The 60,973-nt window shown below is 47.1% G+C and overlaps 3 protein-coding genes across 3 annotated transcripts; 1 reads left to right on the top strand and 2 right to left on the bottom strand.

Annotated features, from left to right (window-relative positions):
* Nucleotides 1-545: 545 nt before the first annotated feature.
* Nucleotides 546-12,083, bottom strand: POLR2C (RNA polymerase II subunit C). The gene is made up of 9 exons (XM_054048687.1): nucleotides 11,958-12,083; nucleotides 8,881-8,930; nucleotides 8,166-8,234; nucleotides 6,628-6,680; nucleotides 6,365-6,493; nucleotides 5,045-5,096; nucleotides 4,308-4,476; nucleotides 2,505-2,579; nucleotides 546-1,153 (listed from the first exon to the last, which is right to left on the bottom strand). Exons 1-9 carry the CDS (start codon nucleotides 12,041-12,043, stop codon nucleotides 1,009-1,011), a joined length of 828 nt encoding a protein of 275 aa, XP_053904662.1. The 5' UTR covers nucleotides 12,044-12,083; the 3' UTR covers nucleotides 546-1,008.
* A 372-nt stretch (nucleotides 12,084-12,455) lies between these two features.
* On the bottom strand, nucleotides 12,456-28,638 carry COQ9 (coenzyme Q9). The gene is made up of 9 exons (XM_054048679.1): nucleotides 28,544-28,638; nucleotides 22,948-23,110; nucleotides 22,096-22,231; nucleotides 20,906-21,048; nucleotides 20,525-20,609; nucleotides 19,420-19,524; nucleotides 15,953-16,108; nucleotides 15,078-15,131; nucleotides 12,456-13,282 (listed from the first exon to the last, which is right to left on the bottom strand). Exons 1-9 carry the CDS (start codon nucleotides 28,611-28,613, stop codon nucleotides 13,247-13,249), a joined length of 948 nt encoding a protein of 315 aa, XP_053904654.1. The 5' UTR covers nucleotides 28,614-28,638; the 3' UTR covers nucleotides 12,456-13,246.
* A 17-nt stretch (nucleotides 28,639-28,655) lies between these two features.
* CIAPIN1 (cytokine induced apoptosis inhibitor 1) lies at nucleotides 28,656-52,774 on the top strand. The gene is made up of 9 exons (XM_054048680.1): nucleotides 28,656-28,750; nucleotides 42,449-42,624; nucleotides 43,522-43,674; nucleotides 44,678-44,754; nucleotides 47,891-48,059; nucleotides 48,894-48,967; nucleotides 49,255-49,370; nucleotides 50,443-50,515; nucleotides 51,318-52,774. The coding sequence occupies exons 1-9, from the start codon at nucleotides 28,689-28,691 to the stop codon at nucleotides 51,426-51,428; spliced, it is 1,011 nt and encodes a 336-aa protein (XP_053904655.1). The 5' UTR covers nucleotides 28,656-28,688; the 3' UTR covers nucleotides 51,429-52,774.
* Nucleotides 52,775-60,973: the final 8,199 nt, after the last annotated feature.

Here is a 60,973-nt window from a genome sequence, read left to right as displayed (position 1 = left end):
TCTGCCCCAGCCTGCCCACAGACAGCCAATGGCATTTCTTTAGACTCTCATCGTTAAAGTCCTGCTGGGTGACAGTGGTGGGGGAGGCCAGGAGTGTCTGGGGGAATTTCAGCCTTGGCACCTGCAGTGACGGTTTGATAGGTGTTGATCTCCCGGCACTGTCCAGGTCTGACACTGGCTGAATCAGAGGGGTTCTCAGTGACAGGCACCCAGCTACCCCGTTGCCCATACAGGGTACATACTGCTCACACACAGCACACCCCCGAGGAGTCTACATCCAGCTAAGCCTCCTTGGCACATAGGGTCTCTCTTGGAGCACTGCCTTCTGCAGCAGCCCAGGTTCAGACAGACTCACCTTAGCCACAGATGCCACGTTATATACAAGTGCCAGGGCTGGTTTCTATAGGAGATAACGTCAGGAGCAGCAGAAAGCAAAGAGAGCAGCCAGTCCTCCAAAGCAGACCTCATTCCGTGAATGTCTGGTGGCGAGAACTGATGGCTGGGACCTCTCCTCCCACAGCCTCAGACAAGCTTTCAGGGACGGCTGAACGTAGGAAAAAGGCTTTATTCAGCGTGATAACGAACAGGATACAGCTGAGCAACTGAGCTGAGATACATGCTTCCAAATCCCAACCGACGGATGGCCAGAGTCCAGTGACAACAGGCAAGAGATAGGGTCCTTTACACAGATTCACCCCCACTCCCCACTACAATAATATACCACCCCTGGGAGCGTCCCTGCACTATGCTGGAAATCTCACCCCTGCTTCCCTAGAGCAGCTTCCATGCTCTAAGGGGTGACTGATGGGAAGCCGTCTCAATACACATCACATCCCCACCAGTTGAGTGCCAGAAAGGCCTGAAGGTTCAGCACCCAAGGACAGGGCTGCACGTTCACGTGGCTACGATTAGCCCCGCCCCAGGAAAAAAGCAGGTGGCTCCAGGAACTGTGCCACTCATCAGCGTGACTTGGTCACAAGGGGAGATTCTGCAGGAAAGGGGCAGGGCTCAGTTTATAGTCAGGACATCACTCTGGATCTCGTGACTTAGCTGGGTCTGGAGGTCGCTCAGTTTCTTCTTCAGCCCGGACAGTGCCGAGAGGACGATGGTTTCCGGCCGCAGGGAGCCGCAGGACTCCACGTTGTAATAAAACCTGGGGGTATTGGAGGAGATTAAGATTCTTATACAGGAAGGCAAAGAACTGGAGATTTCTCTCTGCAATGTGTTTCCACCCTATTGTATTTCACTGCAGGGAGATCTCATTCTTGGCTCCTGGGAGTCTTGTTAGCCCTTCCTTTCCACCCACCTTTGCAACAGCAGCCGTAGATCCAAAATGACGGCTTGTAAGTTTACAGGCTACTGCATATCGCTCAGAGAGCTTCCGCGATGAATTTCTGTACCTGCTCACAATCGCTATGCAGCGCCGAGCACAATGGGCTTGGATCTGACTGGGCTGGTGGCAGCTTTGGCCACTAAAGCAATACGACTCACTAGCAGTCATTTCAGCACTGGAAATGGGGATACCAGGATGTCCCAGAGTCTGAGCTCACCTGCCCAGCTTCAAACACCTTCATCGTAGACAGCATTGTACTCAAGTGCCAGGGCAGAGAAGCCAGTGCAAGATGAACAAATGGCTCAATTTGAACGTGAACGCGACAGCTCCGTACCACTCGCCCAACTCCCCAGCCAGCCTTTGATGACACCAGGGTCTCCATATTCATTCTAGTCCTTCCCGATGCCTCCGGAGAAGCCTCATTTACACTGTGATGGGTTATCCACACCCCGCCCTGTCCGGGGAAGGGTTAATCTGCCCTGCCCTGCTTCACCTGCAGGAGCAGTCAGGCATGGAGGAGGCGGTGAAAAGGAGAGAGCCAGCTCAGCTCAGAGGAGGCTGGGAAAGAGGCAGATCTCTTGTGCTAGCTCCTGAAGGACAGCCCAGCCCAGCTGTGGACCAGGATACCACCACACACTGGAGCCTCTCTGTGGGAAGAGTAGGCCTGGGGCAGGACTATTGTGTTTCCTTTGTTACCTGGGGCTACTGTGTTTATTGTTCTACCTGGGACAGGCTTGTGGTCTGAAGGGGATTACTGCAGTTGAGACTCCTCCTCCCCAGGAGATGAGAGCCCTCCACAAAGCTCTGCTGGTTTGCCCCGTCTTGGAGACCATGCAGTGATTTGTCATGAGCCCCAAAGCACCCACCCAGCTGATCTGAGAGGAGAGGCTCACTGAGTCCGGCACTGCCCCACTGAGTGAGTCCCATTCTCTGACAGGGCAGGATCTCTTGGAGGGAGAAGTCAGCCAGTCCTGGCTGCCATTTCACTACTCCATCAATGGGCCCTAACCTACTCCCCAGGAAACACCAGCTCCCGAGGCTGGCAAATCGTTCTGCAAAGTCACCGAACCCCACCAGAAAGGCCCAGACAACGGGATGAGGCGCTGCTGGGTGGCGTTTGGAAATGCCCTCCTCCTTGCCCATGCGCTGCCGCCGAGAGCCAGCTCCTTACCGCTCTGGCTTTCCATTGGGGTCATAGGGAGCCTGGGCCTCATCCTCGTCAATTTCGGAGTATTCGCTCTTTGGCCTAGGATCAAACACAGCCATTAAGGTTAGTGCTGAAACCCACCTCCCCACCGGCTCCTTCCCACACCTTGGGCAGCAGTTTGGTCCCAGGAGTGGCCAACAATCAGCAGCTGAATGACCTGGGGCAGGAGGATGGCGTTAGTGTATTTAAGATTATAGAGCTGGAAGAGTCCAATGGCCAAAGCACGATACAGTCTGCCAATAGACATTACATTGATGCTATACTTCAGTGGCCCTCAACCTTTCCAGAGGACTGTACCCCTTTCAGGAGTCTGATTTGTCTTGCGTTCCCCAAATTTAACCTCACTTCAAAACCACTTGCTCACAAAATCAGACATAAAAATACAAGTGTCACAGCGCACTATTACTGAAAAATTGCTTACTGTTATTTCTACCATAATGATAAAATCAATTGGAATATAAATACTGTACTTATATTTAAATGGGCAGTCTATAGAGCAGTATAAACAATTCACTGTCTGTACGAAATTTTAGTTTATGCTGACTTCGCTAGTGCTTTTTATGTAGCCCGTTGTAAAACTAGGCAAATATCTAGATGAGTTGATGTACCCCCTGGAAGATCTCTGACTACCCCCAGGAGCATACGTACCCCTGGTTGAGAACCACTGCTATAATTTCTTAACTAAAGACCTGTGTGTGTTTCCCAACCTGAGGGACAAGCCTGCCGTTGGAGAAGGGGGTGCCAGGCTAGTTCAGGGCTTGGCACAGGAGAGGATCAAAGAGGATGGGGAAAGGACCCCAGCTTCACTTCCTGCCTCCTACCCTCAGACTGCAAACAAGCTACCATGTTTGCAAGATGTCTCATTAAAAGCCACCCAATCTTCCCTGCACATCTGTGGGGGCAGCTCACAAGTCCAGGGCTGCAGGCAGCAGTCTGCCAGTCCAAGTGCCTCTTCTCTGTTCCCCTGGCACTCAGCTGAGCCTTGGATGGCACCAATGGTCACTCCTCACCTGCAGCAGCAGGTAGTCTTCTAGTGTGGGTGTGTGTAGGAGGGTGTCAGGAAGGGGAGTAGGGGAAAATGTCTGCAAAGAATATGGAGAAGGGGTGTGTTTGTGGAGTACTAAGATAAAAGGAACAGAAAAATGGAGAGAGAGCAGCAACTGTGTCAGCACATGGCATTAGGACTAGGAGAGGGGTGTGTGTGTGTGTGGGGGGGGGAGAAGGGTTCCCATTGGCCAATTCACACCATGGGCAGCTCCAAGAAAATAACTGGGAACCACTGTTCTATTCAAATACACACACTATTTCATCGTTGCTCTGCCTAAGGGCGAGCTGGCATTTTCATTCCAAACCCCTATTTTCAGTTGCTCACCAAATTCTTACACGTTACCTCTGGGGCTAGAACTTGACCAGCTATTGGAAATGATGTGAAATGAAATTAAATTGAGTTTGTAGCGAACACGTGTTTGACTAAGAATATTTAGAAGGGGAGACACTACGCTGTCAAACTAAGGATCACCCAGGCCTAATACTACGGGAATATCTCAAGCTGAAAGTAGCATTAACCACCCAGATGATCACCTTTACTGGAGGGACAATACAGATGCTATGGGAATCCTAACTTTAAGTAATCTCATGACTTGTGGTTTTAATTTCTCAGCCACAGTGTTGCATTAATGTAGTCTCTTGTACTGAATACAGAATATTTTCTCTTGGTTGTGATCACACGTGCCACTCAACCAATGCTATTCTCAAACCAGAACATACCATTCCTCCGGCTTGGGGTAGACTGTGTGCCTCAACGCATTGTCTGGATCATACTCAAAGGCTACCCCTGCTGTAGGGTTCCACTTGGCATGCTCCTTGCCAAACCCCTTCTTGGCATAGGCTCGCAATCTCAGCTCCTGCCCTTTCCGTAACTTGACAATGAGGATATCTGAGAAGAACACACACGGAGTCAAATGGGGTGGGAGAGTGGCTGCAAAGGAGAAATCCTCGCATGGTAGCACGCTTGCATTTGAGTGATGAGTGAGTGGGAAGCTATTTGTGTAGAGGGAAGTCTCCTTAGAAAGCGGAGCTCATTTACAATCTTAGAAGGGCTTATTCATGCCTGGATATCAGCCATGCAACTCCCACCGATGGAAAGACGGGGGCTGTACACATGGCTGAGGGCATGATTTGGCCCTTAGACCACAGCAGATGGGGAGCAGCTGTTTTTGCATCTTTGCTGTAATACCCAGTTATAACCGCGCGAGAGAGAGAGGATCTCTTTTACCTCCCAAACAAACACTCTAACTCCAAAGTAGCAGTAAATGCAGGGTTCACATCTGTTTACTGGAACAAAAAGTTAACCCTGTGCACACTGGCATTTCCACACTGCCTGCTTTGCCTGTCAGTGTCACATCTGCAACTGCCCCTGGGGTAACTGACTAGTAATTTGGGGTATGGGTCAAAGAGGAAAATCGGTTTCTCTCTGCAGCCCTTCTATACAGTGACTCACTTACCATCCTGCTCCACATAGTCATTGGGGTCATTGTCTCTGCTCCGTGATGTCACCTGCATAGAACAAGCCACAGATGAGGTCATTGGGGGACCAACCCCTTCTCCCAACTTCAAACCCTGGGTCACCCACTAAACTAAGAGGACAGTCACTGCAAACAGACTTCGCCTGTAGTGAATTATTGAAGGCAGGACAAGAAATAATGGGCTTCATTTGCCACAAGGGAGATCTAGGTTAGATATTAGGAAAAACTTTCTAACTATAAGGATAGTTGAAAGTCTTGAATTGGCTTCCAAAGGAGATGATTGTGAAATTCCCATCATCGGAGGATTTTTAGAACAGGTTGGACAAAAACCTATCAGGGTTGGTCTAGGTTTACTTGGTCCTGCCTCAGCGCAAGAGGGTTGATTAGATGACTTCTCTTGGTCCCTTCCAGCCCGACATATCTATGATTATAAATACGGGCCACCCCATTGAATTTTAGTAGATCAGCTTTGGACAGCCACACCTAGGCTAGTGATTGTATAGTGAGGAAGAGCCAGCCTATACATCTTTCCAACCAGCGTTCCCATATGATAGGATGACCATGTGGTGCAGTCTGTGGGCCAAATGTGACCCCTGTGGTTCCATAACACTGCACAGAGTTGCTCTATCTTTAATATGGAGGCTTAGCCTGCAGGCAACAGATCCCAGCATGCAGTGCTCCATCATAGTCAAAGTGGCCTGGCTGCTCAGAGGAAGGTTCGGCACAGTATTTTTTAAAAAGGAAAACATCTGCGATCTGCTCCACTTTGTGAAAACGAAGGGCAGCCTTCAGACTACTCCCCTGTGGTTAGATATTTAGGTGTATTTTAAAGACTCGCCCCACCAAATCTCTTTGAATCCATTCTCCTGAGGCTCTCTTAACATCCTTCTCAGAGGCCTGTCAAGAGCCACACGGCTCTTATGCCTCATCTGAGAAACCGCTGCTACCTAGCACTGCTGAGGGCCAACAAGCAAACTTGCAGGCAGCAGGATTTCTGCCAGGCCTTTGAAGGTTCTGAGAGCCCTTCCAAAGAGCCCCACAGCCATCATGATTTAGAACACAAGTCTAGGTGATGCAACACTGAGGCTGTCTAGGAAGAACTTGGCAATGGATGATCTAAGAGTGCATACTTGGAACGTGGAGAGGAAGATAGACAGAATACACGAAAGCCTTGTACGAGCTTGAGCTAGGATGCCTAAAATGTAAGGACATCGTATCGATCAGACAGGAGCCTTGCTCTTTCTGCTTAGAGAAAGGGTAGGGAAGAGACCTTAGAGACTGACTTGATCTTATACTGACCGGTATAACCCGGGGGTTGTTGGAGATGAGATCACGGGATGTCACGTGACGAGTCTGGTCTTCATTGCACCGGACATCCAGGGTAAACTCCACAGAACACTCTGGACAGAACTCATCACATGTACAATCCTAGGGAGAGGGGGTAAGAAACAGGTCAGGACCACTGTTCTCTGCCAATGAGAACATGTAGCATCCCATGTCAGATCAGCCCATTCTCCCCACACAGACCTCTCAACGAGAGCTTGGCGTATCTCTGAACTCACCCTGGAGTACTGCAGCTTATCCACAATGTCATCGCTGGTGAGTGGGATCAGACCTGAGGCGAGATGTTAGTTAGGGAGAGTGCAGAAAACACCATGAAATACATCTAAGTGATACCAAGGGACCGAACACCCCTCCCGTGGGACTACCAGAGAGGGACAAAGTTCCCGGCATCTCACCATCACAAAAGGTCCCATCAGTAGAGAGACAGAAAAAAACCAATAGGGTCAGTTTCCACACATCGTGTGGGCCAGTGTAAAATACGGTGTTGATGAAATTACTGTAAGGTGGGTGCATGACTGGTTGAAAGACTGTACTCAGAATAGTTATCAATGGTTCAGTGTCAAACTGGAAGGACCTATCAAAGGGGTGGGGAAGCCCCAGGGGGGTTTGTCCTGGTCTAGTACTAGTCAATGTTTTCATTTATGACTTTGCTGGAGTGGAGAGCATACTTATAAAATCTGCTTGTTGCCAGTACACCTCTACCCCGATAGAACGCTGTCCTCGGGAGCCAAAAAATCTTACCGCGTTATAGGTGAAACCACGTTATATTGAACGTGCTTTGATCCGCCGGAGCACACAGCCCCACCCCCCCGGAGCACTGCTTTACCGCGTTATATCCGAATTCGTGTTACATTGGGTCGTGTTATATCGGGGTAGAGGTGTACTTTGGAAGACAGGATTAGAATTCAGAATGAATTCATAAATTGAGATTCGGACTGAAATCAACAAGAGAAATTCAACACAGACTAGTGTAGTGCTCTGCACTCAGGAGGAAAAATCAAATGCACAAATACAAAATGGAAGCTGACTGGCTAGGCAGCAGTACTGCTGAAAAGGATCTGGGGGTTATAGGTGATCACGAATGAGTCAACAGTGTGGTGCTGCTGCGAATAAGGCAAGTGTCACACTGGGATGTATTAACAGAGCATTGGATGTGAGTCATGGGAGGTAATTGCTCCGTTCTGCTCAGCACTGGTGAGTACTGCTGGAGTACTGAGTCCAGTTTTGGGCTCTACACTTCAAGAAAGTTGTGGACAAATTGGAGTGGGTCCAGGGGAGAGCAACAACAATGAAAAAAGGTTTAGAAAACCTGACCTGTGAGGAAAGGTTGAAGGAACTGGGCATGATTAGTCAAGAGAAGACTAAGGGGGGGGGGGGGGGGAAGAGACATAAATCTACATATATGTCAAGGACGGTTATTAAGAAGATGGCAATCAACTGTTCTCCATAACTACCCAGGGTAGGATATCAGCTCAGTTTGCAGCCAGGGGGATTTAAGTTAAATATTAACTATCCTAGTTAGAAAGGATTTTCTAAGGACTGGAATAGGTTACCAAGGGAAGTTTTTAAGAACAGGCTCACGAATACTTGTGGTCTAGGTTTACTGGGTCCTGCCTCTGCACACGGGGCTGGACTAGATGACCTCATGAGGTCCCTTTCAGCCCTACGATTCTAGGATTGTTCCCTACAATACATTCTAGACATACTTAGGGACCAGAATGATTTTCCTCCTTTCTTTAAGATATTGGTTACTCACCCAATCTGTGTGCAATGAACTCATCATGGAGCACAGAGGAGTTAGCATCTATCTGGACCCAGTCTATGGCTGCAAACAGAACAGAAACAAGTAATCAAAGCTCTTGGAGGTAGAAAGACACTGAATTCATGGGGCCTGCACCCCCATGATGATATATGGTTTCAGAGAGGCTGAAAAGTTTTGATGGTCTTAGGTCCCATGTGCAAAACCTAATAAAAATAACTTAACTAAATGTTAAAGGCTCAGGCACATTATCAATTAATTTGCATACCTTTCCCCAAATACAAAGGGCACAGGGAAGTCTGGCACAGGTGAGAGGGTGGCTGGGAACCGAAGGAACAGTGACAATGGCAGCTGATTGAGTCTAAGGATATGCCTACATGGCAGTTTGGTGGGTGATTCCCAGCTCAGGTAGTACACGTGCTAACTGTGCTTGAGCGACTGTGCTAAAAATCGCAGTGTGGTCACGGCAGCACAGGTGACCACTCAGGCTAGTTGCCCAAGGGGATGCCTGGGACTGCACGCAGCTGGCTAGCCCAAGCCACGGCTTGTGCCACTGTGTCCCCGCTGCTATTTTTAGTGTGGTCGCTCAAGCAGACGTAGCACACGCCTGACCACGCAAGCTGGGAATCCCCCTCTTCACTGCTGTGCAGATGTACCCCTACGGGATCTTCTTCAGGAACAGACAACAAAAGACTAAAGGAGGAGAAAATACCTATTATGGGAACTTCAGCTATAAACACTCTTCGGATGGAATTCGCTACCCTGTAACAGAGGAGAAAACCAGCATTGAGACACTGAGAAACACAAGTCATGAACGTCAAAATGCACGTAGTCCCGTGTGAGAGAGACAGACATGGAGTTACCCTGAGCTCAGCTAACATGAACTATACCCAAAGGAGAGCTCAGTATGAGAACAGGGACATTCCGGTTGTCTCTCTCTCTCGTCTGATACCACATCCACCATCATAGTATCCGAGGGAGAGTACGTCTACACTGCGGAGGCTGTACTGACACAGCTCCGCCACTGCTCTGAACGATGGTAGTCACGGCGATGCATTTGGTGGCACATCTGCATCTACACTAAGAGTTAGGTTGGCATAGCTACATTGATAAGGGGCGTGAGCTATGTTGACTTAACTTTCACACGTAGATCAGGCCTGAGTGTCTTAAGATACAAGGTTTGCTCCAAATAGACATGGCCAAAGTGCAGCCTGCCAAGACTTAGGCCTGGTCCACACTAAGCCCCCAGTTCGAACTAAGATACGCAACTTCAGCTACGTGAATAACGTAGCTGAAGTCGAAGTATCTTAGTTCGAACTTATAGGTACTTACCGCGGGTCCACACGCGGCAGGCAGGCTCCCCCGTCGATTCTGCCTACTCCTCTCGCAGAGCAGGATTACCGGGGTCAACGGCGAGCACTTCCGGGATCGATTTATGGCGTCTAGACAAGACGCGATAAATCGATCCCAGAAGATTGATTGCTGGCCGCCGAACCAGCGGGTAAGTATAGACGTACCCTAATAATACCTGCTCCCTGGATCCTTTTCATTCTTCATTCATCCATCGCTAGATTTGTTTGCCCACCAGCAAAGCTTTATTGATAAGAGTAAACCCAATGGGGCTCTATGCAGCTTTCACCACTCTGCTCCTAATGCCACTGCCCTTCGTTAATAGCGGGCAGTCTATAAACAGAGCCCGGAGTCTTCAACTGAGATCCCTGTTCTGACCACTCCCGATAAGAGCTTCAATCATATTCTTTACAGTCTCCCCATAACAAGCCACCCCCAGGTTAATATGACTGGCAATTCCTGCTGAGAGAGGCCCTAGTGGAAAAGTAGGACGTGCTAATGATTATCTGTGAAATTCTGACAGAGGTCACAATGCCATAAAGTAAAGTGTACACAGTAATACAGTCACGGCCCCTTGTGCTCGGCGGAACATTGGAGCTAGATTCTGCAGCAAGGTCCCTGGATTACGTGGGACTCTAGCGTGGCAGGCTGAAGCTTAGTTTAATTTAAATTAAAAATGGAGAGTAATAAATTAAATATGAAAATATAATCTGACTCCTAGCTCCTACTTATGTGTGGAGGCCATTTATTTCACCTTTTCCCTATGTTTCACCAGACCACAGACTTTTGTACTGATAATGCATCACAGACTTTTCTTTATCTGGAGGTTAGAGGTTTTGGCAGCCAGGTAGGGATAGTTGGCCCTTTTGGCACCCTGGTAGGCATGGGAGGTCTTCGGGGTTTGTGGGATATGCACATTATCTGTGTCTACTAAAACAACCAGCAGTGAAAGGGCAGACAATGCTGACACTTACATTCTGAACTGTAGGTTAACAGCTCCACTGAAATAAATGGGGCAGTTCACACCTCTCAGAGGTATGATTTCAGGCTGTCTACAGATTCACACAGACAGTATCAGAGGGGTAGCCGTGTTAGTCTGAATCTGTAAAAAGCAACAGAGGGTCCTGTGGCACCTTTGAGACTAACAGAAGTACTGGGAGCATAAGCTTTCGTGGGTAAGAACCTCACTTCTTCAGATGCATCTGAAGAAGTGAGGTTCTTACCCACGAAAGCTTATGCTCCCAGTACTTCTGTTAGTCTCAAAGGTGACACAGACAGTAATGGCTTGGGGGGTCACATTTGTTTCATGTTTTTAAGGGATTCTTCACAAACAAAAACTAAAAATGTTATTTTTTAAAAGGAAAATAGATTCTGGAGTACAATTCCGTGGCAAAAATGAGGCCTGAATATACTTAGCCAAGGATCATGCTAAACATCAAAATGTAAAGATGAAACATACTTGTGAGTGAACCTTTAGAGCCAGGGCACAGATAGTTGGGGGACAGGGTTTGTTTACGGGGAGACATTTCTTTGTCTTCTCTCAGGCACAGAAAGGTCAAGACCAAAGTAGCGGGCCCAATCTATGGAGCTGGAGAGTGGGAATTGTGGTGCCTGGATCATCCCAGTGTGGGTGGCATTTCTCCTTGTTTTGCCCCACCCCCAGCAGTCCTTCAGCCTGGTCACCTGCCCCCAGGGCTCCAGCAGACAGGCCTGTGCCCCAGCACCATTCTACCATCTGGCAGCACACTGAGGAGAAGAGGGCACCATGCACTAGAGGGTCTCCTTCTCCCACCTAGTGGGGCACCTCTCAGGCATCTTAGAGCCAGGGGAGGACAGGAACCTAAGGCTGGAAGGTGGGCAGGGGAAAGCTCCGAGAGGGAAAGAGGTGGGTGGAACCTCAAGGTGCAGTGAAGCCCTTTGTCCTGTTCTCCCTAGGAGGAATGGGGGGGGGGGGGCGCAAAGTGAGTGTGGGATGCGGCTCAGGCCCCTCTCAGCTGTGGCGCAAGAGGATCAGGATCCTCCCCAAGGGAGGAGTGTGTCGTCCCCCTGTCCCCAGCAGCACAGCATCCCCTGGCCCTCCCACCATTCCCTGAGCGTCCCACTCCCCACAGCCCCCCCCCCGCTCCCTGCAGCCCCCCAACCATTCCCTGAGCGCCCCACTCCCTGCAACCCTCCCAACCCCCTGCAGCCCCCCAACCATTCCGAGTGCCCCATTCCCCACAGCCCTCCAACTCCCCTGCAGCTCCCCCGCTCCGCTCCAACCATTCCCTGAGTGCCCCACTCCCTACAGCCATCCCCCCACTCCCAGCAACCAGCCCCCCGCAGCCCCCCGCCATTCCCTGAGCACCCCACTCCCTGCAGCCCCCCCTCCCAGCAACCAGCCTCCCGCACCCCCTCCTGCCCTGCGCGCTCTCACTCCCCGAGCCCCCGTGTTCTCACGCCAGGTCCGTGTTCTCGATGATGAACTTGACGTTCTCGTCGGTGAGCTCGGTGATGCGCACCGTGGGCTGGTTGGCGTACGGCATGGCGGGCCCCGGCCTGCTCCGCTCCGTGCCCAGCGCCGCCGCGCTCCGCCCCGCCCCCGCCAGCCCGCGCCTGCCCCCCAGCGGCCGCGCGCAGCCCTGCGCCCCGGGAGGACCCGCCCCGCCCCCCAGCTGTGCGGGGCCGCCCCCCGCCAGCGCCGGGCACCTCCCCCCGCCCCGCCTCCGGGGCAGCCCTAGCACGGCCCGGGCCGGAGGATGCACCAGGCACCCAAACCCGCCCCCCCCGTCTCCCCCGCCTGCGATCATAGCATCTGCGGGCCCCCACCAGGGCTAGGCGCTGCACAAACACCTTCCCGCAGGTCACCTCCTCCCCTCCGATCCCGGGACCAGCCCTGGGCTGGCGCTGGAAGCAGATGTGCAGCGAAGGAGCCGTAGGGTGACAACACACAGGAACCCACTTTAAATAGGACTTTTTTAATTCTTTACAGAATCGTTTCTAACTAATTTACAAACAAGTCAGGTGGCTGCCGGGGCCGGAGCCCAGCAGCAGGGTGGATCACACATTCAAGAAGCAGGCTTTACAGCTAGTCACTAGTGGGTTGGTTGGGGGCTGTCTGGATGCCCAACCTCTGCACTCAGTGTCATGACCATCTTTGATTGCATTACTCCCATAAGAAACAAATCCAGGAATGAGTTCACACAGGTAAAAACAGTGTGGAGAGAGGGGCACTCAGGATATCCCAACAACAGCCTTCCCAAGAGCACCAGCTAATAATGCCCACTGGCCCCTGCTGTGAGGTCTCTTCCTGAAAGTGTTATTTGTATCAGTGATGTGAAAACATGATGTCCAGGAGGGATTCAAGGCACACGTGGTCTCTGCGTTATACAGGACTGGGGCAGTGGGGGAGTGCAAGTGAAAGATGTCATTGGGGGCTGGACTAATTCAGTTCAATCAACCTTTTGTCACAATTGTCTAATAATGCACTAATCAGTGTTTTTACTACACCTGGGATACTAGGAAAGTCTAATCAAAATAGGAAGCCCGGTCTTAAGTTATTTACAAATCCCAGCAAACATAGACGCTTGTGCCATTCTGCTAGACAGGCTTCTGCAGAGGGGAAAATTTTAACAGTGCAGGGGATGTTCATTGTTGTGATGGCTCTATATTCTTGTGCGCACTGGGATTCTGCCGTCAATCTTCTTATAGGCAAAGGGCATGGCACAGACTCTCAGCTCCCTCTCTCTTCACCGCCGCTGGTTCAGTCCCGCCAGATTCTTTATCTGTTGCACACCAAGCGAATGGAACAGAAATGAAGAGACGATGAAAGTAATTAATACCAGTAGTACATGCATGTTCAGTGTGGCTCCATGTAGCTGTTCCTTCCAGCTGGTTGGGGATCTGTCTCTGTGGGAGGGAACTAGGCAGATATCAGGCAGACTGGGATTACAGAAAGAATTCCCAGATATTGCATGCTCACCACCACAGCAATCTAACCTAACAGTTTACTGGAATTACATCCATCCTCTCCTCTCTTGCACTGGTGTCAAGCCTTCTTAACAGCCAATGAGGGCTGTGCTGTGGCTCCCTCTACAGCACAATCAACATCACTTCCTGAATTGGCTAGAGGTGTCCTTGGAAAGCAATACAGACCCTCTTTCCTAACTCTCCAGGGTCTTAGTGCCCCATCCAGCCATGGGAGGAACAATCTCAGCACCTGGACTTGGACTCCTCCCATCGTTGACATGTGCTGCTTTTGAACTACTGAACTTGTCCTTTTCCTTTTAAATGACCCCTTTAACCTCTTTTAACCTCTCCCACTTTGTGAGTAATGTAACTGATGGTAAAAAGATGCCCTGATACACTCAATCTTCAACAATGGGATGTGCCCTGACACCTGGTGCAAGCAGAGTTCATTTACAGTGATGAGATTCGCAGTGTGGCAGCAGTAACTCTAATATAGCATGCAGATTTCTTGTGGCAGAGGATCTTGGAGTCCTTTCAACAAACCCTAACGTCTGAGACGAAGGAGCTAATCTGACAGGTGACAGTCTAGGAGGGTGGGATTAATCCTTAACTGCAACAACAGTAAAAATTGTTCCCAAGTAATGCTCCGGTCTTAAACATGAAGAAAAGCTTATTTCTATTAGTGGGAAGGTAGTTTTGTTGCATGTGTAATCTGTGTTGTAGAGAAATCCAGTACAGAAACACAGTGCTGACGAGCTTTGCTTGCTAAAATAATAGTATAATATAATCTATTTATTTAGCACCCTTTGATGCCAAAGGAACTCAAAGCACTTGATCAGTTATAAACAGGCACAGAGGAAACACTTCATATATCACAGACCTACTACCACCTCGGTGGTGGAACACAGCCTCTTTTTAGTGAAAGAAGAGGATACTGTATCCAAATGAGATTGTAGAAGTAATTTAATCCAGAACATAATCCCTCGACTAACAGTTTGGCCAGGACACTGGCACAAGCACCCTGACTCTCACAATAAGTGCACCAGGGGATATTTAGCCATCACAAGTGGTCAGGAACTTGGTTTTACATCTTACCTGAGCACAGACCTCTTCAGCAGCACAGTATCTCCTACTGGAGCAGGAGTTCAGGACTGACTCTGAGGGAAATGCACCCCCTACTGTTTAACCAAACACTAATTCCTAATTCGGTCACTGAGCAGGAAAGACATTGCAAGGGAAAAAGACTGATACGTTCTTTATTCTGACCTCTCTTCCTCTCCTCCTTCCTTCCCCCCCCCCAATCCTCAAACATCCAACCTGTAGCTGCATTTTTTTTTTTTTGGCACTGTATTGTGAGTTCTTTCATAGGGAAATCAGCAGGCCATTTAAATATTTCCTCCCCAGAAAAAAACAGTTCAAGATGCTCGTGACTTGAAGCTCCACCAGTAAAGAAGCTAACTGACTGTAAGCTACTATCTCCCTGACAGAAATACCTCAAGAGACACGCTCTCAGCTCGGTTCTAAACTTGGGATGGAGAAGAAACCAACATCAAGTCTGGGTGAGGAACAGAAACAACCCTCTTTAGATGCTCTGCTTTCAACACTACTTACAGTAACTGCAGCTCCCATTAGGCCCTGGACGAGTGCTTCTCCCGTTGACTGTACCTAGGCAATACAAGAACACACTATTGCTTTCTGCTGATTTTACACTTGTATAGGCTCATAGGCAAGGTTTACACACATGTAACTCATTGAAAGAATGTGTTGCCGTGATGGAGGTGTTTGTATACACCCAGTGATGCAGAAAGGTGACATCCAAACACAGGTTCAGAGTGGAGCACACGGACAACCAGCACATAGGCCAAGTGGTGACACCCACGGACAAATATACTAAAGCCATAACACAGGAATGGTTCAAAAGTAGAGGAGGGACTCGCCTGGAATTTTCTCAGTGATGTTATCTAAGTGGGCCAATCTGGCATCAAACACCGTGACTCAGTGTAACTATTTGGCTGGATTTACATGGAGAGGCATACACATGTAATTCACTGTCTGTGTGATTTATACACATTTGTTGTTATTGTACTAACAGTGCACATGGCTAGCCCGTCAGTATATTTTGTGTGTGTGTGTGTACTGGCTGATTTGTGCCTAGGTCTTGCTGTGCATTAGCACTGAACCACGTCCAGTTGCACACACATCACCTCACCTATGTAGGGCTATGTGTACGTCTACATTGAAACCACGGGGTGTGATTGCAGCTTGAGAGGCCGAGGCAGCATGGGCTGTAGAAGCCTGTGTGGAACCCTGGTTAATAACTCAGGCAGCTAGCACGCACTTAAACTCATGTTGCTGCAGCTTCACAGGTCCACTGCCCAAGCTAGCTAGACTAAAGATAGCTTGGGTATGTCTGCTCAAGCTGCAACCAACTCATGAATGCAGTATAGACATGCCCTATGTTCCATAAACTATAGATATAGTGTTACCTGTTTAGCTGTATGACCCATCTTCATGGCATCAGCTATTCTGTTTTCCAGGAAGTGCCAAGTCTCTTCAAAGTCAGGAGACGAGTCCTGCATCATCACCAACTCAGTAGTGTTGTAGATGCCAGCCAGCACTGTCCGACGAGTGTACCAATTAATCTGCAAGGATATGAATCATGAGTAAGGCTATGATTTTGTCATGGATATTTTTAGTAAAAGTCATGGACAGGTCACGGGCAATCAACAAAAATTTACAGAAGCCTGAGACCTGTCCCTGACTTTTGAGGGGGTCCCCCCATCAGGGCAGGGGCCTGGGAGCGGCGGGCGGGCTGGCTGATAGCTCCAGCCTCAGGGCAGAAAATGTCACTGAGGTCTCTGGAAGTCACGGATTCTATGATCTCCGTGACATAATTGTAGCTTTAATCATGAGGCACAAGGTTAAGCACTGTCCAGTAAAATGCAGATCTCATAAGCTGACCTGGGGAGGGGAGAGGTAGAATAGAGGTAATCTCTCCCAAGTTACCAGCTGGGCAGTGATTGATCCAGGGTGAAGGGACAGCTCAGCAGACAAGATAGATTGAAATCAATGGATGTTAGAACCCTAAATACCTTTGTGGCTCTGGGCCTTAAACTAGTATTAATGTACAAATTGTGCTTATGCAGTAGGCCACCACCCTCTGACACTGCAGCTGCTCTCCTGGCACCAAACTTATATCACAATTACACTGACCACCTGGTTCTGAGCAAGAGAGAGAGAAAAAGCAGCATGTAGAAAATTGCTGACCAAAAGTCACACCACCACTACCTGCTTCAGAGGTCAAATAGGTTGCTGCAGGGGTCAGGAAGGAATCCAACCTCAGCCTATTCTTTGCTGCCCAGTCAGCCAGATGCATTGTGGAAGAGTTCACCTTTCCGTAAGGCATGTGTATCAGCCAATGCAATGCTAATAGCCTGATGCAAGGGGTTCCAAAGAAGATGCATCTAGATTGTTCTCAGTGGTAGCAGATGACAGAACAAGGAGTAATGGTCTCAAGTTGCAGTGGGGGAGGTTTAGGTTGGATATTAGGAAAAACTTTTTCACTAGGAGGGTGGTGAAGCACTGGAATGGGTTACCTAGAGAGGTGGTGGAATCTCCTTCCTTAGAGGTTTTTAAGGTCAGGCTTGACAAAGCCCTGGCTGGGATGATTTAGTTGGGGATTGGTCCTGCTTTGAACAGGGGGTTGGACAAGATGACCTCCTGAGGTCCCTTCTAACCCTGATATTCTATGATTCTACGATGCAGTATAACAAATCCTATATTCAGAACCAATCCCCTGATACCACATGCCGAGTTATTACATTGCTGCTAGCAATGCCATAAGATGCTATACCAGTTCAAGGGTGAAACCCTGAAACTCTCCAGTTTGTCCATCTCACTTGAATAATTCCCAGGCCGAGCAAAAAAAAAACTGTAAAGGGACTCTTACTTTTCAACTTTGTTTGCTTTCGTGATTAAAAACCCCAAGTTGCAGCAGAGGAAGGAGCAGCGGTGGTTGCTCCATTCACAATTAAAAGCACCAGAAAAAATGTCGGACATAAGTTGTGAAAACATGGTTAGAAATTGGCAAAATATTGGTTGGATAGAATGTCCTTCTACCAGCTACACCAGAAGCTTGCAAACTTTTACCCCGCACATAGCCACATGTCTCAGATGTATCCCATTCTTTGCCCTTGTTCCCCTGCTGCTTCAAAGCATGCACCACACGAATCCACTGTGCAAAGTAGGTGACGGAGAACTCCAGTTGTGTTCAAGATGCCCCTACTGGAAGTGACTGAGCTAACGCCTTCCTAGGGAAACAGGGAATGGGATCAGCTTCACTGCTCCCCACAGACAACTTGATGACTCCCTCAGAAGTAGTGATGAATAGATAGAGAATGTGAAAGAGAGGTTCTTCCATTTCAAAGGTGCCTGGGAGACTTTCAGAAACAGCTCTGAAATGTCATCAATGACTTTCAGACTCCATAAGGGACTTAGATTTCCTGGTGTGATCACCTCCTTTCAGCTACTTTCTGGTTTATTTCTTTAATTTTTCTGTCATCTTATTTATTTTCCACTGCAGTAGCTATTTTATACTCATGTGAAGTTTATTAAAGTAGTTTGTTAAGATGGCTCATTTAACTTTCCCCACTTCCCACCGATGTCTTCATGAATTAAAAATAATTTATTAATTGCTTTAATTAAGGTTATAATTTACTTTGCTTTTATTTCCTGCCAGAAAGATGAAGGCTTTAATAAGCTACTGGTATTTTTAGGTAGCTGCTTTGAAGGGTTTGAGGAGAATCTGCACATGCTATCATCAATGGTGGAGACAGTAGCCTGAACAGAAACATTTCTTTTAAGATGGTGAACGTTTGGATCAACTTTTCTGTCCCTGAGTTACACTCACATAAAATCTCAAATTGTGGCTGGGTCTAAAAAAAAAGAACATTGTTATAACGAAGTCTAAGAGAGCAACACCTTTTAGTTTATGCCAACTACAGCCAGTTATAAAGACACAGGGTACAATTTACAAAAGCACATAAGTTACTTAAGAGATGATTACTCCTGGGAGAATTCTGCGCCACTTCGCAATGCAGAATTTTGCAGAAATTAATGTTGTGTGCATAGAATTTCCTTTTGCCCACGGAAATGGGCTGCAATGCTACTGGCTACCGCTAGGGGCTGCTGGACCCAGCAGAGCCCAGCTCTCACATAGAAGACACTGCGGGGGGAGGGAAAGAGGGGAGGGTGTATTGGCTGTGGGGTGAGCACCGCGGTTGGGCTCAGGGGGGTGGGTGGGGGAAGGGGTTGTGTGTGTCTGGCCCCCTGGCTGGGCTCTGGAGGGGAAGGGGGTAGAGAAACAGGAACTGGGTTGTCATAGGGGTTTCTTTAACTCTACGCCTGGGGGAATTTGTGAGTGTGTCTGTATTATTACAGACATACTTGCTGACACGTATTTTGAAATAAGTTACTAAAATAACTGAAACTGATGTGATTACGTAGTGTTGTTTTGACAAATAAAATTTGCAGAATTGTGAAGATCTTTAAAATATTGTGTGCAGAATTTTTAATTTTTTGGCGCAGAATGCCCCCAGGAGAGGACGATGTTCCATTTTCAACAGGGACTTAAAAGCCTACGTTTCATTGAAAGTCAATGGGCCAAAGAGCCAGATTGTGAAGGTATTTAGGCACCTAGAGATGCAGGTAGGCTTTTGAAAAATCCCACTAGGTGCCTAAGTCCCACAGACTTTCAACGGAACTTAGGCTCCTAAGTCACTGTTGAAAACGGGAACTTAAGCACTTCTGAAAATTTTGTCCTTACTCAATTCTACAACAAAGATAAAGGCTTTGCTCTGAAACAGACAGGATTGCAACGCACACTTCAATCCTTTCCGTTGCTATGCAGTGCTAAAAGGTCCAACTAGTCTGTTTGCATGGCGCCAGGACTTACATCGGTGGACTGATCTCCTGCATAGTGCCACATATCGTCCACCAGGCTAGTGAGGAGGTTTAGGCTGGAAGGGATGTTGTGTGGAAGCAGCAGAATGCTTACAGCCTGAGAAGGAAGGAGACAGACAAGTGGAGAGAAGCACACAGCATTAAAACAAACCGACACACAATCTTTTGCATGCATTGATTTTTTTTTTTCCATGTCGCTATTGTCCTGTCTCCGCCTCGAGCAGGAGGCATTCCCAGTCCCATTCATCTAGCAATGGTCTCTTTCATGTGGCTTCTCCTTGGGTAGCAGGGCCATTATGAATTCTATTGGTGCCTCTCCTTCTTGCAAGAAAGAAACCCTCCCACCCTCCTGTGGGAGGCCTCCATCTTCCTTCACAACACAATTACCATATTAACCCTATCTTCCTTCTCTCTGTGGGGAAAACTGGATGAAGCTACCCAATTCTGCAGCGATGTTTACAGATCACCTGGTAGCTACTAAAGCTATACTGACTCCCACTGGAATTGAGCACCTCACCTGCAAACACCTCCTAGTCTTCTTCTGGCCCAAGGAGGGAAGAGGCTAAATCCAAGTATTAAGCTTGGATGTTCAGCAAGCCAGCATCAAGTTCCAACAGCTCATCAAGCTACCTTAGTTTGTGTTTTTGAAGGTTCACTTAAGTGTTTTTGAAGGTTTATCGTTAGCACACTGGAGATGCAATATAGTGAAATAAGCACCACTTCACTTCACCATTTCCAAGCATCAGAGGAGCAGAATGCAACAGACCCCAGGACCCGTGCTACAAGGAACCTGACTTGCAATTTGAGTGCAGGAGCAATCCTGCACAGAGACTGAATTCCCCTTGGAGCTTCAGAACGGAAGGGGTGCACCATGAGATGTTTGCCATTTTGGGATTGCAAGAAAAGACAACATCAATCTCTGCTGCCAACTGTTACCCTCCAAGGACATCCCCCTACGTCTTGAAGGAACTGTCTAGTGTGGGTTTCATACACAGCTTTGGACTGGTCTGATGCACAGATTAAAGAACACACATGCTAGGGAATCCAGAGGCTTCAAGGACATATTTAAAAAGAGACTCTGCAGGTCCATTTTGTACCTGGGGCCATTTCTCAATGTATGGGATGAGCATCCTCAGTCTGGCTTCCACAGCATCTCTCAAGAACTGGTCTGTCTTCTTCTTCCTGGAAGAAGAAAAACCATACGTCTATCTGCTAAAGATTCAACTTTGAATTTGCATTTTTAAAGTTTTAACCTCCATCCAAACTTAGCAGATGAGGTGCATCCTTCCCGTCCCCTAATTCTGGCTCACCTCTACAAGCACATGTCTGTATGGATGGGTTCATGTGTACATGAATAAGTTTTCTTCTGAAGCATGTGTGTCACTGGACAGTACTTCTGTCTTACACCCTGGTGCCTGTGCACCTAGGAAGACATACGTTTCCGCGTATAGTTAGTAACTACAACACATGATACTCACTCTGCCTGGCCCAGCTGCACCAGCTTTTGCTGTTCCTCCAGCAGATTAGAGAGCTCAGAGTTGCACTGGGACACAAAATGCAGTATCAGCTCACTGCCGTCATTATGAAACATCCCTGCTGCAGCAACAGAGAGGCCCAGAGACTGTGGGAAGGAAGGAGAAAGACTCAGTAGGTCACTAATTGCAGAACAGGCACCATGTAGGGAATGCTGTTCGATATTTGATTTGGTACAAAACATCACATGAATTCAAAACAGAATGAAGTTACTTTACTGACAGAACAAGGAGTAATGGTCTGCAGGAGATCTAGGTTGGATATCAGGAAACAGTATTTCACTAGGAGGGTGGTGAAGCACTGGAATGGGTGCTAGGGAGGTGGTGGAATCTCCATCCTTAGGGCAGGTCTTCAGTGTGTGTGTGTGTGTGTGTGTGTGTGTGTGTGTGTGTGTGTGTGTGTGTGTGTGTGTGTGTGTGTGTGTGTGTGTGTGTGTGTGTGTGTGTGTGTGTGTGTGTGTGTGTGTGTGTGTGTGTGTGTGTGTGTGTGTGTGTGTGTGTGTGTTTTTTTAAGATATGCTAATTCAGCTACGCGAATAGCGTAGCTGAATTCGACCTATCGGAGCCAACTTATCCCGCTGTGAGGACGGCGGCAAAATCGACCTCCGCGGCTCCCCGTCGACGGCGCTTACTCCCACCTCCGCTGGTGGAGTAAGAGCGTCGATTCGGGGATCGATTGTCGCGTCCCGACGAGACGCGATAATTCGATCCCCGAAAGATCGATTTCTACCCGCCGATTCAGGCGGGTAGTGTAGACCTAGCCTTAGAGGTTTTTAAGGCCCGGATTGACAAAGCCCTGGCTGGGATGATTTAGCTAGTGTTGGTCCAGGTTTGAGAAGGGGGTTGGACTAGATGACCTCCTGAGGTCCCTTCCAACCCTAATATTCTATGATTCTATAAACCTCTCTTCCCAGACCCTTCTGTGCCCCTGCTGCTCCACACTGCGTCTAACTTTGACATTATCTTCTAGTCAGTGTATAAACAGTGGGTCAGTTCTGCCCTGCTTTATAGACAGGAGCAACCCCACGGATTTCCGTAAGGTTGCTCAAGTGTAAGGGAAGAATTTGGCCCGGGGTCTCTTTGAACTGCATCTCTCTCTAATTTCTTACATGCTCTCGGTCTCTCCTGCCACATACCTTGGCTCCCTCTGCAATGGCATCTGCTGTCCAACCGTGAGTAGGCACAAACTCCAGCGACGCTGTTAGGATTCGCTGCTGCAGCTGCTCTTCACTCTCATAGTCCTCGGATTCCTCACCACCCTGATCAGTGTAACTACAAGAAGGTGTCATTATAGTGAGGGAATTCTACCATCAAATATCAAAAACCAGGACACTACATCCTATTCTGCCACCACTAGCAGGTGCTCTCTTGATTCAGATACACACTGGGTTGTGCTTTGCTTTATGGTTCTGTTCTTTTAATAAAAACCCTGTCTCTCTAAAATCCTTCCTGTCTCTGGTGAAAATAATCCTTAAATTAACAACAGTTCTTATGGGGCAAGGGAAAAAAGGGAGGGCTGGACCTAGATGGTTACCTGGTGACTGCCCAGTTTTGAATATTGCTTGTGTAACTTATGCATCCGAAGAAGTGGGCTGTAGTCCACGAAAGCTTATGCTCTAATAAATTTGTTAGTCTCTAAGGTGCCACAAGTACTCCTGTTCTTCTGCTTGTGTAACTGTAAATTGTTTTGCCACCGGCCTTGTATTTAGTATCTAAGACAACCATAACTGCCAAGTTTACCAAAATCTAAAACTGAAGCATATGCTATGCAAACAAGAGAAATTCCTGCTTGGAAGCAGTTCCTATTCTGCCTCTCTGATGGCCAAGAGAACTTGCCTCTTGTCAGAGCAAAACTGAATGCCAACCTCAGAAATATCAAGTTCTGGATTAAACCTGGAATTCATGATTTATGAGTAGGTTCTACATTTGGCAAAATGCTATCTCCAATCCCTTTCTCAGCAGGTACTGGTACTGGCTATGTAGGTTACCTGTGATGTGAGCGTTGGGGCTCCTGGTCACCTGGTGGGTGTGATTCAAAATGTTGCTGGGAGGAAGATGGTGGCGGCTCCTGTTTCTGTTCATCTGAGACTCTCCTCAGCAGAGCTGAGGTCTGGAACGCACGCTGGGCTGGGTACAACGGGCATCTGACCACTGAAATGGAAACCACAAAAGTCATTGGTCTCCTTTAAAGGAGAGTGAGAAGGCACCAGGGGTGAATGAGAACAGAAACAGCGATTGGGGGAACTAGTTTTTTCCTCCAGAAAAATGTCCATCCACCAGCAGCTAATATTTGTGTGCTTGAAATAAAGGGAAGATGTTTTGTGGTAGGAAAAAATCCTGCAGTTTGTGATCTTCTTCCAACCAGCAGAGGATTTCACAACCTTGCACTGGAAGCCAAGCAAACACTGACTGGAGGCCACCACAGCATGACTTCATAGAATCATGGAATATCAGGGTTGGAAGGGACCTCAAGAGGTCATCTAGTCCAACCCCCTGCTCAAGGACTTGCCTCCTTTCTTTCCATGCTGAAACCAGTAAGGAAAAGAAAGTAAAGAGCCAGTGAACTTACAATAAAGAGCTCATGATAGACAGACTAACCAAATCCTGACAATGCTACCCTTAGACTAGGGCATTTCATTTTAAAGTGACCTGTTCAAAGACAAAATGCTTCTCTAATTTGGTTTCAGAGTAGCAGCCGTGTTAGTCTGTATCCGCAAAAAGAAGAACAGGAGTACTTGTGGCACCTTAGAGACTAACAAATTTATTAGAGCATAAGCTTTCGTGGACTACAGCCCACTTCTTCGGATGCATATAGAATGGAACATATATTGAGGAGATATATATACACACATACAGAGAGCATAAACAGGTGGGAGTTGTCTTACCAACTCTGAGAGGCCAATTAATTAAGAGAAAAAAAACTTTTGAAGTGATAATCAAGCTAGCCCAGTACAGACAGTTTGATAAGAAGAGTGAGAATACTTACAAGGGGAGATAGATTCAATGTTTGTAATGGCTCAGCCATTCCCAGTCCTTATTCAAACCGGAGTTGATTGTGTCTAGTTTGCATATCAATTCCAGCTCAGCAGTCTCTCGTTGGAGTCTGTTTTTGAAGTTTTTCTGTTGTAATATAGCCACCCGCAGGTCTGTCACTGAATGACCAGACAGGTTAAAGTGTTCTCCCACTGGTTTTTGAGTATTTTGATTCCTGATGTCAGATTTGTGTCCATTAATTCTTTTGCGTAGAGACTGTCCGGTTTGGCCAATGTACATGGCAGAGGGGCATTGCTGGCACATGATGGCATATATCACATTGGTAGATGTGCAGGTGAACGAGCCCCTGATGGTATGGCTGATGTGATTAGGTCCTATGATGATGTCACTTGAATAGATATGTGGACAGAGTTGGCATCGGGGTTTGTTACAAGGATAGGTTCCTGGGTTAGTGGTTTTGTTCAGTGATGTGTGGTTGCTGGTGAGTATTTGCTTTAGGTTGGGGGGTTGTCTGTAAGCGAGGACAGGTCTGTCTCCCAAGATCTGTGAGAGTAAAGGATCAGTGGGAGAACACTTTAACCTGTCTGGTCATTCAGTGACAGACCTGCGGGTGGCTATATTACAACAGAAAAACTTCAAAAACAGACTCCAACGAGAGACTGCTGAGCTGGAATTGATATGCAAACTAGACACAATCAACTCCGGTTTGAATAAGGACTGGGAATGGCTGAGCCATTACAAACATTGAATCTATCTCCCCTTGTAAGTATTCTCACTCTTCTTATCAAACTGTCTGTACTGGGCTATCTTGATTATCACTTCAAAAGTTTTTTTTCTCTCTTAATTGGCCTCTCAGAGTTGGTAAGACAACTCCCACCTGTTTATGCTCTCTGTATGTGTGTATATATATCTCCTCAATATATGTTCCATTCTATATGCATCCGAAGAAGTGGGCTGTAGTCCACGAAAGCTTATGCTCTAATAAATTTGTTAGTCTCTAAGGTGCCACAAGTACTCTTTTCTCTAATTTGGCTATCCCATAATAATTGTTTTTCTTTAGCCAAACTGAGGTTTGTTTGTTTTTTAATTTAATGTGTGTATATGTATATTCTGTGTCCTTCCCAAAGGGGCATGCTGCTGATCTGACAGACTGCACTTTAAAAAATCTGGGTTCACTGACGAAGCAGCTCACCTGACTTGAAATTGTAAATAAAAACTGGCTTCCTCCCCTGGTAAATGTCATCCAGTGACAGATGATATGAAGGAGCTGGCCTGCTACTTTGCTAATTCCTTTCTGGGTCTGATCATCGTCATGCCCCAAACTGCACTTTGGAAAGAATGTGCATGGCTTATTATGTAGATGTCTGGGGAGGAACGGGCCAAGGAAAGTTATTAAGGAAACTAGTTTTCATTTTCAGCCTCACTACCAAGATATTTAAGTGCAGGCTTTTATTTAAGGCTTTTCCACTGGACACTAATTCAATTTTGTCTTGGCCAGAATGGGGTTTACGGGTTAGTACATTAACACAGTTGCCCATCTTTGGCTTAGAAAGACCCATTTCCATAGGGCTTGTCTACACAAATAGTTAGTTCGCAGCAAGCTGGGGTGTAAATCTACCACACGTTAGCCAGCTGCGCACTAGCTGTCCCTGTGGATCCTGCTGACATGCACTAACAGTTCCCTAGTGTGCTCGGATCTTCCTCATTTTGAGATGGGAGTAAATCAAAGCACACTAAGGAACTGTTAGTGTGCGTCAGCAGGGTCTGCATGGACACTTGGTACACAGCAGGCTAGTGTGGGGTAGATTTACACCCCAACTTGCTGCAAATAAGCGCATAGACAAGCCATTGGCTGCACAGTTCAGACACCTTCTAAGCTCTCCCTTAGGTGAAAATACACAATCTGGGACAATCTTACCCAGTTCCCTTTTTGGGGGGGAGGGGCGGGAAGAGATTAATGGGATGACCTGATAACCCTAAAGGAGATTTTCTTTATGTCCCAAGAGCCAAGAAGTTTTAACAGCAGAATCCTCCTTTCAATATCCTTCACCCAGCACTTCCTCTTCCATAACAGGCTCTTATCAGCCATCATTCCCCCCCCACCCCCACCCCCCGTTTCACGCTGTTCTACTTGTTATGACTAGAACTGGCAAACAGTTGTATATAAACTGCAGTCAAACAGGACTCCCCTCATTGTTCATACCACTTTATCACCACTGTCTGAGCCACTTGGCTCCAGTTAACCCAAAACTTGCAATAGTTCTGGATTCATGGTATTAGAGACACCAATTTCTCTTCCTTAAAGTATGTGACCTGCTGGTGTTCTTCACCATGTCAAGCCCTTACTGTGCCTGTGTCCCAATGGCACAGCCAGCCGTACATACCCTGGTTAGAATAAAGCTCAGAGGATCTTGCACCCTAACACTAAAGCCAGCACGAAGGGTACACAGTGCGTAAGAGTTCTGGTGTCAGCATGGGACACTGCAGTGAGGCCTCTACTCCTCTCCACAGACCGAGTGCTACTCTTTGTCATGGCAGGTACTGACAGCTTGCTGTGCTCGTTCGTGGTTTGGCTACAGCTGATACACGCAGGGCTCAGGGTACCAGAATACCGGTTAAACATCTAATTCACTCTAGCACAGCGGTTCTCAAACTTTTATACTGGTGACCCCTTTCACGTAGCAAGCCTCTGAGTGCAACCCCCCTTATAAATTAAAAACCCTTTATTATCTATTTAACACCATTATCCATGCTGGAGGCAAAGCGGGGGTTGGGGTGGAGGCTGACAGCTCGTAACCCCTAACTAATAACCTGGTGACCCCTTGAAGGGTACCGACCCCCAGTTTGAGAACTCTAGCATGTGGCGTACCCCCTTGTCAGTTAGGCACCTGCTTCTCCTTAACACTCATAATGTCTCAATGCCATTTGACCCCCTACTATGCCCTGATACCCAGAATATACCAAAGCCGAGTGAATGTCTGGTTCATGGCCCAGTACCAGATGGATCCAAATACTAGCACTGTGCCACTGGCACTCTCAGATAACCACTTAAACACAACCACACCAGAGCTTCTCCTACATAGCTGATGTGTCTGAGCTCTAACGGCAGCGTGTGATTTCGTTTGCAAGTTCCTTGGGGCAGAAGCCATCGCTTTTAATCTGTGCAGTGTCAAGGGCCATCTTGGTGCTTGGTAAATAAATACACCTCTACCCCGATATAACGCGACCCGATATAACATGATTTCGGATAGAACGCGGTAAAGCAGCGCTTCTGGGGAGCGGGGCTGAGCACTCCGGCGGCTCAAAGCAAGTTCGATATAACGCAGTTTCACCTATAACGCAGTAAGATTTTTTGGCTTCCGAGGACAGGTTATATTGGGGTAGAAGTGTATGAGTCTAGTTAAATGGAAAACTTCTACAGAGCCTTAACCACAGAGCTGGCAGCACGCCCCCCAGACACCCCTGCAGGGCACCTATGCTGCCAGTTGTGTCTGTAAATGGTGCTCCACAATGCCACCCCACTGGCACCCGGCACCAACTGCACTCTCTGCAATGCCACCCCGCTGGTACCCAGCACCCACTCCACTCTCCACAGCGCCACCCCGCTGCCATCCAGCATCCTCACCCCACTGTCTCCAACACCACCCCACTGGCACCCAGCACCCACCCACCTCTCCCCAACGCCACCCAGCACCCTCACCCCACTGTCCCCAACACCACCCCGCTGGCACCCAGAACACAGACCACTCTCCCGAACGCCAGCCCACTGGCACCCAGCACCCACCCCACTCTCCCCAACGCCACCCCGCTGGCACCCAGCACGCACCCCACCCTCCCCAATGCCACCCCGCTGGCACCCAGCACACACCCCACCCTCCCCAATGCCACCCTGCTGGCACCCAGCACCCACCCCACTCTCCCCAATGCCACCCCACTGGCACCCAGCACCCACCCCACTCTCCCCAATGCCACCCAGCATCCTCACCCCACTCTCCCGAATACCACCCTGCTGGCACCCAGCACCCACCCCACTCTCCCCAATGCCACCCAGCACCCGCCCACCTATCCCCAACGCCACCCAGCACCCTCACCCCACTCTCCCCAACGCCACCCCGCTGGCACCCAGCACCCACCCCACTCTCCCCAATGCCACCCAGCACCCGCCCACCTATCCCCAACGCCACCCAGCACCCTCACCCCACCCTCCCCAACGCCACCCCGCTGGCACCCAGCACCCACCCCACTCTCCCCAATGCCACCCAGCACCCGCCCACCTATCCCCAACGCCACCCAGCACCCTCACCCCACCCTCCCCAACGCCACCCCGCTGGCACCCAGCACCCGCCCACTCTCCCCAATGCCACCCAGCACCCTCACCCCACCCTCCCCAATGCCACCCCGCTGGCACCCAGCACCCACCCCACTCTCCACCCTACCGCACGCCCCGGCCGCCTGCCCCAGCCCGCCGGGACACACGCCTCGGCCCAGCGCCAGCCGGGTAAACCGGCGCCCCGATCACCAGGCCCGGAGCCAGGCGGGCCCCCCTCGGGGCCCTTCACCACCTCCCGCCCCCCCCGCGCTCCCCCTCACCCGGCGCGCAGCGCAGCAGCCCCCAGCCCGCCCGCCGCAGGCTCCCCGCAGCCGCCGCCACCGCCGCCATCTTGGAAGCGGGCAAGGCCGGGCCGGGCCGGAGCCGTCAGCGCGGCGCGCCCGTGGGGGCGGAGGGCGCGGGCCGATGACGGGGCCAAAGAGGCCGGGCCCGGCGGCGGAGACGGGCAGTGCGGCTGCGGTGGCGAGGTGAGCGGGGCGGCGGGGCAGGGAGCCGGGCAGCCCCCGTAGGTCTCCCCCTTCGCTCGGCGGTAGCTTCGGGGCCCCTCTCCCGTCCCCCCCCGTGACTCCTTTGGGGGCCCCCTCCCCCCATTCCCTCTCTCTGTCCCCCCCGTGACTCATTGGGGGGGGGGCCCTCGTTCCCTCTCTCTGTCCCCCCCCCGTGACTCATTGGGGGGGGGCCCTCGTTCCCTCTCCCGTACCCCCCCGTGACTCCTTTGGGGGCCCCCTCCCCCCATTCCCTCTCTCTGTCCCCCCCGTGACTCATTGGGGGGGGGCCCTCGTTCCCTCTCCCGTACCCCCCCGTGACTCCTTTGGGGGCCCCCTCCCCCCGTTCCCTCTCTCTGTCCCCCCCGTGACTCATTGGGGGGGGGCCCTCGTTCCCTCTCTCTGTCCCCCCCGTGACTCATTGGGGGGGGGCCCTCGTTCCCTCTCTCTGTCCCCCCCGTGACTCATTGGGGGGGGCCCTCGTTCCCTCTCTCTGTCCCCCCCCCGTGACTCCTTTGGGGGCCCCCTTCCCCCATTCCCTCTCTCTGTCCCCCCCGTGACTCCTTTGGGGGGCCCCTTCTCTCCCCCTATTCCCTCTCTCTGCCCCCCCCGTGACTCCTTTGGGGGGCCCCTTCTCTCCCCCTATTCCCTCTCTCTGCCCCCCCCGTGACTCCTTTGGGGGCCCCTCCCCCTATTCCCTCTCTCTGTTCCTCCCCCCCGTGACTCCTTTGGGGGCCCCCTCCCCCCGTTCCCTCTCTCTGTCCCCCCCGTGACTCCTTTGGGGGGCCCCTTCTCTCCCCCCGTTCCCTCTCTCTGTCCCTCCCCCCCGTGACTCCTTTGGGGGGCCCCTTCTCTCCCCCTATTCCCTCTCTCTGCCCCCCCGTGACTCCTTTGGGGGCCCTTCCCCCTATTCCCTCTCTCTGTCCCTCCCCCCCGTGACTCCTTTGGGGGCCCCCTCCCCCCGTTCCCTCTCTCTGTCCCCCCCGTGACTCCTTTGGGGGGCCCCTTCTCTCCCCCTATTCCCTCTCTCTGTCCCTCCCCCCCGTGACTCCTTTGGGGGGCCCCTTCTCTCCCCCTATTCCCTCTCTCTGTCCCCCCCGTGACTCCTTTGGGGGCCCCTCCCCCCGTTCCCTCTCTCTGTCCCCCCCGTGACTCCTTTGGGGGCCCCCTCCCCCCGTTCCCTCTCTCTGTCCCCCCCGTGACTCCTTTGGGGGCCCCCTCCCCCCGTTCCCTCTCTCTGTCCCCCCCGTGACTCCTTTGGGGGGCCCCTCCCCCCGTTCCCTCTCTCTGTCCCCCCCGTGACTCCTTTGGGGGGCCCCTTCTCTCCCCCTATTCCCTCTCTCTGCCCCTCCCCCCCGTGACTCCTTTGGGGCCCCCTCCCCCTATTCCCTCTCTGTGTCCCCCCCGTGACTCCTTTGGGGGCCCCCTCCCCTATTTCCTCTCTCTGTCCCCCCCGTGACTCCTTGGGGGGGGGCCCTCGTTCCCTCTCTCTGTCCCCCCCCGTGACTCCTTTGGGGGCCCCCTCCCCCCGTTCCCTCTCTCTGTCCCCCCCCATGACTCCTTTGGGGGGCCCCTTCTCTCCCCCTATTCCCTCTCTCTGTCCCTCCCCCCCGTGACTCCTTTGGGGGCCCCCTCCCCTATTTCCTCTCTCTGTCCCCCCCGTGACTCCTTTGGGGGCCCCCTCCCCCTATTCCCCCTCTCTGTCCCTCCCCCCCGTGACTCCTTTGGGGCCCCCTCCCCCTATTCCCTCTCTGTGTCCCCCCCGTGACTCCTTTGGGGGCCCCCTCCCCCTATTCCCTCTCTCTGCCCCCCAGTGACTCCTTTGGGGGCCCCCTCCTCTGCCCTCCCCCCATTTCCTCTCTCTGTCCCCTTCCCCCCATTGACTCCTTTGGGTGCCTCCTGTCCTCCCCCTGTTGCCTCTGTCCCATCCTCCCCCAAGAGACTTATTTGGGGGGGGCCCTTTGCCCCCCATTCCCTCTCTCTAGTGATGACTTTGGGGCCCACCCCCATGAGCCCTGCTGGGCTGCGAATACCTTCATTGGGGGCGATGGATGCCAAAAGCACCCTGCCCTCACCCAAAGTCAGGAGGAGCGAGATTCTTTGGCCCTCTTCTCTGGCATGAGGGCACCTTCTCACCTGGGCATTGCCTGGCATGAGGGCCTTCCCCCTCCCCTCAGCTAGCAGCCTGGCGTAAGATCTGCTCAGTCATTGACTGGTGCTAGGCTGATGTGCCTTAGTCATATCTTGTTTGCTGGCGCAGGGCCTTCAGTGTGATCTTGGCCTCTCCAGCTTAATTCTCTTTGGGGAGAGACCCTTTTTATTTTCATTTCTCCTCCATTGTTCTGCGACTGGCATTACACTGCTATTAGTTTGATGCTGGTTCCCATCTGTTTCTTCTCCTGGTGTGTCTCTGTAGGATACCAGCATACCATGCCTGCTTCCACTGCAGCATGTCCACCTTAATATGCTCCTAGTCCAATGCCCCCTTCTTTACACTCATTGTATAATATGATTGACAGCTGTCATGCCCTGGTTATGTGGGCAGAAGCTAGATGACCACTTAAGGCAACAAAAGCTAAAAACTAAGGCTGTCAAGCGCTTTTAAAAAATTGTGATTAATCACACGATTAAAAAATTAATCCTAATAAATCACACTGTTAATAACAGAATACCATTTCAATATTTTTGGATGTTTTCTACATTTTCAATTACAACACAGAATACAAAGTGTACAGTGCTCACTTTTTTATTTTTATTACAAATATTTGCATTGTAAAAAACAAAATAAATAGTATTTTTCAATTCCCCCATTACAAATAGGGTGCAATCTCTTTATCATGAAAGTTGAAGTTACAAATGTAGAATTACGTACAAAAAATAACTGCATTCAAAAATAAAACAATGTAAAACTTTAGAGCCTACCTGTTCACTCAGTCCTACTTCAGCCAATCCTCAAACAAGTTTGGTTACACTTTGCAGGAGATAATGCTGCCCGCTTCTTCTTTTCAATGTCACCTGAAAGTGAGAAAAGACTTTTGCATGGCACTGTTTGTAGGCTGCGTCGCAAGATATTTACATGCAAAATGTGATAAAGATTCTTCTGTCCCTTCATGCTTGAACCACCATTCCAGAGGACATGTCTGTGCCGGTGACGGGTTCTGCTCGATAGTGATCCAAAGCAGAGTGGACTGATGCATATTCATTTTCATCATCTGAGTCAGATGCCACCAGCAGAAGGTTGATTTTCTTTTTTGGTGGTTCGGGTTCTGTAGTTTCCACATCAGAGTGTTGCTCTTTTAAGACTTCTGAAAGCATGCGCCGCACCTCGTCCCTCTCAGATTTTGGACAACACTTCAGATTCTTAAACCTTGAGTCGAGTGCTGTAGCTACTTTTAGAAATCGCACATTGGTACCTTCTTTACATTTTGTCAAATCTGCTGTGAAAGTGTTCTTAAAATGAACACATGCTGGGTCATCATCCGAGACTGCTATAACACGAAATATATGGCAGAATGTGGGTAAAACAGAGCAGGAGACATACAATTCTACCCCAAGGAGTTCAGTCACAAATTTAATTAACACTTTTTTTTTAATCGAGCATCATCAACATGGAAACGTCCTCTGGAATGGTGGTCGAAGCATAAAGGGGCATACAAATATTTAGCATATCTGACCTTGCGATGCTGGCTACAAAAGTGCCATGCGAATGCCTGTTCTTACTTTCAGGTGACCTTGTAAATAAGCGGGCAGTATTATCTCCCGTAAATGTAAACAAACTTGTTTGTTTTAGTGATTGGCTGAACAAGAAGTAGTACTGAGTGAACTCTAGACTCTGAAGTTTTACTTTGTTTTTGAGTGCAATTATGTAACAAAGTCTACATTTGTAAGTTACACTTTCAGGATAAGGAGATTGCACTACAGTACTTGTATGAGGTGAATTGAAAAATACGGTTTCTTCTGTTTATCATTTTTACAGTGCAAATATTTGTAGTAAAAAAAGATATAAAGTGAGAACTGTACACTTTGTATTCTGTGTTGTAATAGAAATCAATATATTTGAAAATGTAGAAAAAATCCAAAAATATTTAATATCAATTGGCATTCTATTGTTTAACAGTGCGATTAATCATGATTAATTTTTAATCGTGATTAAATCTTTTGAGTTAATTGCCTGAGTTAACTGTGATTAATCGACAGCCCTTCTAAAAACCTTATTGCACTTGGCATTGGAGATCTGATTCTTGGGTCCTTTTTGACTTGCTACCTCTACTGCCCTTGACTGTCTGAATTGCTCTGAAGCACCTAAGAAATCATGTTCCTTTGATTTGCCAGCATGCTCCTCCCATCTCTCCCCTCCACCCCCCAGATATCTGGAAGCCTTATTAAAGGCCTCCTCCCACTCTGTCTGTATTTGTAGAAAGAAGTGTGGCTTGGGCGACTTAATTGCTGGTGGGGGCTATTTTATTGTTGTGGGTGTGACGTTGTGCAGTGTATATGGTTTTATAAAAACATGATAACTGAATATAATGTAACTGGGATAGTTCTAGAAAAAATATGGTAATAAGTGAATATAACGTAACTGGGATATGCTTCATGCAAAAGGTCTTTTGTAAGGTATCATTACAAAGCTCATAATCTACTGAGTGTGATCATCCTATTTGTAGAAATGTACCACTCTTGTATCTAAAACTAGAAATATAAAACATAACTCTCAGGGCCTATTGTAATTATGTAAAGTGTGGGCCCTTAAGGATGGTTTGGAATCTTAATGACTCCCATTGTCTGCAGATGGCTGTATTTACCTGTGAGTCTTCCTGTATATGTGTGTGCTGGCAAGTGAGTAATGAAGTCTTGCAGTGACATGTGATCATGTCACCTAAACTGGAATCCATCTTTAACCTGGTGCTTTTCCAGTGTGTGTGTGTGTGGGGGGGGGGGTGGGGGGTGGAAACCCAGAGTGACAAAGGGTTCCCGCCTTATGCAAAAGATATATAAAGGGGTGGAAGAGAACAGAGGGAGAGAGGAGCCATCATGAAGAATCCCCTAACTATCACCTGAGCTGCAACAAGAGCTGTACCAGGGGAAAGAATTGTGCCCAGGTCTGGAAGGTGTCCAGTCTGAGAAAAAACTTACTGAAGCATCTCTGAGGGTGAGATTATCTGTATTCAGTTTGATTAGACATAGATTTGCGTATTTTATTTTATTTTGCTTGGTGACTTACTTTGTTCTGTCTGTTACTACTTTGAACCACTTAAATCCTACTGTCTGTATTTAATAAAATCACTTTTTATTTACTAATTTACTCAGAATATGTATTAATAGCTGAGGGAGCAAACAACTGTGCATATCTCTCTATCAGTGTTATAGAGGGCGAACAATTTATGAGTTTCCCCTGCATAAGCTTTATGCAGGGTAAAATGGATTTATCTGGGTTTAGACCCCATTGGGAGTTGGGCATCTGAGTGCTAAAGACAAGCACACTACTGTGAGCTGTTTTCAGGTAAACTTGCAGCTTTGGGACAAGTGATTCAGACCCTGGGTCTGTGTTGGAGCCAGACAGGAGTGTCTGGCTCAGCAAGACAGGGTGCTGGAGTCCTGAGCTGGCAGGGAAAACAGGAGCAGAGGTAGTCGTTGCACATCAGGTGGCAGCTCCCAAGGGGGTTTCTGTGATCCAACCCGTCACAGTGGGAAGGAGTTTTTCTGTGTTTGAACGTTTCCAAGTGCCAGATCTATTACCAACTTGAAACAATTTTGTATGGTGAACTGTGGGTATGTCCTACTTTCTCATTATTAATCCTCTCACTTTCCCTGAGCATAATGTTGCATCCTTAGTCTGAAAGAGAAGCGCAGTAGTGAGAGGTGTTTTGGTCTCTTCCTAATTGCTGACATGACAGCCATTCACGTAATAAAACTTTAAGTTTATTACTGTGTAATGCAGATAGTAAAAAGAAAGCTTCAAAGAAAGCTGTGCTGCTCCCAGTGGATTCCTCTGCAGTCTTTCTGAAGTGTAGTCAGACAATAAGTATTAGGTTGGTAAGAAAAGGTAGCTTAAGATCAAAGGTTTTATGCATCTGTCTGAAGTAGAGGTAAAAACTGAACAGGCACTCAGTGAATAAAGAAGAGCGGTGTCCCAAGACCTGTTTCTGGCATGGAATTTCTGTGGCTAATGCCACAAAATACAGATTCTCTCCTGTTGATGTGCATATGTGCCTCCTATAAATGTTATGTGCTCATCAGACTCTCAGATAAGGAATAAAGCCAGTAACTTCTCCACTGACCAGATCTTCCCTTTGCTCTGAGTGAACTGGAACATTTCCAGCATCCCTCGAGAAAATGGTTTTATTCCCAATTACACTAATACCTGCTTTTGCATCCCAGCTGTGAAACTCCTCCATGCTGCTGTTTCCTAATCCCTGTAAGCACTTGCCTGGCTCTGCTCCTCCAAGAGGTTTAATCCTCCCTTTCCTGTGTTCTTGTTAACAAGGTCTGCATGAGGGAATGTATTTAAAATGCTCACCAACAGCAGTAATAGCTTGCAGCACTGCGGTGATGCTTAGTTCTAGGCCACTGGAAGCTCCATGGTTTGATACTCCACATTATTGTGCTCTAGGAAATTGAATTTGGAAGTTTTAAGTGTATGTGTAAGGGTTTATGAAAAATAGGTTGTGACTGATGCAAAATGATAGAGGATTTCACTTTAAATACTATCTGCAGCAGATAGAGCATGGGCAAAAGCAATGCAGAACACTCTGCTTTGCTCTGCTAATATGCTTCTTCCTATTTAGAGAGTCGGTTCCCCCTTCCCTCCCCCACCCCCCTGAAGGGATAAGAACACAGTCTGTGTCCATTCATTCCTTGGTCTCTCTTCTGAGATTGTTTAAAATGGTGACCGTTGTGGCAGTGGTTTTGGTGCTGCATATACATGTCCGCTAGGAATTGAACTGAGACTACCAGTTGATTTCACGAAGGTTACCAAAGAGTCGCTACTTAGCAGTGACTTTACTCACTAATTACCTGAGCTGGATTTGATCCACAGTGAATATGGCTGGGTCTACACTGCCAACTAGCCCTGTGATCCCATGCTTATGTAAACATACTTGTGTTAGGTCTTATCTGACCCGGCACGCTGAAAATAGTTGGGGTAACTGTGGTAGCAGCAATGGCACGTGCTGGCTGCCCTAAGTACAAACCTGCTCAAACCCCATGGGAGGTGTGGACACGGGGTGGCTAGGATGAGCTGCTACTGCCCGTGTTATTGCAGCTGCACTGCTGTGTTTAGCACGCTACTGGAGATGAGAGCTAGCAGGAGTCTGGGAATCACACCCCATCTCTTACAGATGTAGCCTGAGGCTAATTCGATTTTACTACAGTGCCTGTGTCAGCATAGCCCCCTAGTGTAGACACAGTGTACGCCGACAGAGTTTTTGTGCCAGTGTGGGAACTCCACCTCTGCGAACAACAAGGCATCTACTCTGGGGATCCATACCCCTGACTGCCAGTTATGCCAGTATAATTTTTTTTAAACATAAACCATGCCTTTAGAATAAGAACTCTTTCACCTCAATTACAAGTCCCATGCTTCTGTAAGTCCTGAAATAATGAATTCTGTTATACTTCAATTACCTCCCTGAGTGATTTTAACATGCTTCAGTAATAGAAACTTTTTCCAAAATTGGATGGGTTGGAACCCATATATGAAAATATTAACGAAAAGTGGACCTTTAATTTTCACCTGATTTTTAGTTGCATCTAAGTGTTTCAACTTATTTTTCCAGGAAAAAAAGAAAGGGTGGGCCTCCAATTTGAACACACACAAGTGACTCAGGCCTATGAGATGAAAGATAAAGTGCACTACTGGCATACGTGCCCGTGCTCAGGCTCAGTTGAATGAGGACAACAATGCAATGAATTTTGGGAAGATGGAGAAATGATTCTCCTCCAGAAGTTTTATGTAGAAATCTAGGGAAACTGCTTTGAACTCTTCTCCGTAAAGAGGGAACGTTCATAAATGTGTTGCATTTTTCAATATGTGTAACTCAACTGAAGGTGAGCAGTGCACCTTGTGTGTCCAACTTTCACTGTCTGCTGAAGAATTCCTCAGTTGTTGGAGGTTTGTAGCTTTGCTGCTCTTTCAATTCGGGATTCTTTTCTTGCCCATTTTTGGGAGGGAACAACCTTGAGTTCAGAGACCAGTTGATTAAAATGTATGTGAGACTGAGATAAGACCCAAGAAGTAGGGTAGAGTGCTTTCCACACTGAATCATAGTCCTGTGGCCGCTTATCTGATATGCCTTGTGTAGTGCAACAGAAACCTTATTGTAACTGAAAAGAACCTTCCCTTTTTGTTGTAAAGCCAAATGACCTGCCAAATGACTTTTACTGGTTTTGACATCTCCCAGGGTACCAGCTGGACTGTGGAATCTGTGCCCCCTTAACTCTCTAGCACAGGATACCTCTCACACTGCTTTGCTAGTGAAAAGTAGCCCCTCCAGGCAATGCTCATGCACCGCTATTAGCATGAAGGCACACCGGTGATAAATAAAGACAGGCGGGTAGCTCCCTTTGATGGACACCAAGCCAGCCAGTTAGCGGTAAAATCCCTCTTGGTAACTGTTCTCTACTTACTTTACCTGTAAAGGATTAAAAAGTACCCCAGGTAAAGGGAAAAAAGTGGGCACCTGACCAAAAGAGCCAATGGAAAGGCTAGAACTTTTAAAATGGGGAAAGAAACTTTCCCTTCGTCTGTTAGACTCTCTGGGCTGTAGGGACACGGAGCCGCTATAAGCAGGAATGCTGTGTAAGGTTTGAACCAGGTATGAAAAAGTGTTTTCCATACCTAGCAGGACTCATTGGGATAGGGAATGTTTAGGTAGACGTGATCAGGTTATTTCTTTATTTTGGCTTGTGGATCTTCTCTGTGCTAACCCCAGATGCTTTTGTTTGCTTGTAACCTTTAAGCTGAATCCCTCAAAGCTATGTTGGGTGCTTATTTTTTTGGAATTGCTCTTTTTAAAATCTAGCAAAAGCCTAAGTTCCAGATGTATTTTCTTTCTTTTTGTTTTTAATAAAATTTACCCTTTCTAAGAACAGGATTGGATTTTTGGTGTCCTAAGAGGTTTGTGCATGTTGTTTAATTAGCTGGTGGCAGCCACTAATTTCCTTTATTTTCTTTCTCAGCTCTTCCCCTGAAAGGGCTTGAGGGTACCCCACAGGGAGGAATTCCCAAGTGCTCCTTCCTGGGCCCAAGGGGTTTTTTTGCATTTGGGTGGTGGCAGCGTTTACCATGTGAAGGTCAGAGAAAAGCTGTAACCTTGGGAGTTTAATACAAGCCTGGAGTGGCCAGTATTAATTTTTAGAATCCTTGTGGCCCCCCCCCACCTTCTGCACTTGAAGTGCCAGAGTAGGGATTCAGCCTTGACAACACCCAACAAAGTTACATGAATGGCTGGGAGAGCATTCATGAACTGTATCCTGGGAGACACCCGCAAATCCCCCCAGCCTTGCACCCCAGAAATGTGCATCTTACACAGCTCAAGACCCCCTTGGACAGTGCAAGCTCATAAGTCCATTTTATCAAAGAAATGTATATACACGAGCCCTTGTTAACCTGAGCAGATTCCCCTGCCACACCAGTTGACACTCACTGGTTTAGATAAAATATTAAAACAAGTTTATTAACTATAGAAAGATAGATTTTTAAGTGATTATAAGTGATACAGTCATAAAAAATCAGAATTGGTTACAAAAAGAAATACAATGATAAAATCACAATCTAAGTCTTAAATTTTACTTAGCTTGGTAAAGTTTAAAGCAAGGAACTTTCTTACCTCACCAAATGCTGCAGGTAGTTCATAGTTCACAGTTCTTAGTTTGCAGGCTGGTTCCCCCTACAGCCTGGGACCACTCGTCTAGTTCAGTGATGCCTCTTTGTAGAGCCCTGTTTAACAAAGAAAAATGCAAAGTGCTCCACTTAGGAAGAAAAAATCAGTTTCACACATACAGAATGGGAAGAGACTGTCTAGGAAGGAGTACGGCAGAAAGGGATCTAGGGGTTATAGTGGACCACAAGCTAAATATGAGTCAACAGTGTGATGCTGTTGCAAAAAAAGCAAACATGATTCTGGGATGTATTAACAGGTGTGTTGTGAGCAAGACACGAGAAGTCATTCTTCCGCTCTACTCTGCTCTGGTTAGGCCTCAGCTGGAGTATTGTGTCCAGTTCTGGGCACTGCATTTTAAAAAAGATGTGGAGAAATTGGAAAGGGTCCAGAGAAGAGCAACAAGAATGATTAAAGGTCTTGAGAACATGACCTATGAAGGAAGGCTGAAAGAATTGGGTTTGTTTAGTTTGGAAAAGAGAAGACTGAGAGGGGACATGATAGCAGTTTTCAGGTATTTAAAAGGGTGTCATAAGGAGGAGGGAGAAAACTTGTTCACCTTAGCTTCTAAGGATAGAACAAGAAGCAATGGGTTTAAACTGCAGCAAGGGAGGTCTAGGTTGGACATTAGGAAAAAGTTCCTAACTGTCAGGGTGGTTAAACACTGGAATAAATTGCCTAGGGAGGTTGTGGAATCTCCGTCTCTGGAGATATTTAAGAGTAGGTTAGATAAATGTCTATCAGGGATGGTCTAGACAGTATTTGGTCCTGCCATGTGGGCAGGGGACTGGACCCGATGACCTCTCGAGGTCCCTTCCAATCCTAGAATCTATGAATAATCCAATCCACAAAAATAGTCCACAGGTATCTGCAGATCGGCCGGTCTCTACTTCTTTGTCTTTCAAACTATCTTGCTCTGTGAGGGGAGAGGTCATGAGGAAGCCATTGTCTTATTTTATACCCTCTTCCTCTCTTTGAGGTTGACCCCCAGCTGGGGTGCAGGTGACCAGCAGTCTGTTGTGTACTTGAGATTTGAATTGTCCCTCTATGCAATGTATATTTCTTGTTTCCCTTCCCCCCCTGCTGGACAATGTCTCTTTAACACCTGGCTGGGTGTTGGACACTCCTTTGTCTCTGAGGAGCTAGTCTGTGGGCGTTCCCCAGAGTTATAACATACTTCAGTAATCTCATACAGTAAAATTTATAATTAGGGCTGTTGATTAATCGCAGTTATCTCATGCAATTAACTCAGAAAAAATTAATCACAATTAAAAAAAGTAAGCGTGATTAATCATACTGTTAAACAATAGAATACCAATTGAAATTTATTAAATATTTTTGGATGTTTTTCTACATTTTCAAATATATTGATTTATATTACAACACAGAATACAAAGTGTACAGTGCTCACTTTATTATTTTTATTACAAATATTTGCACTGTAAAAATGATAAACAGAAGAAACCGTATTTTTCAATTCACCTCATACAAGTACAGTAGTGCAATCTCCTTATCCTGAAAGTGTAACTTACAAATGTAGATTTTTTTGTTACATAATTGCACTCAAAAACAATGTAAAACTTCAGAGCCTAGAGTCCACTCAGTCCTACTTCTTGTTCAGCCAATCGCTAAGACAAACAAGTTTGTTTACATTTACGGGAGATATGCTGCCCGCTTCTTATTTACGATGTCACCAGAAAGTGAGAACAGGCGTTTGCATGGCACTTTTGTAGCTGGCACTGCAAGGTATTTACCTGCCAGATATGCTAAATATTCGTATACCCCTCCATGCTTCAGCCACCATTCCAGAGGACATGCTTCTATGTTGATGGTGCTCATTAAAAATACCTACAACAATCGACTCAAGGTTTAAGAATCTGAAGAGATGTCCAAAATTTGAGCGAGACGCGGTGTGGAGCATGCTTTCAGAAGTTTTAAAAGAGCAACACTCTGATGCGGAAACTACAGAACCCGAACCACCAAAAAAGAAAAACAACCTTCTGCTGGTGGTGGCATCTGACTCAGATGATGAAAATGAACATGCGTCGGTCTGCTCTGCTTTGGATTGTTATTGAGCAGAACCCGTCATCGGCATGGACGCATGTCCTCTGGAATGGTGGTTGACGCATGAAGGGACATATGAATCTTTACCGCATTTGACACATAAATATCTTGCGACGCCAGCTACAACAGTGCCATGTGAACGCCTGTTCTCACTTTCAGGTGACATTGTAAACAAGAAGCGGGCAGCATTATCTCCTGCAAATGTAACCAAACTTGTTTGTCTGAGTGATTGGCTGAAGTAGAACTGGTGGACTTGTAGGCGCTAAAGTTTTGCATTGTTTTATTTTTGAATGCAGTTATTTTTTTTGTACATAATTCTACATTTGTAAGCTCAACTTTCATGATAAAGACATTGCACTACAGTGCTTGTATTGGGTGACTTGAAAAATACTATTTCTTTTGTTTTTTACCGTGCAAATACTTGTAATAAAAAATATAGTGAGGACTGTACACTTCGTATTCTGTGTTGTAATTGAAATCAATATATTTGAAAATGTAGAAAACATCAAAAAATATTTAAGTAAATGGTATTCTGTTTAACAGTGCGATTAATTGCGATTAATTTTTTTTAATCACTTGACAGCCCTACTTATAACTTTACACATAGTGTCACTACACATATTTCAACAGGATAGTGATGTTCAGTAGATTATGTCTTGTGAGGTATCACTTGAAAAGTCATACTTTGTAAAACATATGACCATATATAAGTGGTTACTGTGGGTTTACAGGGTGTTAAATTGGGGTACAGTGTGTCGCAGTGGTACAATAGGCAAGGCTGATGTAACACTAATTTTAAAATTGGAGGTATTTAAGGAATGAGAAGGAAATGTGGTGAGTTAAACAATCTCTGAGTGTAGTAAACCGGTTCCTAATTAGTAATCGTTCCACCAGATGAAAACAACTAGAGAAGTGGTTCTCGCGTTATTACCCAGGACAGGATTTCTCAAACTTTCATTATTGCTGCCTCACCATACTCCAGTTTCCCCAAATGTAAGCACTTCTTTAAAAAAGAAATGTCAGGAGGAGAGCAAAGGGCCTTCATTTGGATGATTGGGGATGCTGAAACTAAGGCCTGGTCCACACTAACCCCCGACTTCGGACTAAGGTACGCAAATTCAGCTACATTAATAACGTAGCTGAATTCGAAGTACCTTAGTCCGAACTTACCACGGGTCCAGACGCAGCAGGCAGGCTCCCCCGTCGATGCCGCGTACTCCTCTCGCCGAGCTGGAGTACCGGCGTCGACGGCGAGCACTTCCGGGATTGATCCCAGAACATCGATTGCCTGCCGCCGGACCCGGAGGTAAGTCTAGATGTACCCTTAGATGTATATTCTCCTCCTGTGCAGGGGGACTATATTAACTTCTTCTTTGCTGAGTCACTGTCACAAGCAGGGGTGGCTGCTGAGCACTTAATATTGCCTATTAATTTCTAGCTTGGGATTGTATAAAAACCCTTTTTCCCCCACTTCCCTTAAACTTGGTTTGCACTGCCCCTGGCAGATCCTCCTGGAGGAAGCAAACATCACAATTTGAGAGAAACTGAATTATGCTCGTAGACAGAGATGGTATTTCTTCATGCTATGTTAACATGCAGATATGGGAACTCTGTTTCCAGTGCCCAAAGAATTATCCTAGCTCTTAAAAGAGGGCAACCCTCTGGATTAAGTGAAAATCCATGTTCTGCATGGTGGTTTTAGCACTGATTTCTTCCTTTCTCAATCTGGCACTTTCAGGTCCAGTGATACGGCAGAGATGGCGGAGTATGGAATCTCAGTTGGCCAGCGTGTGGCAGTGATCTGGGATAGCTCCTCACCTGTTGAAGGACTGAAGAATCTGGTGGCTAAGATTCAGGCATTGGTGGGACCTGAGAGCCGCATATCTGTGGAAAATATTGACCAACTGTCCCATTGTAAGATGGGGATATAATTTTTACCACACATTTTGGTTTAAGGGCAGTGTCATGTTCTGTGGGTATGTTAATGGATGTGAGCTAGCATTTTCCTTGATTTGTAACCTAGGGCATCTTTAAGTATAAAGGTAGAAATCCTTTTGTGACTTGTACTGCTAGTACTAAACAAGAAAGCTATTCACCCTAGTCATGTTTGTTTCATCAGCAATGATTGTTCATGGATAAGGCTAAGATTTTGTAAAAGTCAGGGACAGGTCATGCGCAATAAAGAAAAATTAACTGAAGCCCATGACCTGTTCCTGACTTTTACTAAAAAATATCCATGATAAAATGCAAAGGGACTGGGCAAATGCGGGCTGGCTCGCATGGGGGGCTCAGAGCTCCAGGATCCGCCCGTGGGGGGCTCAGAGCTCCAGGATCCCTCTGCCCCCCATGGTGGAGGGGAGTTACGGGGTCCCCCTGCCCCCTCCCCAGCAGCAGGGAGCTGTGGGGTCCCCCTGCCCTGCCGGCTGGGAGACTGCAGGGGTCCCCCTGCACTCCCATGCCCCCGACTGCGGGGGTCCCCCCGCACTCCCACGCGCGCCCCCCCCAGCGGCTGGGAGCTGCAGGGGTCCCCCTGTCCACAGCGGCTGGGAGTTTGGGGGGCCCGCTGCCTCAGGCACCGCTGCGGGAGGCGGTGGGACCCTGCAGCTCCCAGCCACCAGGCCTGAAGTCATGGAGGTCTTTGGAAGTCCCAGATTCCGTGACCTCCATGACAAAATCGTAGCCTTATTAATTGACGCCATGTGGTGTGATTGTCACGTACATGTGTACGAAGGAGATCAGAGAAGGGATAGCTGGTAAGATAAGACAAGTGTATTTTTTTTTTTTTCTCTTTTCATTTTTCCTTCTTTTCAGCGGCGCATGCAGAGTCCAGTTTTGATGTGGTTCTGTCAGGCATGGTACCAGGCAGTATGACACTGCACAGTGCAGAGGTGCTGGCGGAAATAGCTCGGATACTCAAGCCTGGGGGTCGTGTCCTTCTGAAAGAACCAGTGGCTGCGCAGATAGGTAAGAGCAAGTCTGCTATGTTCTTGCCCCTGGATCTGAGGCAACCAAACATCCTTTCATGGAGGATCAGGCCAAAGCTGAAGGGCCAAGAGCTTTGAATGTCAGTCAAATAAAGAGTAGTTCTGCTCCTGTGATTCGTTAATGTAAGCAGCACGATGAGATCTTGTGTCTGAGCTTATCACTGTCATGTCTCTGCTGATGACCATCTTGTATAGAAAATGTACGCGCAGAGAGAGACGTATTCTTGTAAGCCTACTGCTATGGTTAGTGGATGCACAGAGCTGATGCTAGAGTTTGTAGTGACTAAAGTCAGGCTTTTGGGGCCTTTGTGAAAGTAAAATTAGGTCATGAGCTGTTAGTGGCTGAGACCATCTTTTACTCTGTAGCACAACAGGGCTTTGATCTTGATTGGGGCCTGTAGGTACTTGCATAATCTAAAAAAGATAAAGTGACGTTTAGGAGAGAGACGGTGCATCTTATACCATCACAATTCACAAAAGATGTGAATGGAGTCTTACTAGTAGGTAATGCTAACTACCCAATGGAAAACAGATGCACCAAAGCTGTTAATTAAATCAGTCGGTGCAAAACCTGATACCTTCTGGAATGAGTTCTTTAATGTATATTTCTGAACTTCAGACTTTTTAGGACTTTATATTTTTGAGGACTTCCATGAGCCTGTCGAAGTGGGAGCTCCCATTTTTCTCTTTAGTAGGTGGAGATGATTTTTTTTTCTTGGATGCTGGAGAAGCCTTTGTGATCGTGATGTATTTGTCAAGAACATAATTTTGAACTAATTTATAGTCAGAGTTGAAGAGCCGATTTGAATGGATGAACGGCTGAGTTCCCAGATGTGCCTGGAGTGATTAGGAAAGAAGCATGTAAACAAAGGGATTAGCTGGAATGCTGCCTTCTAAAGCACTGTCAGTCCTTTCATGTTACAAGCAACGCATCTAGTTCTTAATAATGAGCTTTGTTTTGCGTTCTCGGTCATGTTTCCCAGGTGACAACAACAGAATCAAGACCGCAGCCAGACTCCTCACAGCTCTGACGCTTTCCGGGCTGGTGGAAGTGAAGGAGGTATGTGTATATGCACTAACCTCTACATTATACAGTCCTGAAATGGGAGCTCTCGGGAGGTGAAGTGTCTTCCAAAAGGGGTGCTGGTTATTCACTACCTAGCCATCTTAGTATGCCTGGAAATATGCAGCAGCACAACCAGCAATGAAAACTCTGCTCTTAGTATTGCATGAATAAGAGTTTTCTTTTCATTTGAAGATACATGGATTTTTTTTTAATTGCATAGTGGCAGTAAACTGTAATATCACCAGCTGTGCAACAGCCAGAACCGTGATTCACTTCGTGCAAGCTGGGAGAATGAGCCAGTCTGAAGTATAACGCAACATCATGGGACAGAGGCAAAACCCATCATAAAAGATTAGGGTTGGAAGAGACCTCAGGAGTCATCTAGTCCAACCCCCTGCTCAAAGCAGGACCAACCCCAACTAAATCATCCCAGCCAGGGCTTTGTCAAGCCAGGCCTTAAAAACATCTAAGGCTGGAGATTCCACCACCTCCCTAGGTAACCCATTCCAGTGCTTCACCACCCTCCTAGTGAAATAGTGTTTCCTAATATCCAACCTAGACCTCCCCCACTGCAACTTGAAACCATTGTTCTGTCGTCTGCTGCCACTGAGAACAGCCGAGCTCCATCCTCTTTGGAACCCCCCTTCAGGTAGTTGAAGGCTGCTATCAAATCCCCACTCATTCTTCTCTTCTGCAGACTAAATAACCCCAGTTCCCTCAGTCTCTCCTTGTAAGTCATGTGCCCCAGCCCCCTAATAATTTTCGTTGCTCTCTGCTGGACTGTCTCCAATTTGTCCACATCCCTTCTGTAGTGGAGGGCCCAAAACTGGATACAATACTCCAGATGTGGCCTCACCAGTGCCGAATAGAGGGCAATAATCACTTCCCTCGATCTGCTGGCAATGCTCCTACTAATACAGCCCAATATGCTGTTGGCCTTCTTGGCAATGAGGGCACACTGCTGACTCATATCCAGCTTCTCATCCACTGTAATCCCCAGGTCCTTTTCTGCAGAACTGCTGCTTAGCCAGTCGGTCCCCACCCTGTAGCGGTGCATGGGATTCTTCCGTCATAAGTGCAGGACTCTGCCCTTGTCCTTGTTGAACCTCTTCATATTTCTTTTGGCCCAATCCTCCAATTTGTCTAGGTCACTCTGGACCCTATCCCTACCCTCCAGCATATCTACCTCTCTCTGCATCTTAGATTGATACCGACTGCCAACTGAACATCAAGCAGTTGATCGTTACCCGTTGAGCCTGACAGTCTAGCCAGCTTTCTATCCACCTTACAGTCCATTCATCCAATCCATACTACTTTAACTTGCTGGCAAGAATACTGTGGGAGACCGTATCAAAAGCTTTGCTGAAGTCAAGATATATCACGTCCACTGCTTTCCCCATATCCACAGAGCCAGTTATCTCATCATAGAAGGCAATCAGGCTGGTCAGGCATGACTTGCCCTTGGTGAATCCATGTTGACTGTTCCTGATCACCTTGCTCTCCTCCAAGTGCTCCATGATTTTTCCGGGGATTGAGGTGAGGCTGACTGGTCTGTAGTTCCCCAGGTTCTCCATCTTCCCTTTTTTTAAAGATGGGCACTATATTTGCCTCTTTCCAATCGTCCAGGACCTCCCCCGATTGCCACGAGTTTTCAAAGATAATGGCCAATGGCTCTGCAATCGCCTCAGCGAACTCCCTCCGCACCCTCGGATGCATTAGATCTGGACCCATGGACTTGTGCATGTACAGCTTTTCTAAATAGTCCTTAACCTGTTCTTTCACCACTGAGGGCTGCTCACCTCCTCCCCATTCTGTGTTGCCCAGGACAGCAGTGTGGGAGCTGACCTTGCCCATGAAGACCAAGGCAAAAAAAGCAGTGAGTACTTCAGCTTTTTCCACATCCTCTGTCACTAGGTTGCCTCCCCCATTCATTAAGGGTCCCACGCTTTCCCTGACCTTTTTCTTGTTGCTAACATACCTGTAGAAACTCTTCTTGTTACCCTTCACATCCCTTGCTAGCTGCAACTCCGGTTGTGTTTTGGCCTTCCTGATTACTGTCCTGGGTGCTTGAGCAATATTTTTATACTCTTCCCTAGACATCTGTCCATGTTTCCACTTCTTGTAAGCTTCCTTTTTATGTTTAAACTCACCGAAGAGTTCACTGTTAAGCCAAGCTGGTCGCCTGCCATATTTGCTATTCTTTCTGCACATCAGGATAGTTTTTTTTCCTGTGCTCTCAATAGGCTTCTTTAAAATACAGCCAGCTCTCCTGGACTCCTTTCCCCCTCATATTAGCTTCCCAGGGGATCCTGCCCATCAGTTCCCTGAGAGAGTCAAAGTCTGCTTTTCTGAAGTCCAGGGTCTGTATTTTACTACTCTCTTTTCTTCCTTTTGTGATGATCCTGAACTCAGCCATCTCCTGGTCACTGCTGCCCAGGTTGCCACCCACTTCTACTTCCCCTACCAATTCTTCCCTGTTTGTGAGCAGCAGGTCAAGAGGAGAACGGCCCCTGGTTGGTTCCTCCAGTAGTTGCACCAGGAAGTTGTCCCCAACACTCTCCAAAAACTTTCTGTATTGTTGTGCACTGCAGTATTGCTCTCCCAGAAGATGTCAGGGTGATAGAAGTCCCCCATTAGAACCAGGGCCGGTGTTATGGAAACTTCAGTTAATTGTCTGAAGAAAGCCGTGTCTACCTCATCCTCCTGGTCCGGTGATCTATAGCACACGCCCACCACAACATCACCCTTATTGCTCTCGCTTCTAAATTTAACCCAGAGACTCTCAACAGGCTTTTCTCCAGTTTCATACTGGAGCTCTGAGCAATCATACCCCTCTCTTACATACAGTGTAACTCCTCCACCTTTCCTCCCCTGCCTGTCCTTCCTGAACAGTTTATACTCATCCATGACAGTGCTCCAGTCATTTGAACTGCCCCACCGAGTCTTTGTTATTCCAATCACATCATAGTTCTTTGACTGTGCCAAGACTTCCAGTTCTTCCTGCTTGTTTCCCAGGCTTCTTGCATTTGTGTACATGCACCTTCGCTGCATGGTATGATGTGACCACACAGGGCATTGGAATATGGCAGTTCTGTACAAGGACTAACACTCACTGTGTCTTGCATTCCAGCTGCAGAAGGAGCCTTTCCTCCCTGAGGAGACCCAGTCAGTCCAAGAGCATCTGGGGTACCAAGGCAACGACCTTTTGTCTGTTCAAATGGAAGGCAAGAAACCCAACTTTGAAGTGGGATCCTCAAGTCAGCTCAAACTTTCCTTTGCTAAGAAATCTGCTTCATCAGGTAAGAGATAAGAGAAGGCTGGTATATGTGCTGGGAGTGTATGAGCGCCTTGCGTTGTACAGTGGAGAGTATAATTTTGAATGCTTAATGAAGAAGGATGTTTGAAAACATGGTTCTCCATAATCTTGGTTAAAAACCATTTTATATCTGTTGGAAGCTTCCATTTCTGTTTCGAAGGTTAACTGCAAAGCAAAGGAGGAGGGAAACCTGTGCTCTTTCCTGTTGCTTTATGCAGCTCTCTCTATGCATTACAAAGCATTTTCTGTGGGGGGTTTTGTTTTGTTTTTAGAAACACCAGTACTACCCAGTTCCTTCCTTCCTTTGTGCAAAAGGGTCTATGCGAGATCTTTGAAGGCTATGAATGGCGGTTAGATTACTGGAGCTACAGCTGTCTCGGCTCCCAGCATCAATGCCTGCTCGAATGTCAGCTAACTGTTTCCCTGCATTTCAAGCAAAACAAGAAATAAAAGGGGTGATCGTATCATGAAGAGATGCAGCGTCTATAAATGACATCTCATTTTGGTGTCAAAAATGGGTGGACCGGGGAGGATATTGTCACTTTTTTTTTCCATAACTGATCTCTGATGAAGGATGAGGAGAAGTGGACAGAGGATTCCTTGCACAAATCAGGTTTAAAGATGGATTCGAGCGAGAGCACGGCTGCTTGGCTTCTGAGAGCAGTGAGCGTGTTCCACAGGTAGGGTGCAGTATGATAAAAGGCACCACGGCACAGAGAGTGAATTTTTCAAGAGTGATATTGGAACCATTTCCTTGCTGGGAGTAGGTCTGATTCCTGCTATTCCATCATCTATGTCTCTCTTGTTTTGGCTCCAGGCAAGCCTGCTGTGGACCCTGCTGCTGCAAAGCTGTGGACTCTCTCTGCCAATGATATGGATGATGAGGGAATGGTAAGTTCTGTTTTAGTTTTCCACACAAAAATTAGAAGTTTCATGAAATTTAACCCACAGTACTCAGTAGGGCTTTACAGATGAGAGGGTGGCGTGAGAGCCATATGGAAAAACTCCTCTAATATTACATGGCGAGGGGTTTATTGCATGGACCATAATTCTGACACTTGGGTACAAGCTATACCAGGTGTTGTCATTTCTTTGACTCTAACATTGGCAGTGTCCCTATTCCCTATTGAACCAGTTTCCTTCTTTTGTTGTCTCTTCCTCCATGTTGTCTCTTTCAGGATCTCCTGGACTCAGATGAGTTGCTAGATTCTGAGGATCTGAAGAAGCCAGATCCATCTTCCCTCAGAGCTCCATCCTGTAAGGAATCGGGTAAAAAGAAAGCCTGCAAGAACTGGTGAGTACTAGACTTGATGTGTTGGTGAATGTGCTGACTTCAAATCAGATTTAACCATTGCCCTTTAAAAAACAGCAGGGCATGGTGCTGTTTCTCCAAAGAATTACTCATTTGGCTGGTATCTTTACTTTTTTTTACCCTTAGTGTATTTAGGTCCATATTTCAATATTTAGTTAAGAAACACATTCAGAAATCTGTTAGCCAAGTGAATTTCTTTTTGTAGAATTTTTCAAAAAATTGATTCTAGTGTATACATCTCTTAAATTTTGTCAAGGGCTTCTGTGTATTAAAATTGCAATAGTATAACTAGATGATTTTTTAAAAAAAAAAAAGCTAAACTGATTTTTAAGGAAGATTTTAAACTGCTTTTAAGTGAATCTACATTAAGGGTGTATGCTGGTGTAACTAGAGTGTTTTAAAATCCGTTTATTTATATCCCAGGCGTAAATGTTCCCCTGTGAGATGAATAGTCCTCCCCCAACACACAGACTCACTTGGGGGCAACCACAGGATTCACACAGGCTCTTTTTATAACTACGACTCATCCTCCGTTTTCTTCCAGAGAAATATTGCATGTAGATTTTAAAATAAGAGCTTGGTATTTGATAGCATTTCCCCATGTGCTAGGTAGAGAGGGAAGTTCAAGCAACTGGGACATTCAACATAGGCCTATGGGCCAGTGGTTCTCAACCAGTGGCCCACGGGCCACTTGCGTCCTAATCAGCACACAGCTGCAGCCCATGCAACATTCTCAGGGCCATGCCGGTAGTATGTGGGCCACATCCACGCAATAAATAGAACACACAAAGAGCTGCATGTGCGGCCCACAATGGAGAATAAGTTGAGAACCACGGCTATGGGCTATGACATTAGGGGGATAATAAAGGTAGGGGTGTGTGTGTGAGAAAGAGGGACTGCACGTGTGCTAAAGCCCGTTGTGTGGAATGCTATGTTGGGGCTGTAATCTCGTGTGGGTGGAGGACCGAGGAAGAAATGTTAGAGGTGAAGTGGATAGAGTCAGTGGCTAACCCCATTGCAGACAGGTTTAGTATGAGTCCTATTTCTTCTGCAGCACGTGTGGCCTTGCGGAGGACCTGGAGCAGGAGAAGAAAGAGAGCTTGCAGCCCAAGTCTGCTTGTGGAAATGTAAATATCCTTCCCATCTATCCTGTGGTATAGACAGGCAGGGAAAGAGTGTATTCTTATCTGAGAACTAGTTTAAAAAAACCAGTGCTTTCTATTGAGTTACTGATTGCGCCCTATGGGCTGACTTTACTCACCAGTATTTGTGGCCTAGAAGCAATCATTCTGTCTCCGCAGGGCTATCAGCTTTTGTAATATTTGGCTTCAGTGGCTCTTTGTAGTAACGTCAGTTGTATTTGCAGCAAATTCTTGCTCTGCACATTCACTCCTTGTTCTATGGATACCTCTCTAGGAAGAGCTAGACTGAAGTCTCCCAATTCCATATAGTTATGATTCTCATTCATGACCTACCTGAGCTGAATTTGAATCCATTGAGCTGCTCAGTGTTTACTAAGAGAGCTCCTCTCCCTGAAGCCACCTGTGTTCAAAGTGAAACAGGAGTTTCTGAATGGGTTGGAGAAACTGAGACTCCCAAGAGTTGAATGTTACAGCAGCTAGACTTTAGCCCTAATCTGAAGCGACTGCTGCCTTGTGTGGTCAGGGAAAACACATTCTTTGTTCATTCAATCCGGGCTACTTCAGACCTCAGGCCTGACTCAGCCAGGTTTGTACTGATTGCTAGAGGCTGTAAGCAGATTCTTTCAGTGCCGGTTTATTCTCTGGTGGGCAGATTGTAACTCTGTGTAGGGCAAAATACTTCCCATTGGGAAGAGAACTGAAACCAGGAAACCCCACCCTCTGTTTTTGTCTGACCTTGGTAACGAGCTGACTCTTTATTTTTTTTGTCGCCTCTGTGTCTTGGCAGTGTTACCTGGGGGATGCATTCCGTTGTGCCAGCTGCCCCTACATGGGGATGCCAGCCTTTAAACCCGGAGAGAAGATACTCCTGGCTGAGAACAATCTTCATGATGCCTAAGAGGGGGATGTTACAGAGACACCATTGGCACACAGCAGTTCCACAACTCACTGGCTTCAGAGCTTATGTCAGCCCCTCTCCCCTCCCATCTCCTCAAATTTCCCTCTCCAGGAAATGCTGCTTTATGGGGAGGGGAGAAGAAGTGGGGGTGGGTTGGGACATTGAGGGCACGTGGAGCTGATGTGATCTCAATAGACTTAATTCACTTTTGGGTATTTGATAATCTGCAGTGATGTCTGGTTTCCTGTCACGTACGTAATACAGACTTGTTAATGTTAGGTTTTCAGATTTATCGGCTGAACACTGAGAGGCGCTGGCCGTCATAGTATGTGCTCTTGGCAGAAGGGGTATTGTACAATGGGAATCGGATGCCAGGCTGAACTTGTCTGAGTGTATCTGGAACCCCAGCCAATGCCTCTGAGCTCAGATCAGGCCACTCTTTGCCATATTTATTCCTGGGGAGTTAGCTTAGTTTTTGCTCAAGTCTCATGAGACAACACCTATCTCCTGCTTTCTTTGGTGCTTAGTTTATTAAAACATGGAGCTGGTTTGTCATTTCGTGTGATGTACACAAAGGAATTCATAGGAACTGTTAGCAAAGAGAATCCTATGAAAGTCCCTTGCAGAATTTAGCAAACATAATGGATTTCCAAGTGTTGTGAGAAGCTGCTAGTGATAAACTTTTTCTCTCCTTTCCCTACTCTCTCTCCTTCCATGAAATGGTAAAAGCTTAATTCAAGCAACTTGAGAATAGTCCAGCCTGTGAAGTAGAAAGTGGATTATATATGGAATCTCTGCCTTGCTGCCCCTTCTTCTATCCAATAAGCACTGGGAACATAAGGGTTAATGCTAGTGACTATCTTAACTATCTTCTCTTTAATTAGTATATCTACAATGTTCTGTAACTAAGACTTAGCAATAACTACTGAATTATCCTAATGTTGGGGCGCTATGTGCCACCACCTCCTTCCCACCCCCTGAGAGAAGCTGACCTTTGACAGTGCTTTAGCATTTATTTACCTACGTGGTGTTACAATGTGAAAGATTTTCAGGGCTGTAGCTAACCTCCCCTCCCTGCAGCTTCAGGGCAAGGGAGCCATTCCTCAGAAGTTCCCTGTTGTTCACCAGGTTTCTTTTCCTTGGTTTCCCACCTCACACCCTCATATCAACTCTTTTGCATATAAAAATGAAATCATCTTATTTGGAGCCACTTCGGTACAGGATCCAACTTCACAAGTTTGTCATTACCCTGCACTGACTTGAAATAAGCTCATGTAGTGGGTTAGGATTAAGGGATGTTCTGTTTTTAAAGGCTGTGACCACAAATAAAGCATTTGTTAAAAATTGGTCTTGGTGGAGCTTTAAATATGGTTTAAAACTGTTCATTGACTCTCAGCTGATTCTTGTTGGCTTGTCACTGCTCTGTCTGCTTGAGCTATTTGTAAGCAGAGACACTGAGCACACCTTGGGAGCCGTCCTCCTACAGTAACTGTTCCAGCAACAATTATACACGCATATATTTCATTCTACTCGGTGTGGGAAAGAATAGAATCAAGCCTTCAAGAAGAAATACAAAATTTTCTCCACTGAACATCTATTCATGCATTTCAAAAGGAGGCTGTCTCATAAGTTTGGGGTAGGAGGAAGAGGGAAGTCAGGTTTGCAGCGGGAGGAATAAAGATAGGTGACTAATCTAAGAGAGGATGTGAACCCTGGTGATAGGGGAAGTGTCCCTACACTTGATTTGTGAGTACAGGCCGTGGTGTGAGCTATGTGCTATTCAGTGTGGGCTCCAGCTAGATGCCAGAGGTAAATACGAGAGATTGAGGTTATACAACAGCCTCTCAAGTGACTACACACCATGACAGTTGTCTAGGCTGCCAGCTGGCAAAGGGCATGTGGACATTAAGGGGCTTCCTGGAGCAGTTTCCTAGTTCTACTGCTGGAGAAATGGTTCTGTCATGAGCTCTCTAGCAACTCCAGAGGAAACACTGTTCTCTTGGCAAGCTAGATAAACACAGGGAAAATCGCAACTACATAAAAACTCCTAGGTCTTCATAGTCTGAGGAAAGGAGAGAGAGGCCTCTATTTGCCGCCCCCGTATTCCACAAGGTATTTTCTTTTAAAGTGATAGCGCTTTACAGTTTTGGGGGGGTTAGCGCCTGTGTGGCCAAGGTGCACATTGTGCTTTGAGCAATCCCTGATCCTGTGTGGCTGTGTGCTGAGCTGGTTCCCTGAAGTGAGATGTGATATGACTTACACAAACTGCAAGGCACACGCCCACTCTGCTGACACGGGACTGGAGAGAGGGGTGCATTAAGAGCTATTATATCAGCTTCATGCTGCCAAAGGGTCCCTCTGTGTTGGGGTAATCCTCCCGCAGACGAACTCAACAGAGGGGAGAATCTGGCTCTTTTCAGAAATGGCTGTAGATAGATTTAAAACATCTTAAAACTCCTTCAGTGACTACGTGGAGAATAGCCCACCAGACCCATTTAAAGAGTCATCTGTTTAGGTCCCCACGTAATGCTTCAGTATATCTTAGTCTTGCTTCCTTTTCAAATATAGAAGTGGTAGAGCTACTAGTGAGGCGACTGTGTGAATTGGTCTGCTGCAGGTGGAGAAATGTCCTGGCAAAGCCAAGAGGTTTATTTTTTGAAGCAGTTTGTAGAGCAAAAGGTTGGTTAGCCTCTATGCTGCTCATCTAGACAGTAGTATTTTTTGAAGTGACAGTGTTTCAGCAGGAGTATCTCCTGGGCTTTTCCTCCTAGAATCATAGGACTGAGAGGGTCCAGTCCCCTGCACTCATGGCAGGACTAAGTATTACCTAGACCATCCCTGACAGGTGTTTGTCTAACCTGCTCTTTAAAATCTCCAGTGATGGTGATTCTACAGCCTCCCTAGGTAATTTAGTCCAGTGTTTAATTACCCTAACAAAGTTTTTTCCAATGTCCAACCTAAACCACCCTTTCTGCAATGTAAGTCCTTTGCTGCTTGTCCTATCCTCCGAGTTTAAAGTCGAACAGAGCTCCTTTTCATGGGGATCCATAACTGGGGCTGTTCACATGTTGGCAACTGTTTTTTGTTTGGTTTCTAAAAGTACCTTTGAACAAGTATAGTGCTTATAAAAAATAGTTTGAAACTGGAAAGAAGCTCTTTGAATGGCCTTTTGGATTGCTTCATCTTGCACAGGTGACTGAAAATCACAAGTGCTTTCAGCCTGGGCATAAAGCTGATCAGGATTTGGGGCAGGACCAAATATTCTCTATAGAGTAATATTGCATTTCTGGGAGTGTTATGGGAGTTTTATGCTTTCTGGTGCTTGAGAGTTATCCGGGCTCTGAGAGGGACCAGCTATCTGTCTAGATGCCAGATGTTTCCATGTGAAAAGTCCTAGGTGTAAAGGTGGTTTCTCAAATGAATCTGGTCTCCATGTGGACATGGCAGCCAGTCAGGATTAAATAAAATATGGGGTTTGGATACTTTAGTTACAGGGGCCCAGTCAATTTAGAATCTAGTCAGTTTTAAAAAAGCTAAATGTAATTTCAGAGGCCTCTGAGTTCACATAACCATTGTTGATCTTATAACAATCACAATTTCTTCTGTAAAACATATTTTCCATTATTGCTGTGTATGAGGCTCACAGAAATGGGAGTTTACTGTGCCAGGGAGCATTACTGGAGGGAAGAGGGGTACACTGCATAGCAGATTTGTTTTCATAGATGGTGGCTCCCTAGTCCCACCCCAGACTGATCAGCATCTATCCTAGGCCATTGGCTCTGTCCTTAGCCCCTCTAGCCCAGCTCCTAGACCTGTCAGCACCGGCTATCCCATCCCTTATCCCTTCCATGCGTTGTCCGTGCTGCATGACAGCTCTTCAGGGGCCCTGGACCATCAGGACACCAACAGTCTTGCATACACAAATGGACTGGGCAAGTGCTGCTTTCGCTCAGACCTGATTCCTCAACAGGACACAACAGGCCGTGTCTTCGCTTATTGGGGATCAACACTTCTAAGATCGATGCAGTGCGGGGTCGAAATAGTGGGTCTAGTGAAGACCCCTAACTCGACCACAGAGTGCACTCCAGTACTCCACCGGAACAAGAAGATAAGGTAAGTCGACGGGCGAGCATCTCCCCTTGATGCAATGTGGTGTAGACGCTACAGTAAGTTGACATAAGAATGACCATTCTGGGTCAGACCAAAGGTCCATCTAGCCCAATATCCTGTCTTCTGACAGTGGTCAATGCCAGGTGCCCCAGAGGGAATGAACAGAACAGAACAATCATCAAGTGATCCATCCTCTGTTGCCCATTCCCAGCTTCTGGCAAACAGAGGCTAGGGACACCATTCCTGTCCATACTGGCTAATAGCCATTGATGGACCTATCCTCCTGGAACTTATCTTTTTGAACCCTGTTATAGTCTTGGCCTTCACAACATCCTGTGGGAAACAATTCCTCAGGTTGACTGTGCGTTGTGTGAATAAACACTTCCTTTTGTTTGTTTTAAACTGCGGCATGTTGATTTAATTTGGTTCTTGTGTTATGAGGAATAAATAACACTTCCTTATTTACTTTCTCCACACCAGTCATGATTTTATAGACCTCTATCATATCCCCCTTAGTCATCTCTTTTCCAAGTGAAAAGTCCGTCTTATCAATCTCTCCTCATATGGAAGCCGTTCCATACCCCTCATCATTTTTGTTGCCCTTTATTCAACAAATAGCTGGAGTAGCGTAACTTAGATTGACTTTCCCCGGTAGTGTAGACCTCCAAGAGAGGGCAGTGCTAATTCTGCTGAGAAGGATAAATCTAACTTAAAGAAGGCACTTGACATTGAGCTGAGCCCAGGTGCCAGACTGTAACTAAAATTGTATGTGCTTCCACATATGGCTGCATAAAACAATGAGTAAAGGGGAAGATGTTTGAGGACTGTGAAAGGTGTGTCATAGATGTCCCAGGCCATGACTCTGTCAGCTGGACTTCAGATGATGTGAATCATATGTCAGGAATATCTGTGCCAAGTTTTTTGCACGGAGAGTGTTTTCAGAGTGTTTATTGCACTGAGGTATAAGTTCTGACTAAGGCAATGGCAACTTGTATTTAACAATTATTTTTATTCAAGTAATACCATAATCAGAGCCTGCCGTTGTCTGATCTGCCCCCTAGAGGCTGGAGCTCCACCTTCCAAGATGGAGGACAACCTTTTGTTCGCAGTCACACGCTACATTCTGACACACCAACAGCTGCTCTTCGTAGGATGTACGTTTCAGAGTTTGTGTTTAACTCTAACGTTTAACTCGAGGGCTGGATCCATGTAAATGCTCAATGCTGCATGTTGTCCATCTTCATTTAGTTGGGGATTGGTGCTGCTTTGAGCAGGAGGTTGGACTAGATGACCTCCTGAGGTCCCTTCCAACCCTGGTACTCTGATTCATTGCCAGTAAATTACTAAACCTTCTTTCAGAAAAGCACTGTTTGTAAGAGAATTGAAAGGATTCGGTTAGAGCAATGGTTCTCAACCCACAGCCTAATTAGCATACAGCTACAGCCCATGTGACATCCTCAGGGCCGCACAGGTAGTATATATATATTGTGTGGATGCGACCCACATAACACAGAGAGCGCTGCCGATGAGACCCACAATGGTAAATAGGTTGAGAACCACTGAGTTAGCGGCTGATAAAGGCTAGCTCAGTGGTTTGAGCATTGGCCTGCTAAACTCAGTGTTGTAAGTTCAATCCTTGAGGGGGCCATTTAGGGAACTGAGGTTAAAAACAAACAAACAAAATTGTCTGGGGAGATTTGTCCTACTTTGAGCAGGGGGTTGGACTAGATGATCTCCTGAGGTCCCTTCCAACCCTGATATTCTATGAAAGGACCAAGCTGCAGGTGAAAAAGTAAAAGCTGGTGTTCAAATATTAGTTGACAATGGCCGTATGGGGGTGGGCATGGTTGGTTTATTTTGTATAGAGGCACTGTCAGGACTACGTGTCACGTGAACATCCCAGGGTGGGACATGCCCTGATATATTGATGGTATCCCAGCGGTTGTTTAAATGGTGTGCACCCTCCCTAAAGCATGAAGAGCCTGTACAAAGTTAGACCCCAATGCTGCAATGCATGGGCCTGTGTGTGCGAGAACGGGGCCTTACAGAGAAATAAAATGGAGACTGTCTGCGTGTAAAATATTTCCGTGGAAGAATGCTTGATGATCAAAAAACGATACGTGGTTAAAGGCAACTAGTGTGAATAGTAATGGGTCAGCGTGTTTGCGTGTTACAATGTCGGTGCAGTATTTAAATAAAGCTGTTTTGGAGGGCTGAAGAGAGAATAAGAGCCCTGTTAGGGTGTTTTTGATTTGGTTTTTTTAAACTGTTCTACAGCAAAAGCTGAAATGCACGTCGCCAAAGCTGGTGTAAATAAAACCTTGCGTTTATAAATAAAACGCTATAGGTTTTTGTGTGTGCTGGTTAATGGCGTGCTGTGCGTGTATTCCGGTTTTAAAAAGGTTACATCTGGCTTAAGCCATCGACCAAAGACAGGTTTGTAACGGGCTTGAATTTTCTAATAGAATGAGGATATCTGTATATTTATGTTGATAGTTTGAGAGGTACAAATAAATAAATAAATAGTGATGGGGTTGGGGGGTGAATAAACAGGAAAAAACACAACAAACTAGATTGTTTGCTACCCTGGTGGCATTTTCTGGTCTGGGGTAAAATTTTCAAAAGCCTCTGTTGAAACTTGTGGTGTTTTCAAAAGGGACTTGAGCCAGGCTTACACTAGTAAGGTTTGCCAGTATAAACACAGCTTACTCTGCCGAAAGAGTGCTTTTGTGCTGTGGTATAGATTATATCTGTTCTCCCAGTGAAATAAATTATACTGGCAAAAGCACATTTGCGCCTTTGTGCAGGGCCGGCGCAACCCATTAGGCGACCTAGGCGGTTGCCTAGGGCACTACAATTTGGGGGGCATCGACCGCAGCGGTATTTCGGCGGCGGGACCTTCCGCCACCTCTGGGGGTGGGGTGGCATTTCGGGGCGGGACCTTCCGCCACCCAGAGCGGCAGAAAAGTTGGCGGCGCTCCTGCCTTTGTGACTACAATAATCATAGACATGTAGGCCTGAAAGGGATCTCGAGAGGTGTTAAATGATGTGGGAAAAGAGGTAACTAGTGAGGTGGCAAAGTTTGCATTAACTATCTTGAGTAATTTTGTATCATCTGCAGTGTTGTAGCTGTGTCACTCCCAGGACATTAGAGAGACACAGTGGGTGAGGTAATATCTTTTGTTGGACCAACTTCTGTTGGTGAGAGAGAGAAGCTTTCGACCTGAAGAAGAGCTTTGTGTAAGTTGGAAAGCTTGTGTCTCTCATCACCAGAAGTTGGTCCAATGAAAGATATTCCCTCATCCACCTTGTCTCTCAAGATAGTTAAGTCCAAAGCAGACTATGAAGAGTAATAACAGGAGCTCGCAAAACTTGGTGACTGGGCAACAAAATGGCAGAGGAAATTCAACGTTGATAAATGCAAAGTAATGCACTTCGGAAAACATCATCCGAACTCTACATACAAAATGATGGGATCTAAATTAGCTGCTACACTCAAGAAAGAGTTCTTGGAGTCATTGTGGATAGTTCTCTGAAAACATCCGCTCAATGTGCGGCAGCAGTCAAAGCTAACAATGTTAGGAGCCATTAGGAAAGAGAGAGATAATAGGACAGTAAATATCACAGTGCCTCTATATAAATCCATGGTATACCCACACCTTGCATACTGTGGGCAGGTCTGGCTGCCCCATCTCAAAAAAGATCTATTTGAAGTGGAAAAGGTACAGAGGCAACAAGAATTATTAAGGGTATGTAACAGCATATGAGGAGAGATTAAAAAGACTGGGACCATTCAGCTTGGAAAAGAGATGACTAAGGGGCTCTGAAAGTAGTCGCCATGGAGCTTCCTACAGTCGGAGGAGGTTCCCAGAGGTGAAGATGGGTCTGATCTCCCCAGCTTGGGGCTCCTAGCTGCTAGTCCCAGCTGGGCTGGGGAGGGACAGGACTTCCTCTTTACCTGCATGGCTGCTCTCGGGGGGGGGGGGGGGGGAGGGAGATCAGGCCCACCTCCAAGTACCTTTTGGGTTGGGACTCCGACGGTTACAACATCCTGAAATTTCAGATGTAAACATCTGAAAATATGAAATTGACTAATTAAAAACCCTCGAGCCATGAAATTGCTCAGAATGGACTGTGACTTTGGTAGGACCCTCTGATGGGGCATGTGCCCCACACTGGGCTCTAAGGAGTTAATAGAGCCCTAGGGAACCTATCCCCATTTTTCTAACCTTTCCTCATAGGTCAAGTTTTCTAAACCTTTTATCAGGGTTGTTGCTCTCCCATTTGTCCACATCTTTCCTAAAGTATGGTGTCTAAAAGTGGATGCAGGTTTTGCATTTGTTCTTATAGCAGGGTCTGGCGCCGTTTTGAGATGGTGTGTCCTGGTCTGTGGAGAGATTACTTCGGATGATGAGGTTGTGGACTTGTTTGAAGGTCAGAAGTGGGTCCAGGAAAGATTTTTTTTTTCAGAATGGGGTCCCTGTCGAGTATGGATTGTAGTCTGAAGATACCCTGTATGGGTTCCGGGGTGGTAGGTGACAACTAGTGGTGTGCTGTCAGAGGGGGGTTCTCTCTGGGTATTTGGGAGTCCCATTCCATGATGTGATCTACCTCTCTAGTGGAGTGTCCTTGCTTGTGAAGGAGGTTTTGGGTGTATTAAGGTGTATATTCCGGACTTTCTCCTCAGAGCATATTCTGTGGTATCTGAGTGCCTGGCCATATATAACAGATTTTCTTTGGTGGTTTGGGGTGGTTACTGGGTTTATGAAGGTAGGTGTGGTGATCTGTGGGTTTCTTGTCTAGGGTTGTCTGTAGGGTTCCACTGTGAAGCTGATGGTGGTGTCCAGGAAGTTGATGCTAGTGTGGGAATGTTCCAGAGAGAATTTAGTAGACTGGTGGTGGTGGTTGAAGTTGTGGTGAAGAATCTGAGGGAGTTTGTCATCTGTCCAGAGGATGAAAATATCATTGACGTATCTCAGGTATATCATTGGTTTTGTGGTGCATTTGCCCAGAAATTCTTCAAGGTAGCCCATGAAGAGGCTGGCATATTGGGGAGCCATCCTAATACCCATGGTTGTTCCCGTGGTTTGGACAAAGTGTTTGAATGTAAAATTACTATGGGTGAGGATGAAATGGATGAGTTCAGCGATGTGTTTGGGGTGGGATATCTGAGGGTTGTTCATTGTCGTGTAAATATTTGAGGCAGGCAGCTTTGCTGTCATTTTGAGGGATGTTGGTGTTTAGGGAAGTGGCATCCATGGTGGCGAGGATGGTGTTTTGAAGGAGGCTGTTAATATTGTGGAGTAAGTCATTTGTGTCCTGGAAGCACCTGGCCTGGTCAGTGGTTTGAGGATGGTTTCTATGAATCCCAATATTCCTTCTGTAAGAGTGCTGTGGCCAGATATGATGTCTGCCTAGGTTCCCTTGTTTGTGTA

Source organism: Malaclemys terrapin, chromosome 14 (genome assembly GCF_027887155.1).
Source record: "Malaclemys terrapin pileata isolate rMalTer1 chromosome 14, rMalTer1.hap1, whole genome shotgun sequence".
NCBI lineage: Eukaryota > Metazoa > Chordata > Testudines > Emydidae > Malaclemys > Malaclemys terrapin.
Note: the sequence above shows the minus strand (reverse complement) of the source record. Positions and strands in the feature narration are given on the sequence as shown.

Excerpts from the sequence above, each read along its gene's own strand:
- POLR2C (XM_054048687.1), bottom strand. The coding sequence starts at position 12,043 with ATGCCGTACGCCAACCAGCCCACGGTGCGCATCACCGAGCTCACCGAC. Across the intron at positions 2,580-4,307 it reads TACCCCAAGCCGGAGGAATG|GCCAAAGAGCGAATACTCCG; the intron begins GTATGTTCTGGT and ends GTTTGATCCTAG. Across the intron at positions 1,154-2,504 it reads CCCAATGGAAAGCCAGAGCG|GTTTTATTACAACGTGGAGT; the intron begins GTAAGGAGCTGG and ends CAATACCCCCAG.
- COQ9 (XM_054048679.1), bottom strand. The coding sequence starts at position 28,613 with ATGGCGGCGGTGGCGGCGGCTGCGGGGAGCCTGCGGCGGGCGGGCTGG. Across the intron at positions 20,610-20,905 it reads GTGCAGCTGGGCCAGGCAGA|GAAGAAGAAGACAGACCAGT; the intron begins GTGAGTATCATG and ends TTCTTCTTCCAG. Across the intron at positions 15,132-15,952 it reads TGGGTCATACAGCTAAACAG|GTACAGTCAACGGGAGAAGC; the intron begins GTAACACTATAT and ends TGTATTGCCTAG.
- CIAPIN1 (XM_054048680.1), top strand. The coding sequence starts at position 28,689 with ATGACGGGGCCAAAGAGGCCGGGCCCGGCGGCGGAGACGGGCAGTGCG. Across the intron at positions 42,625-43,521 it reads TATTGACCAACTGTCCCATT|CGGCGCATGCAGAGTCCAGT; the intron begins GTAAGATGGGGA and ends CCTTCTTTTCAG. Across the intron at positions 43,675-44,677 it reads ACCAGTGGCTGCGCAGATAG|GTGACAACAACAGAATCAAG; the intron begins GTAAGAGCAAGT and ends CATGTTTCCCAG.